Raw genomic sequence first — 72,089 nt, 5'->3', positions numbered from 1 at the left:
TTATAGAATTATTGATATTACTGAATGATTTTAGATTAGACACTAGTAGATGTCTTGAATGTCTACAGTATACTCTACACTAGTATACTATTCTATTACTATACTAACTATAGTATATATAACTGACAAATATATATATAATTTTATATGTATTCAATTATTAATAATATATTCTATTAAATTATTTATAAATTCTATTATTTAATTTATTTAAGCAGGACAGGCAGTAGGCACTAGTGCCAGCCCAGGGAAAGGGCACCCCAGTGCCAGTGAGGCACTGGGTTCACTGTCAACTCAACAGCACTACACAGTTGATGACAGACAAATTAAATTAAAAAATGATTAAATTAATAAAATTATTATTATTAAATATTAATTCAGTAGAACTCATTGAACACAGTACACTGTGAGAAATGGCAGGCTGAGGCTTACCAGTCTCACACAGAACAGAACAATCTCTCTGTAATGCTCGGATGCAGCACAGCTGTGTTGCCAAAGCAGTCACAGCGAAAAATTAATGGATCTCTCAGGCAAGCTCTGGTCTTATAAATGAGGTTTCAGAATTAAAAAAACAGCAGCACAGGCATTGGACGAGACCCTTAGTGTGACGTCACAAGAGTGAGCTGATTGGACAGACGAGGATCAGCTCACTCCTGTTTGAAATTTTGGCGGCTGCGCGGCAAAAACGAAGACGATCTTCGATTCTTCGTGGTTGTGAGTCTTCGTCTTCGCCTACGGTTTCCCGGCACTGTATTCTGTTCTACGTTCCTTCGGAACGAACAAAAAAACGGCCTCTTCGTGCTCGTTTTCATGTTCGCCCGAAGACGAATGCGCAAGTCTAGTTCCTACACCCATGCTGGTGGGTGTGTGTATTTAGTCATCTGTTTCCTGGCACTTTACTTTCTGTAAGAATAAATTGAACTATGTCTCGAACTTGTAGTCACTTCACTGGACAAAACATTCTAGTCCCTGAAATCAGTGAGAGGAAAAGTAAAGGTTTCATGTTATTTACTCTATTTCAATCTGCATCTTTCATTAAAAAAGGATTTAGTGGCACTAAATTGTGGCTTTAGGCATCCCATGTATGATGACTTATTTTTTAGTGTACTGAAGTATTCCCAATCCCATCAAATGACATCAATATGCGTTAGAAAATCAGGAAAAGATGGGTATGGATGGTGGGCCGATTTGGTGGTGCAACGGGCTACTTGACTAGACTTGCCCCCCAGGCATCCCCTGCTGGGGGCAGGCAGTAATAAGTAGCAACGATGGAAGAAGGTCCAGCAGACATTGGTTGAAGAAATGTGCTTCTATTTTTACTGAAACCGGTGCAAATTCAAATTCTGTAAGGTGTTTGGTCAGGGGTAATAAATAGGGGGATCGGTCAGTAATGGGAACAGCACCATGATCCTAATTATTGTGTTTTTCATATCGGTGACACATCCTACAAAATTGTTATTTAATTAATTTGCTATTTCCATTGACACACAAAGAACATCCTTATGTGTTTTTATTGCGGTGGGCCGTAAGCCTCATGCGGTTCATACATGTTATCTTTTCATCTTATAAGAGCCTTTGTCCCATTTTGCAGATAACATTTTTGAGTGTTCCTGTTTAGCTGTAATTTAGTTTTTTCTCATTTTGTGCATTAGATATAATTATTTTAATAATATAATTTACTATAAAAACATTTGAAAATATGGTGATTTTTTTGTTAAAAAAAATGACTTTTTCTCACTTTTATTTGAAAATTCTTTTACTCATCTGCAAAAACTAATGAAAAAAACCTGCTAAATAGATTCTACTATTTGTCCTAAGTTTAGAAATACCCAATGTTTTTATGTTTTTTTTTGCTTTTTTCTGCAAGTTATTGGGCAATAATTGGGCAAAGTAGCGTTTTGCTATTTCAAAACCATTTTTTCCCCGAAATCTGGTCACTCTGCCTCATGTGCTATTTCGGGTATCTTTGAATCCGGCCAATGCAATTTACCCCATCAAACCATATATTTTTGAAAACCAGACACCCCAGGGTATTTCAAATGCTGGTATTTTAACCCTTTCCACGGACTGATTCTATCAGCCTTTGCCAAACTTTACAGCTCCTGGTATATGTCACTGTCAAACAAGACCCCTATATGTGTTCAGTTACATCTCCTGAGTACAGCGATACCCCCCATGCATGGGTTTGTTGGGTTATTTGGGAGGTAAAAGGCCACCTTTGTGAGGTGTGCATTTTTTGGCATTTGGACATCTGGTCAGTCTGTGCCCATGTCCCATATTTGGGACATCTTTGAAGCCGGCCAATTCGATTTACCCCATCAAATCATAAATGTTTTTAAACTAGGCATCCCATGGGCTTTTAAAATGACAATACCGTATTTGCTCGATTATAAGACGAGGTTTTTTTCAGAGCAAATGCTCTGAAAAATACCCCTCGTCTTCTAATCGGGGTCGTCTTCTAATCAGACCTCAAATAGAGTCTGATTAGGAGACTAAGATCCAGATCCCCCGCACCGCTGCAGGGGACCTGGATCCTCCTGTCTCACCCCCCCCCCCATCATACACACACTTACCGGTGCTTCCTGCTGTATTGCCGGGGCAGCGGGTTGACGTCTACGCGATCCGCGTAGACAACGTCCGCTGCAGCCGGAAGGAGGTGTGGCTAGCAGCGGGGGTTGTCTGCGTCCGTCGCGCAAACCTTCCCCGACTGTCAGAGATCAGAGTTCCCCGCACCGGTGCGGGGAACTCTGATCTCTGACAGCCGGGGAAAGTATACGCGACGGACGGATACAAACCCCCGCTGCCAACTCCACCTCCTTCCGGCTGCAGCAGAAGGCGACGTCAACCCGCTGCCCCGGCTGGAAGCACCGGTAAGAGAGGGCTGAGAGGGGAGGGGAGGGGAGAGTGTGTGTGTGTGTGTGTGTTAGTTAAATGGGGGTATAGGGTGTGTGTGTGTGTGTGTGTGTGTGTGTGTTAAATGGGGGCATAGGGCATTTCTGGAGTGGCGTTAAGGGGGCATTTAATAGAGCACTCTGCCTCCTGAAATGCCTTATACACCTATATGCCACTCTGCCCCATAATATGCATTTTAACCCCCTAAATGCCAGAGTGGCATATAGGGGTATAAGGCATTTCTGGAGGCAGAGTGCTCTATACAATGCCTTTTAACTCCCTTAATGCCACTCTGCCTCCTGAAATGCCTTATACCTCCCTATATGCCACTCTGCCCCATAATATGCATTTTAACCCCCTAAATGCCAGAATGGGATATAGGGGTATAAGGCATTTCTGGAGGCAGAGTGGCATATAGGGGTATAAGGCATTTCTGGAGGCAGAGTGGCACATAGGGGGTCAAAAGGCATACCATGGGGCACAGTGGCATATAGAGGGTTAAAAGGCATATCATGGGCCACAGTGCCATATTGGAGTGGCAAGCCTGGGGGCAGATGTGCGTAACTGGGGGACAGGTTGGAAAATACAAGAAATAAAAACAAAAAAAATATTTTTCTCAATCATAGCTTTTATTAAAAAAAATAGTTTACATGAATTAACATTTACTGGTAAAACTTTTTTCCTTTAGGGTCGTCTTATATTCAGGCTTTTTCTTTTTTTCCTAAGTTAATATTCAGATTTTGGGGGGTCGTCTTATAATCAGGGTCGTCTTATAATCGAGCAAATACGGTATTTTAACTCTTTCCATGCGACAAGTTTTGTGAAGATATAGCGCTAAAAATGTTTATTTTATTTTTTTTATTATTTTTTTTTTATTTTATTTTACTAATCACATTGTGATTAGAAAGCTGGGCTCCATTGACCTGCATGGTTGAATGCAGCACTTGCATTCACCCTGCAGGGGGAGATCGAGAGTTTTCAAGAGGGTCTGGATAGACCCTCTGTGAACTTTGAATTGTGACAGTTGGCACCGCCATCTTGTGAATGGCAGCAATGCCATTCACTGATGGCCCTTGTGGTTGCTATTTGGAGCAATCACAAGATTGCTTAGGAAGTGATTGCCGATCGTGGATCCTGCAAAGCCGCAGATCGCGGCGAAAATGCGGCGATGCAGGTATTAAACAGGGCTTTGTCATACCACTGTATGAGTTAACTTGTGCTTGGCACAGAATGAGTTAAGAGATTTGACTGTATGGCTCAGTTATTAACATTTGTTCACATCTTTCCCTTTGGTGCCAAAGCCTAATATAAAACGTCATTACACATGCAGGAATATGTTACCTGTGGAAGGGTGAAGGGCCAGACATCATGGCTACATTTTCCTGGGGGGGTGGAAACATTGTATCAATGGACACAGGGTAAAATTATTGTCCACAATATGATGCGTACATAACTTTGAACCCCATCATATATGACATCACTATTTCTGCAATGTCCTGCCATGCCATGCAGGCATGACCATATAGTCAAAACAGGAGTGATGTTAAAGTTTCCTTTTGCCAACTGATAGAGGTGTATTTGGTATGAAAATGATCACCAGTACCAGATAATTATGATGATCCTAGTGTCATAATGATGTCAAGTTCGGCTTGCATCCTATTGAGTATTTTGCGGTCCCAATAGTGTCTGATATCCTGCTGTAGCAAACAATGCGTTTACTGCAAGTAATTCACGCTAGGAAAAGAGGAAGAGGCACCCATATAAAACTTTATGCTTGAGGACACATTCAAGTAGATTTATAAAACCAGTCATGTTGACTTTTCTTTCAAACCAATATATGGTATAATTAGATGCAAAATATGTTTACCAGTTCTCATAATGACATTGTATAGGAAATCTCTGTTTCATCATGAACATGCTGGAGGCAATCTGTGTTAATGATAAAATATACTCTATTCTATAGTCTGTATGTCTATAAATAATTCATCTATAATTAAAACTGCATATAAAAAGGAAACCATATGGACTAAACACTCCTGCCTCCAACCCACACTGCTCTACATAACACATGGTGCGAACAAGCATGAAATCGGACATGTCCGATTGATTACTTACTGCTGACACGTACAGGAAGGCATCAAGTGGAAAATCAAAGATTTCTATCTAAATATTGCCTGTCCCTGTAAAGTGGGATTCCTGTGTTTCATCAAATATACTTGGACAGAAGGGTATTGTTATATTAGCTGAGATTGTACCTAAAAGTTACATAAAAGTAACTATGGACAAGCACTGCAAGGGAACTGATGGTCTGGGTGAGAGACTCCGACCTCAGTGATTCCAACAAATGATAGCTGGAGGCTATTCACTGTGACTGCACAATCAATTAGGTTTATGTTTTGCTTCATCAATAGCAGTTTCCCAGAACTATGAATAATGGTCTGCTTTTATTCACCAAGACTTTCTGCTAACATTTCTACCAGCTTCAGCATTCATCAACAATGAGCCATTGACAAAGGGCTGAGCTTTTCTCTGCAAAGGTGAGTACACCTAAATTACTTAAATTTAAAGTACAATCTAGAAATGCAGCTATTCATTTTGAACATTTTATATTTTATGTATGCAGAGATTTTTAGCATTATATCACAAATTAGAACCCCTCTCTTTTGTTCAAATATATAATCTGTTGGTGCTACACGTGTCAATAATAATACAAAGAAGTGTTTCACAATATTACCCTGCTCTCACTGTAAAGATTATTCTTGTTAATGTGGGTACTGGTATCTATTTGATGTCATGTGTTGCAGAAATGATAGTTTGAAGATGGGGGACTGGAATTTGCTGGGCAGTATTCTAGAAGAAGTTCACATTCACTCCACCATTGTTGGTAAGATCTGGCTCACCATTCTCTTTATATTCCGGATGCTTGTTCTTGGAGTGGCAGCTGAAGATGTGTGGGATGATGAACAGGATGACTTTATATGCAACACAGAACAGCCAGGCTGCAGGAATGTGTGCTATGATCAAGCGTTCCCCATCTCACTTATACGGTACTGGGTGTTACAGATAATATTTGTGTCCTCTCCGTCTCTAGTCTACATGGGACATGCTCTTTACAGACTAAGAGCATTGGAAAAGGAGAGACAGAAGAAGCGAGCACAAATCAAGGCAGAGCTGGAGGAGCTAGACACTCTGATTGATGAACATAGGAGACTGGAAAGAGAACTCCGAAAGTTAGAGGAACAAAAAAAAGTAAACAAGGCACCTCTAAGGGGCTCACTGTTACGGACATATGTTCTGCATATCTTAACCAGATCTGTGGTGGAAGTTGGCTTTATGATAGGCCAATATCTATTGTATGGATTTCAACTGGATCCCCTGTATAAGTGTGCACGTTTGCCATGTCCGAACACGGTGGACTGTTTTGTGTCCAGGCCAACAGAGAAGACTATTTTTATGGTTTTTATGCACAGTATAGCAGCGGTATCTCTGTTCCTAAATATCTTAGAAATATTCCATTTGGGAATCAAAAAGTTAAGAAAGGGGTTATACAAGAAGCACATGTCTGATGGGACAGAGGATGAAATAAGCATTTGCAAGTCAAAGAAAAACTCAGTGCAACAGGTTTGCATCATGAGTAATTCTTCACCAAACAAGATGATCCCTATGTCTTCAAGTGGCTACAAGCTGCTACCTGACAAGCAAATGGACTCAGTTGGGCTGCCAGCTTATCTGCCACCTACACAGAGCTTTAAGGAAGTGCAGATGATCAATGACCAAACCCAGTATGGAAAAATCATGGTCCCCGACAAGCATAGGAGGAGTGGAGATCATATTAACATGGACCAGCACAGTGGACAGATTAATAAACAAGAGTCAAGGTATGTAGAATGCCACAGGATGAGTAACCACATTGATCAGTACCACGGACAGGTATTAAACAGGAGTCCCCCTGATCAGCACATGGGAGATCAACCACACCCCTCCAATGTACAAAAGAGGAACCTGTCCTCCAGCAGTGAGGATTCCCATAAGAAATCACAGTACAACAGGAACTGCCTGGGATCCAAGAGCTGCCTAAAGAGCCAGCAGTCTTTAGACCAGACTCGGCATGGTCCAGTCCACCCCCTGAGATCCTGCCTTCATTCCAGTCACATGGAGCTTCCTTCTGCCTTGCGCAAGTACAGTAGGGTTAGCAGTTGCAAGGACTTTGCTGAGGATCGCAGTGACTCTGCAGACAGTGGCCACAGGAAAGTCAGTTCCACTTCCAGGGGGCTGTCCGAGAGCAGGCTGGCCAGTGACCCAGAGAGTTCTGACTCAAGGAATGGTTCAGGCTCTGAGTCAAGAAGGCGAGAGGAAAGTCCAAGCATCACTCCTCCTCCACCATCTGGTCGCAGAATGTCAATGGCAAGTAAAGGCAGGCAGTCAAAGGCTAACCCTCTTTACAGGCTGCTGGTGTAGTTCCAGGCTAACACGTGGTAATGTCCTCCTGTGAATTCCCATGACTTGCTGTACATAAGAGGAAATAATAATGTTGCTAAAAGAAGGCAGGTTAGGAGTACTAGATTATAAATCACAGCAAAAAAGTCAAAATCTAAGTTATTCACAAAAAAGTTCAGGTTCCCTAACTTTGCTATTAAAATTAGTATGCATTCTTTGGTTTGACAGACCATGAATACATTATTTTCTTATTGTATCATGGTTTAGAGCCACTGAATAACACTGGCATTTTATGGAATACCATAAATTAAAACACATACTGGTTTCACATGTCATTTTATGTGTGATAATGCCACAACTTAGTATCGTGTGGCCTAAACTTTGACAACAGCTGTGGGGTGGAGAGCATTCAAAACATAATTTCTCTAAAATATGAGACATGTAACAAATGCTTGGAAAAAGATAAATGCTTTCATGTAAAATATCCCATATACAAAACTTAGTTATGTATTCTCATAAAATAGTTGTTCTTTAGATATTACATTAACACAACATATAGTCAGTGTTGTATGTTCCATTCATTCATTTTTATACACACTTACTGTCAGGCCCACTTTAATGACGCTATAACTAAATAGTGCCAGGCATTAAATATGCTCAGTAACAGCAACAACAAATGGAAGGGTAGGTAGGGTAACAAGAGAAGAATAGGATTTGTGGTAAGAAAAATGTGGTGTTTCTAAGAAATACATGTAAACTGATTTATAAGCATAGAGGTTTTAAAAAAAAGCTTTGATAACAGTAAGGGGCTTAGCCAAGATCCACCAATTTGTTTGTGAAGCATAATTTCCACAGCAGGATTGCCATACAGCTTTAAGACAATACTGACAATAATATAACTCAAACCAAATAGAAATTAACATGCTTAACTATGTGGCATCTATGAAGAGTAAATGACAGCATTGAGGGTTGTGACAATATCAGATTACTTTGTTACTAATGTAGGATACAGTGATGTCCCACTTAGACTATAAATAATGCTCTAGAATGCTAAGCAAATGAACCATAGACTATAGGCCATTTTACTCTTTCATGTGAAGGTTTAGGCACATACAAACAACCAGAGCCGGCCTTAGGTGTTCTGGCGCCCTGTGCGGACTACTCTTCTGGCCCCCCCATCCCCCCCCAAAAAAGTAAAAAAAACTCCCCTTTCTCACTATCTATCCCCTCTCCCCTTTATCACTATCTGCCACCTCTGCCCCTTCTCACTGCCTTCCCCCCTCTACCCCTTCTCACTGCCTTTCCTGCCTCTGCCCCTTCTCACTGCATTTCCCCCCTTTGCCTCTTCTCACTGCCTTCCTCTGCCCCTTCTCACTGCCCCCCCCTCTGCCCCTTCTCACCATCTACCCCCTCTCCCTACTTCTCATTATCTTTACTTACCTTGTTGAGTTCTGCAGTGGGAGCGGGAGGCGTCCGTCTTCCCCCTCTGCCTCGGTGCACGCTTCACAGCTGAGCGCCGGAATTTTACATCATATTTCGGTGCTCAGCATGAAATGCCGGCACAGCGACGGAGTCACGGAGAGTGAGGGGCGCCAAGCGGTTGCTGAAAACTTCACGAGCGACCGCTCGGCGTCCCCTGCCCGGGACTTAAATTAAAACATTGTTTTTTTGTTTTTGTTGTTTTAACTTTATATAACATCCTCGATGCCCGGCAGTGCCCAGCAGCTGATAAAAGTGCTTAGGAGGCAATCCCCAATCTCTTTGTAAGCCTAGCCGGTTTTGCTGAAGTGCCCCAACATCGAGGCATTCAGCAACGCAAAAAAAGTCAGGGGTTCCATTCGGTCATTCCTAGGAGCATTTAATAACGCCATGTGAAAGAGATGTGCAGTCTCTCACAAGACAGCCAACCATGCAGGTCAATGGATCCCAGCTCACTAATCACTATGTGATCAGTAAAATAAAATTAAATATATATATATATATATATATATATTTATATAAAACATCCAAAAATAGTTACTGGCACTCCAGGGACTTCTTTAAATAATCATTCAAGAAACTGCAGTTTTCTAATCAACGTTTCAGTCTGTTTATTAGACTTTCATCAGGACATTGTGTGTGAGAAAAAAAAACAGACATAAAATCAGTACCACAAACTCTGACAAAGGCTGGTAGTAGAATTAGTGCATGGAAAGAGTTAAAACACTAACATTTGAAATACCCCCGGGGTGTCTCATTTTCAAACATATATGGTTTAATGGGGTAAATTCAACTGTGCCTTCAAAGATGTCTCAAATAGGAAATGGGCACAGTATGACCAGATATGAAAAAATGGTTTGTAAGTAGCAATAGGCTACTTGTACTTGTCCTATAACCTGCAAAAAACATAAGAACATAAAAAATTATTTCTTTTTGTTCACTAGCTAATTTTCAGTCTACCGTTGGAGGTAATACAGTCCCTGTATGGTATTGGCCGATCTTATTGTTAAAGTCTGCAAGCTATCCATTTTTTAATTATTATTATTTCAAAACCAGGGGGATACCACGTAGTTGAAGGCAATAAACGTTTTGCTTTCCAAAATGTTCTTGTTATTCTTGCAAAATGATCTGTTCACGAACAGGCTGGTTTATGGCTAGATAATTCAGCTTTAGTGTAGCTGTCCATATCTCCAAAGTGTCCCTGTTTGTGACCAAAATGCCCTTTTCTTGCTTTTCACTACTGATGTCCCTCTTTCTTAGAAGCTCAAAATGATAGCTGGTTATAAGCAATGTATGCTACACACAATGATCCATATGTAAACAGCAGAAATTACGTTTGATGCAATTGTTGATAACACTTCACTAAATAACATATACATGCAATGTGCCCTATTGTGTCACTATGGAGACAGTCATTCACTTGAGTTGTGCTTTTTTGGTTTTTTCTTTTTTGCAGAGCATGCTTCTAGAACTTTCCTCAATCATGAAAAAATAACACCTCAAGTTGTGGGGAATATTTTGTGAAGTTCTTAATGACTGGGCATGTAGAAACTACTTGGATGAGCTAAACCGATGGGACAATAAGGTCTGCACTAAACCCGAAGTGTATTAACCGAGGAGTGGAGGATGATGAACTCAACTGCTCTGTGAAAACATGTTAACAGAACACAAAATATTGCCAGCTGTGACGACACAGAAAAATGGAGAGAACTATGTAATTATATCAGAGAACCTCAAAACACCAGCCATTACTCAAGAGAATGTAAAGGCAAATATGCACACACATTAGACAGAGTCCTCAAACAAGCACTGAGATTGAGTGAACAAAACACAGTAACATGGTTACAACCGTCCATGTACCTGTAATAAATCCAGTGACTTGTGCTAACCGACCTATAAAGCCTATGGTCTATTTCAAACAGTACTGCAGTTTTCTAAGAGAATAATAAATTAGGTTGGGATAACCCGTGTTCCTATGCATTTTTTGAACTTGGCCATGTCAAGTCTTGTCAGCTTGAGTTAAATCTTAACTGGACTGATCACTTGAATTCGTATTCCATATACCCAGATGACTTCGCTTTATAAATTGTCTGACAATAGTTAACTTCTCATGATATAATTAATAAGCCAACTCTGCATAGTTAATATAGTTTATGGGATATTTCTGTGATGGTAGCCATCTGAGACTTGTGGGCATACAAGGGTTAATGTGAATTTTGTATTTTCGAACTGATGTTCCTTCTTTGTATAATCCCTTTATGTTTATTGGTGCTGCTTCCTGTCTGTACTGCCATTATCTGGAGCTGATGTTATTAACCCTTTGTTGTGGTGTGGTGTGAACTATTGTATCCCAGGATGTATTTCATGTGTTTAAAAGTTCCTGCCTTGTATAATCCCGTTATGTTTATTGGTGCTGCTTCCTGTCTGCAATACCATTATCTTGAGGTGATGGTATTGATCTTTTGTGGTGGTGTGAACTATTGTATTGTATTAATTAAATGCCTGAGTTAATTTCTTTATGTTAACTTTCCTTTTGTATACAAAGTACTTGGTTGTTTGTAGTGTTTTACCCACCCCTTGTTTTCCTATATAACCTTGTATGCCTTGCAATAAACAGAGAAGTCTTCCCCAAGAGTTTGATGTGCGTCCATTTCTTGGGAGGGTTGCGGCAGAGTCTTCGGATCTGTCAGCATTGAGCTTAACACTTGGCAGCCTCCGTAAGGGCTGTACTTGGAGGCAGAGGGATCAATACATGCCTTCCTATCCAGTGGCTAAAGGACTTGATGCCTACCCCAGCTCAGGTCAAACCTGCTACCGTCTACTGACCCTTCAGCCTCGCTCCAAAAGTTTCCCCTACTGAGACCAGCATCCTGGGGGAGATATAGTCACAGACTTGACCCCGGTCTCAGCAACGCTCCTTTCTGGACGATACATCCTGGGGGAGAGGCTGCTCCAAGTATCTGTATCGTCACAATTTCTACTATCCAATCTCTTGTAGCGAAACCTTACTAATGTTCGCCCTTTGTAATGCATAGTGAAGTAGTGGATTCAAAATGTTCAACTTCAATTTGCAAACTCACAGGTCATTCAAGTCTTATAACTTTGTAGATTTTTGATTGGAGTATGAATTCTATTCTGAAGACCTTAACTTCTCTATTCATACAAGAGTTAGGGGAAGGATCCAGGTTGCAGGAGAACAGACGTGCAGCAGTCAACAGTAGAGCTGACTGGCAGTAAGTATGACATGCAGGGAGATATGTTCATAAGACCGCATCTCTAGCATGCAAAATAGCCAGGGAGCAGGGGAACTGGCTTAATTATTTAGTGTTTTTACAATTCCATGTCTCTGATATATTTTTACGTAGTTAATAAATTAATTTAGCTGGGCAGCATTTTTACAATGACATTATCTGTTTTTAACCTTTACAACAGATAACCCCCATGCACCCAAATGTCCCTTGGAAACTGTGATCTTTAGTTATCTTAATAAATCTTAAATTATAATGCAACCAATGACTTGAGATGTAATGATGACAAAAGAGAGACGGCAAAAAAGGAACCTACAGAAATTCATGTTTGCAATACATAATGATATGTCTTTATTTCAACAGAAATGGTGTCTAGACAAAATTTAGTTAACACTAGCCTTTCAAATGAATGAAAATTTGCACAATACTGTATTTACACATTTTAACTCATTAGTCCAAAGCATCATTTTTCTTTCCAAAAAGGTAAAAACTTTTAGTAACATATAATAAGCGTAAACAGCTCATCTTTTTTTAATTAGAAGAAAAACCACAAGAAAAAAAACCACAGTTACCTAGAAAAAAAATAATAGACAAGCTTAAGAACTAGTACAATAAAATGCTGCATTGAATTAAGTTACATCGCATAGAATCTGTGTAAAAAGTATGTAGAAAAAACACCTGATGCAACCTGTTACAGTCATTGACCAGTTATGAGAGGTACAGAGGATTTTTACAGGTAGATGTGTGTGAAGTACTGTCCATTCTGTTTGACCTGGGGAGGAGTTTTATCTTTTGCATACGCTGATAAAACCCTGTTTGTATATGGAGTCTAAAGTCTGCAAGGCAAAGATATGGGAGGTGCACTTGAATCCAATGGATTGGAAAACATTATGAGGATTCTGACATGAGCAACTGGACTGGGAGCATGCGTTGCTTTGGTCAGAGTGAGTAATATCCAGATTTAGAGGCCTCGATAGCGCAGGAGTGAAAAAGAAAATAAAAAATGATAAAAAAAGATGCCAGAACAATCAGTTCACCTATAATAAATCAAGCTACTGCCAGAGCCATGTGTTTCAAGAGACTTCCTGTAATTTGTAATTTCGCATCAAATGCTTGTTTCATTATCTTACAACAAGCCATGTCTAAAATGAACTGATCACCACAACGGTGATATATTTGCATATGTGATGGATCCAAAGTGACCATGTAGAGCAATCACCATCTATTTCCTAAAAATATAGCCATCGGTGGATAAAATGAGATCCAATAAAAAAAAGCAGAGCGGAGGGGTTGCCATACACAAAGATGGAATACTCATTTTTCTCTGCATGTATAACCCTATAGTTTTTAAAATATCCAAAAAAACAGAGGATCATTTCAGCCCCAGAGAGTTGATGTGTGTAATGAACAAACAAAATAGGCGTACTGTTGGCATTTTCTAAAAGTAATAACATTAAAAATTCTTTCAATCCACCTAATGTCAGAACTATTTTTTTTAACCCCTTAAGGACAATGGGCAGAATAGGTTTCATCCTGGACAATGCATGCATTAACCCTTTAGTGTACATCATAAAAGTGCTGCTTTTGCACCCAAAGTTTGGCAGTCAAAGGGTTAATGACAGGTGTCCGGTTTGGAGACAGGCTGTTTGTAAACAACAATTTCTATCATCCTCAGACAGCAAAGTGTGGCATTATGGGAGATGTTGTCGATCATCTGGAAATTTAAAAGGAAAACGTTGCAGTAAGTAAACAGTATAAATAAAAAGTGTCACCGTTTTTGGTTGGACAGTCCACACATACAGCAAAAGTAGGAGCAGATACATTAGATAAAAATAAAAGTAGCATTCAAGTATCCTGAAACAGATGGAAAATTAATACAGCTCTCTTGTCAATAGATTGCTAGGTATAAATATGTCAACACAAAAAAGTAACAGTTATTTTGCTCTTATCACAATGATGCACAACCAATGTTGCCCTTTAGCCAAGGTTCTGGGCACATAATCCTGCAATGGAAAAGGTCAAAACTGCATCATATCATGCACAGCTTATGAATTGTTGATTAAATATTTTTTATGGTTTATTTAACACTTTAATTTATAAGGAGAAAAATAATTTCACTGTCCCATAATGCTCCTCTATAAATCCTTTATGTATAATGTTTGTATATGTTTATGTACACAGACAGTAGGTCATTATATATGTTAATACAGCACCCAAGAGGATGCCAAAGTCATTAAATATCACTGGATTTCTTGTATTATTTTTTTTTCTTTTAAATTTTCATAAATACATAAACATACTTTACTGCACATATACATGTTTAGGGAAACAGTTACCTGGATATATACAATCTACGTGGATAAGAACAGAGGCCACAAAAGCTGCATATGTGATTGGTAGAGTCCAGTGAGGAAACACTGTAATGACATTAACCTGCTCTTTGTACCTAGATGCTGTGCAGGAAACATATAGTTTTATCTTCACAAGGTAGTAGTATTGTTTAATATGAGTTCATGGATTGACACATTTAATAATCTCGTGACCTCCCTGGGAATGCAGGATCTATTTAACGGTGGTTTTGAAACCTTCTAACAACTAGTTTGAGGTTCTATCAAGGACCCATTTGGTAATCTCATGGGGTGCAGGCAAGAACTAATATAATTAGCACATCTCACATGTTCACAATAAAAAGCCAACTGTTATGTTTTTCTTTGGTCAGGCATTACTGTTCTCTTTATGGCTACATAGAGAAAATATTATTTCACATTATTTCTCTCCCCAGTTCATGATTTTTGGTAGTATTTAGAAGCTATGAAATGTATCATTGACTGAATACTAAATTCTAATTGGCTCTATGTAAAATCTTCAAAATGATCTTGCCCTTACCACTGGTTTGCTTATTCAGTATAAAGACCTCCTTTAATCAAAGCAATACCTAGATGCAGCCTCTTTAAAAAAATGCTAATCTCTATAAGAAAAATCAATCACAATACGTTTGCACTCTCTAGTCCACCTTTTTTTATGGAAGTGCTTGGATACTGAGCATTTGCAACCCCAAAATATTTTGGGAGTAGGCTGTATTTTATAGCATTTAGCTCTGAACAATTATTCATTTATACACAGGTAAAATACCCAGAGGCTCAGAAAAAAAACCTATCCATTAAGGTCATAATACTATAAATATCAAGCCTAGAGGCCTTTTAATCATATTAATTTCCTTTTAACACACAAAATAATAACAGATGTGTACACCTAATCCAGCCACTGTAATTCACCTTAACTGACACTTGGCATCATACCTTCAAACACTCTAGATTTCCCTCAGAAGCTCTAGAAATCAGATGATTACTGAGCGTTCAAGTGTGTTTAATCTAAAGCATTAGAGTGGCATTTTTGCCATGCCCACTTATCATGCTTCCTTCCCAGCGCCTTCCAATTGTTTTCCAAATGCATGGACATATATCCTTCTATTAAGAGCAGGAGCTCTGGTGGGTCGCAGCTCTGTGAAGTTCCAGGGTATGCTTATTATAAGACCAGAGGTTGCAACCACTCTCTGTTTTCCATAGTATTCATGAAAACTAAAATGCATACGTAATGGTAGCTCGTAGCCCATGGCAATTTTGTTTATACATATGTGCAAGTCATATAATAATCATTTTTACATTGACATTTAGTACTTAGTATCAGCTGTGATTCTGTAAAAAAAAACCATAAGGTCAACAGGTCCATAAGATTAATTCTTCTGCTAAAGACAGAAGCCACTAAAAAAAGCCACTGTATAAACAAGGGATTATCAGTAATTACAAAAAAATATCCTTCTTTCACTTTGCTATGGTTTAAAACCAATTGTCTTGTCATGTAATACAGTCACCACACCCACAAAATACATAGCATAACAAAAGTATATACTACTATAATACATAACTCTTAAATCATAATATACATGTTAAAACTATTAAATAATGAATATATAAGCTAAGTTCCAATGGTTGGGAATTGAAGTCTAATGGCTTTGCCACAAATGTTAGTGCCCATAGAAAAGTTCCTCTCAATCTTCCACGATCCCAATTTATTGTTGTTACAACCGTCATAATAACCACAAGACAACTTGTAGATGTCAATCATTACAACACATATAATGCCCGTATGACACAAGGAAACTACAGAGAGGTGGAGAATTATTGGTGTGATTAATGTGTTAGTAAGAGATGTATTAGTTCAAAAGAATTAATTGTGTTAAATTACTTTAGAATTATAGTTTCAAACACAGTGCAACCAGATCATTTGTGAGGATATCTTGAGCCCTAAACTGTTGAGATGTGAAAAGTTGTAGAGCTGATTTAAAGAAACCATCTAATCTACAAAACCCCTCAATTAATCTTTCTCTCTATAAAAGCCATCTTGTTTACAGTTAATGTGTTAAAAATGAATACAAACATGACACTCGATATCTATGGTAACTGCCACATTAGCTACAGATCATGTAAATGCTTTTAAGAGTCTTTAATCTTCTTTACATATATTAACCCCCATTTAAATCTCAATGAAGAGACATACCGTAATAGCTATGCCCACGTCTATGACTACAAGAAGAAACAAAAAACAAAAAGTATGGCTCGACAGAAAAAGAAATATATAAAAAAGTAATATAAAGCATTGTTAATAATGTTAGTGGTTAGTTTTTTTAATGAATTGCTTTCAGGTATAACACAGAGTACCTAACAGTTTTTAATAGTTCTTCTCAATCAGTGCTTGTAATATCCATACCAGTGAGTTCTCCAGGTTTAGGCCTATTTCCATGGGTTAGCGTTTTCTTTCTCTGGGGAGGGGAATGGTGGTTGGTCAGCCCAACCCATGTGTGTGATTGGCCTTATCCCCTTATGGTAGCATTCATTAAGGAAGAACTCTGTGTAGCCTACCCTGGAAAACTACCCCAGTAAAGTAATGGTGTATGGAGTCTAGTTTTGGACATCTTGGATCTTGGCTAAAAGACACAATTTAAATCCACTTTTAGAAAGCTACAATGTAAAATCCAAACATTTGTTTACCTTAGGAACACGAGGTGTAAATCCAACCCACTAACTAGAAGAGAAGCACTTTTGGCCTGGCAATTATTTTTTTTTGTCTAAGTACAGGTTCCAAAAATGTTTTTACTGTATTGTCATTTTTAGGAATACTTGAAGCTGTTGACATGATAGAGAACATGTATTTCTGATGCATCATAGTGTCTCGAGTTCACATTAAAATAAATTAGTGAATTAAATGAATTTCATTTCAAAAGTTTGGTGTATTTCATATTCCGAAATATTCATTAATTTCAAACTCCAAGCCAGGTTAAGTAGACATGCTATAACAGATGGTGATACCTCCTCCATAATGGGGCCCATTAGTGGAAGGAGAGGAGATACCTATGTAAGTGATACAGTTACTATAAAATGTCATGACAAAAATATGATTTGTGATTTGTATATATGAAATGCATTTGTTTGTGTATGATTATATTAATGGCATGTGTTGAAAGTATGTTGAATCTTTTTACTTATAACCTTAACTTTTAAAACCAAGAGTGGGTCTAAGGTTTGTTCACAAGACAGCATATGACAATGTATTATGAAAGGCCAATTCTTATAAGTTTCACCTTCAAAAGGAGCTGGCCCTGCATAATGCATAGCTCAATCGGTAGTGATTAAAACATATTATGTATTAAACAGGACCAACCACTTAAACAGAGCTAAACCAAGCTTTTCTAAGTGTGTACGTCTTTGGTGATCTTGTAGACTAATACAGGAGGTTGCCTATATATGGCATGAAAGGAACCTGAATAAGTGTCTTCTTCAAAAGCACTGAGAAACAATGACAATGTTTGATGGTAAGCCTGACTGGATTTTTGTTAAATCAGTCATAATGAACAAATGGTTGTTACAGTGATACGATCACTTTTGACCAAAACATACCATCAATCAGTTATAGAAACAAACTGGCAAAGATAATGCAATCGGTACAATCACTCTATTAGCTATGGTGTTGATAACACCCTTCGAACCACTTCACAGAAGAATTGTTCTTGAAATATAAAACCCAGCAACTGAATGCAGAATCTTTAGAAGGTGGCAGAGGAGATATGGGAACAAGAGATATTTAGTGTATTCAAGAGCTACACTTCAATGTTCATAACTTACAGAATCTCATATAATATACAGTGATAGGACTTCTAGATTCACTTATATTTCCAGTAAGTTTTGTTATTCAGCCAAGATTTCAGCATACAAACTATTGTGAGGCCCTGCAAATACCCAACAAACCAAAAAAATAGTTTTAAAGGTACCAAGCTCAAAATTAACAAATGCTAAAAACACGTTATAAAGTATGGTTTTCTCTTCTAGAATATCTCAAATGAGCGTCAGCTTACTTGTCCAATACAGAAAAAGATACAAAATTGATACTATCCATAACTGTGTTTCAGATACAAACAGCAAAACAGCAAACCAGCCAAAGTGAAAGTAAAGAAAGTTTGGTTAAACAAGAGAAAAGTGACCATGCATTTCCTTAACAGTGCCAGCATATAGCCAAAGGGAGATTGGAGCAGTAGTACAGGTTAGAAAAACCAATGTAAGGGGGTTTATAGAAAAAAATAGAAAAATAAAAAAATAAAATAAAATCAAGAACAAGTGATAAATCAATGTCTATAAATGTTGATGGTACCAGTTATCTTTCCACCTACTCAACTTAACGTATGCCAAATTCTCACAAATTACAACACCATGCAGGCAATGAACTTTACAATATTATACCTAAACATTTTTTTCCTTTTTAAGTATATGGTACATGACTGTAACAACATTACAAATATGATCAATAATAATAGAAAATCCAAATAATTTATTTACACAAAAATAAATAAAAAGGAGTATTGAACAGCATCAGATATGATGCTGAAGTCAAAACGTTGCTGGAGAACACCAAGATCCAACCAGAATATTCCATATAAAGATAAGATACTATGCGCTAATACTACTTAATTCCATTTCTGTATCAGTGGCAGCCTGAATCTTGTAATTAACATAAGAAACATATATATATATATATAACACTATTTTTTAATGGTCTTTATAAACTGGCAACATAGCATTCATCTAAATAGGAAACTTGTTTTATTAGTATTAATACACAACAGTCATTTAAATCCAACAGTCTGTTTTCAACATCTACCCTCTAACCTTTGATAAATAACTAATGAGAAGTATAACATACCCTGCACACAGAGAAAATGCACTAATCAGTGTGCACAAGTGACACTTAAGACAAAAATGCTGTGAGCCAAAATAAGTAAATAAAAAAACCCTTAATCAAAAAGCATGGGAATAAAGATGTTTCCCTATGTATCATTTAGTGTAGTGTTAAGGATTATATATCCATTGTTTAAGTAGGCTGCAATCCTAGAGACTAAATAAAAGACACCATTGTTACTCAATGCAGATGTGGCAGTTTTAGATATGTAATATTATTGCAAAACAGAAATATGATTAAGTCTAATGTTATGTAAACGTGGGAAATCACCCCACGCTAGAATATAACAAAGCTAATACCTACCAAAGCCGTGTGGGTGAAACGCGGGTGGGGGGTTTTGGCTTCTATTCCCTATGCTCTTTTAAATTTATTTTGTTTAATCCAGAAATGTAGAGATGCTAGGTGTCTTTAGTTGTGGCAGCAAATTTTGTCTGCTAATTAGAGATGTTCTCAAAACTAATATTCCGCATTCAAAACCGCCACATCTGCACTGACCAACAATAGCATCTTTTATTTAGTCTCTAGAATTGCTGCTTACTTACACATTGGACATACAGTATAATCCTTAATAGTACACTATATGATACATAAGGAGTAGTGTCTGTTCCTGTGCTTTTTAATTAAATGGGTTTTTTTTAACTTATTGTGACTCATGGCATTTTCCCTTTAATTGTTACTTCTGTGCATTGTTTAGTGAATATGTCTTTCGTCTTTGTGGTGTTTATACTTATTGTTATTTGGTATTTATTAAAGGTTATGTTTTTGTTCTTTTACTGGTGTTTTTTGTTTTCTACTTTACAGCTTATTCCCAATTAATATAATCACTGTAGTATAATTAATATAATTACGGTATCTGCATTTGTGAGAATAAGATGTTAAAATGGAATCCTAATTTTGGTCAGTAAAATTGACTGCGTAATAACTAGGTTAGAAAAGAAGATTCTGCCAGATACTCCCTTTATACCCATTTCTAAAGTAAATAACAACTGGGATGTAATGGCTTCAGATATCCATGTCTTGGGTTTTTTTTTAATTGTTATTTTTACCAGGTTTGTAGATAAGTGTAAAATTCATCTTTATTCATTCCATTGTAAAGCACTTTGGAACATGATGGCACTATATAAACAAATAGACAATAATCTCTAAACTTTATGATGTGGTTTTTGTATGCAAATAAAAAAATAAAAAATAAATGGGACTAAAGGTAAAGTGAAACATATTTCAGTAATAGTTGCCCATTTTAATGAATTTGCATAGTAACTCTTCAGTAAAATTGTCAGTCGTGCATTCAGTACCATTGTGGTAGAAATCACTATGGATTTTGTCAAGTAGGGTACAAGTAACTTGACAAAAACAGGGGTCATCTTTTATGTAGAGTTAGTCAAAATGAAGGGTTAGACAAACATAAAGCTTAACATAGTGGATATCTTTTATACATCTCCTCAAGAACTGACACATCTACCGCTACCAGTGGTCCAGTTGATTGAGCACAAGCTTTATATATAACTTCCTATATCATTTGTAAAGCTTTTTTTACACTAGATCATCCAATTGTTAATTATTTTCATACATCTGTAATAATATACAGATATAACACTTGATAAACTGTAAGAGTAACACTTTGTAGCTCTGATACCAATAGAATACCTTACTAAATTCAATACTAAAATGTTTAACATCTATGTTCAGCAGGGGTGTTAGACCTTTGTGGAACAGAAGAAGCTCTGATAGCAAAGGTGAGGTGGGACAACACTCCAGAACTACATTATAATAGAAAAAAAGGGCCAAAAGAATCCCTGTTACGAGTTACACTTATAGTCCAAATATTTTAGTTACTTCAGTTACTATGAAAGTACTTTGTATTAGGGGAACAGTTAATTCAAGATTCAAGCTATACACACAACACATGGACCTTATACCACGCTAGTAACAGCACCCTCTCCAACAACTGCAAGATGTCTATATAGTGTTATATTTATAGATATTCACTATAGTCAATGAAATGCATCAGTTGAAAACAGCGGGTTTTACTGTCATTGCAGATGTGTCTTTTAAACAATGATGTGCACTGGAAAGGTTGCAAGTACTACCTTTTTTTTTTTTACTAAAAAAATACTTCTCAATGGGCTGAAAAGGGAATTGTAACAGTTTATACACAATGGTCACACAAAAAAAAGGAAATGCATTTGCAGCCAGTCTTTTGCACACATTTAACTGCACTTATCAACATTCTAACCTCATAACGTTTCATCTCAAAGGACAAATAATTTTGGAAAACTCAATTTATGGAACAGACCACAGGCATACGAATAGGGCTGGGGCATCTGCCATTAAGCTTAATTGACTGAGAAGTTGTTTACCTTCAAATAGGCTTCTGCAGCTCAAGAGCCCTTAAAATTTACTAAAGCGACACTAAAACAACAATCCATTCTCTTTTTTCATCTTAAACTAAAAACATCATAGCTTACTATTATATGACTCACTATTACATTTGGGTGGGAGTTGGGGCTGTTTGAACACAACAATATTGGGCACAAGGGATTTTTTTGTAAGATGGCCCAGAATTAAGCATTGTGGACTTCATCGGATGAGGTAAGTGATTTTCATGCTAGAGTTAAGGGCTCCAGGAGTCAAAAATACAGTGAATGTACTCATGTTCCAAATGAGAACCTTTCTTGGACACCCAGTATTAGCAGGAACATTTAACCACTCCCGCCCCCTCTTCCTTGAAACCAAACGGAAGTCAGGTGGATAACAACTTTTTGCTTTTGTTTCAGTTACAGTACAGAGTATAACAAACAATATCAAATACTGTCTTTTTTTTAATGAAAACAGCATTTTGTTAATGGGGAATGGCAAACAATAGTTATTTTTAAATATTATACTATCTGGCGAATGCAATATTTGGCAAGAAAATGTTCCTACATTGTATTCTCCTGAGTGTTTGCTTGTTTTCCCTTGTTTTACAAAGCAGATTATGCATATATAGCAATGTTACAAAATGACACACAATAGCCTAACTCAGTGCAAGTATGACATAGTTGAAAGAATCAGCAGAACTTGATACCTTCTGAAACCCAAAAATAAAAATGGTGGACTGACATGATGGTGCCAGACTGCAGATTAGAGGTCATTAATCCCAGAAAAAAAAGTGCCTGGTGTTGTCACTATAAACTGAATGATACTGTAGAGCTGTGAAGAACACTGAGTATTTTGTCCCATGTGACTTAAAAAAGGAATGTCGGATCTTTGCTTGGACAATAAAAAAGAGAGAGCTTTCCAGTTGGAGGGTGGAGTGGGGAGGGTGTGAGGGTTGTATGAGCTTTTTGCATATGGGTTTTGTCATCTATTTACAGTTTACATATAAAACCTTTTTTTGTTTATTAACGGTCTTCAATGAAGAAGAAAAAAATGAACATTCAGAAGAAATTCCTGAGATTGGTTTGTGACATGGGTCACTGAGAATATAAGCTGCTGTTGGATCTTGGAGGTGTTCCTTCCATCCCTGTTAAGATTTGAAGTTAGAATACATTAAGAAACAAAACAGAAGGATGACAGTATTGTTACTCTATAGTTCCCTGCCTGAGCAAGGTATAGCACCATCATGAAGAGAACTCCTGCTTTTCGAGAGGAGGGAAATCCTTACAGAACAGTATTGCCGCTAAGACTGCTGTAGTGTGCACCGACAAGGTTTCCTGGAGACAGTGACAGCCAATAGCTTTTTTTAGTAGACTTCTGCACAACCCTATAATTGCATAGCCTGATGACACTAGGTGAAATCTTTCCTTGGCTGTTCATCAGTTGTACACTTCTCTGTCATTTCCTGACAGAAGTCCACCGTCACTGTTTGGCTGTTCTGCTCCATACAAACCCCCCTCTCCGTGTAAGTACCATGATCAGCTCCCCCTGGCGCACCTCTTGCAATACAATTCTCTGGTGTGTTATTAGGAAGTGAGTGAGCTCCAAGTTGAATCGAGCCTTGCTCGTTGCAACACTGCATGTTTTCCCCGATGTCCTGAGCTGTGACAAGATTCTGTTCTCCTCTTGCCGGTAAAGGGTTGAAAGTGGCAGCCGTGGGTAGATCCATTGGTCTAAGGACAGGGCAATATCTATGCAGAGCTTGTATCTGCTCAGGGCTCTGGATATCCCTACAAACTTCCTGGGAAAGACAAGAGAAATTGTCCAGTAGCTCTCCCATACATGCCTTCAGCTGGTTTCTCTCAGTTAACAACTTTTCTTTCTCGCACACCTGAAAGAATTACAAAAATCAATTGCAAGGCCATAATAAATCTTCTAAAATTTTAGATTGAGGACTGCACAGTTTTTTTTAATAAGGTGACAGAGTGAATTGGTGGGCTACATGTGGTTCTTCTTTGGATGATCACCACAATGGCATCTTTATATGTGGGACATGTGATTCATGTTGTCTATTGTAGTATTGACACAATATGTTAATACAATTCTACCAGAGCAAAGATCGATCATGTATGTAATAACTAATGCTAATTATTAAACTAAGTTTAAAAACTCCACTTTAAAAGGAGGGGCAGAGTGAAAATTCAATGTCAGGCCTATAAGTGAGCCATTAGGGGATGTCATCACGCACGTTGCTATATTCTGGCAGACTGCAGATTCAATTTGGCTATATAGTAATACAAATAAGAATGGCTCTACCATTTGTCAAACAAAAGCACCTACCCTAAAGTTAAAAATAAAATAATGCATGCAATGTCTGCATAATGTAAAAAGTATTTTTTAGATAATAAAGGAGGCCATTTTACAATTTGTTGCCATCTGTTAGGTGTGGGTTAAAGTATTTTTGAGACTGAGTGCTTTACTGGGCTTTATGTTTTGCCAAAGTCTTATTTTTCATATTGAACCCCCTTTCTATCACATACTAAAACAAGTTATATAGTCCCCTGCAAGCGAGCGGTTTCACCCGGTACTCACAAGTTTATGTATTTCACATTCTAAATTTTGAATGCAGTCAAGTTTCCGCTTCCGACAGCGTTGGGCAGCAATCCTGTTTTTGCTTCGGCGGCGCACATCATGAATAAACTCAAGCTGCTCTGAGGTAAGCTTGTGCATCTTTATCATCATCTGAAAATCATTGCGTGGAAGATCTGTGATTTGATCAATAGGAAAGGGCAGTTTCACCTACATAAAAGAAAAGAAAGTCATAAACAATTATACACAGTGCCTCGTGTGACTAAACATTAACCGTTGGATTTGTGGGCAGACAACAACTATTTGGTCCAGCTGGTCTCCTAATTTAAACCTGTTGAAACTTCATTTGACCATTGGCCTTATCTGTTTTGGCAATCATCCTTTATTTATCCTGCCCTTCCTAGCTGCTCTGTTTTTTCAGTTTCAACTCAGTCGACTACATGGAATTGCCTGCTTGTCCTGCTTTTTGTTGTTAAACAGGGTTAATGTTAAGACTTGATAACAGTGAATTTCTGCAGTGCGGTGGCAAGCTAGACATCGCGTGCCCTGCCTTTGGCTAATAAATGAAACGTTTTTGAGTTAAGATAAATACTTATAGATTGTTAGCTTGTTTGAGCAGGGCCCTCCTTACCTCTTGTTTCTGTAAGTCAAATTGTAACGTAACAATAAAACAATACATAATAATAATACGTTGTAAACTTCAGCAAATAGTAAGTATCATGTGTAAGTGCTCATGCATAGATATACAAATACTACCAGTAGGTTAAACCCCTAGGAAATGTGAATATATGCTTCACTGAATAAACAGAGGATGTATTTTATTCTATTTTAAGCTTATGTAACACACCTTTTGTTTTGGTTAGATGAGATCAACCAATGACTTTGTATGAACGTTAGGACAGAGCGCTGGTGTGGATGGTTAGGGACACTGACTACACATCAGTTATGTTATAATAAGGTTCATATTTTTTCCTTATTAGCAGGTTACACAGAAGGATCCATGTCAGAATCAGACCCAGGGGATTTTTATAGGCTGGCCATATAATTTCTCCATCCATATTTTTTCCCCCCTATGCCCATAGGAAGGAAAGGAACTAAAGGAAAGGACACGAAAGGAAAAAAGAAAGAAAAGGAAACGAAAAGAAAAACATTTTTTTTCTCAAAATAATAAAAAATGAATGTTTTGTGAATTTGCTATTGTAAGAGACATGGAAAACATTTCCATAATACTAACAAATATAAAAACATTTAGAATGTCATCTATTTAAAAAGAAAATTGAAGCAGAATTTACTTTTTTGCCACACGATGGCAGTAAGAGTCCAAGTTATAACGTCTATATCGCACTCGGGCATTACCATTTGAGTTATTGAACTGAACACCAGAAAGTGTGACTTTCACTTCAGGAATCCTGCAGAATATTTTTAGTGGATGATTTTCAGAGGCTTTCATACCTCCTGCAAATGGTTTAATAATTCATGCCAAAACCAGCGTTTGGTCGCAGAGACTTTTTAGAAGTAAAATGAAAAACATGGTTCCATGCTTCCTAATTTTTAGTGGAAGGGTTTTCCGTCACCTTTACCCACCATAACTTATGTTATTGGTATGCTTCCTAATCGCTGAATACGCCTTGTATTACTTCTCGGCAGCCACTTATGTAACTGAGTAACAAGTTGGTTTCTAAACAAACTTCCAGTCAGGGCCGGCCGAAGACTCTTAACGCCGCCTGGGGCGAAGTTTAAAATGCCGCCCCCCGCCGACGCCGGGGGGGGCGGCATTATCTACCCCCCCACCGGTATTTACCCTTAAACAGTCCTGCGGCGAGTCTCCCTGTGCTGCCACGGTGCCGGCTTGTAATGCTGAGCGCCGGAAATTCACGTCACTTCCGGCGCTCTGCATTACAAGCCGGCACAGAGACCGAACAGGGAAACTCGCCGCAGAGGAGAGAGAGAGGGGCGCCGAGTGGGTAAGCGAAAACCACTCGGTGCCCCTCTCTCTCTCCTCCGCTTAAAAAAAAAACAAAAAAACCCCGCTCGGCCCCAGTCGGCTCCATTGTAGGGCCGGCCCTGCTTCCAGTTGCTTCTTTGCAGACTATTGTGGATTTTGTGACTGCATAACACTGTGATAAAATTCAGAGCTTTTAAAAATGAAGCAGGAAAGAGAGATGGTTTGAGACCCAAAAGAAACGCTTGCTCTCTTAGGTTAGTGTCATAACCAGGGGATAAGAATTGGCTAGTATAATGCATATATTTAATGTTACCCCCTATCAAGAGACATTTCGTCATATTTTAGGGCCAATTTGTCCTTCTCACATGAGACATTTGCCAAGGCTGGCTTTTTATGAATAAATTAAATGGCACACTTTATCTCACCATGAACTGTGGCTTAGTGAAATAATACACATGCCTCTGATGGCATACCTCCCACGTGTCCCCTTGTAAGCAGGTCTGTCTCAATTCTCATATTTTGTGCACTTTTGTTTGTAGTGGCTTGGGAGATCAAAAGATCTTCCCAGATGTGCTCACTGAGTTGTAAAATCGATCAAGATCTGTGCTTTTGCAGCAGACATCTCAATCACAACTTCTTCATGACCAACATGAAAATATTATTCTGCCTCTTTACAGGTCAATGGTAAGACCACACCTTGAATATGCAGTTCAATTCTGGGTGCCTTTTCTCAAAAAATACATTATGGAACTAGAGAAAGTTCAGAGGAGGGGCACAAACCTAATAAGGGGAATGGAAAGTTTTAGTTATCAAGAAAGGCTAGAAAAGTTAAATTTGTACACATTAGAGAAACGGCGGCTTAGAGTGGATATGATAATGATATATCAATATGGACTTGAAGAAAGTAGATTACGTCTACGACAGCGGAGGAGATTTATTACAGTAAGGACAATAAAAGTATGGAATTCACTGTCTGAAGAGGTGGTGCTAGCAAATACATTAGATGTATTTAAAATGCCTGGGTACTTTTTCAATGAAGCAGAAAATAGGGGGCTATGTATGATAGTATAGGAATTAATATTTATTTAGTGCTTGTTGATCCAAGGAGAAATCTGATTGCCATTTGGAGTTAAAAAGGATCTTAATATAAATCAGGTTAATAATTGCCCACAGTAACGTTAGATGTTAAGAGTTCACCTTGCATGTCTCTTCCTCTCACAAAGGCTGTGTGAAGCTTATGTACCTTGCGCCCGTTCACACAGCCACCCCGTGCTAGACTTTGTACCTCTCCAGCTGTGGGACTAGGTCAAGTCATATCATTTACCAGCCACCCAAACAAAAACGCTACTCTGCACTTTACACAGCACAGATAACCTTTGCATGGTGATGTGGACAGCTTGGCTTACAAAGATCATTCTGATTTTTTTGGGCATCAGAATTTTGCTTCCTTCCTCAACCTTTAGACATAGATATTTGTGTAATTCTGATTGAATGCAATTAATAACAGAAACAATTATTAAAACATTACAAAAATTTGAAGTTTGCAATGATACCTTCACTTAAAATGTAAATCATTCTACATTTTGAATTATGTTCAACATATAAATTTTTATTTTTTTTTAAAGAAAAAAGGTATTTTTGACTGGGCCCAAATGGAAAGTGTTCATTTATTGCCAATGGTTTGGACTACATATTATAAGAAATCTAAAAAAGACCAAATCATGTCTAACAACCCAAATAATTAGTATATGAACAGTTGTACGCCTCTGTGTGTTCACTTGAGTTTCAGTCTGGCAACGTTCCCTTCGGGGGTGGACGTGCTGTTATGCTATTGTCTGTCTATGGGAATCTGATTTGAATAGTATTTGTAAATAAGAAAATTAACTAGCTGTCTCTATGAACCAGAAATATAACATAGTGATTCGTAAAGTTTTCAGTTTTGGTATATACCGTCTACTAAATAATTTAATTGCTACATGGCTTAAAGAAGAAACACATATCAGATTATTACATACCTGAAGGACCTCTGTTTGGAACCCAAATCCTTTGTCCCTCGTTTATTCCCTGATGTCTATTTTCTCAAAGATCTCATACTTTTTGGTGATTATTAGTATATTACACTGCTCTGCAGCCCAGAAAGTCAATCTTAATGTAACTTAACGTGACAAAATAATGCTTTTGCAGTCTAAACTGTATAAAAAATGCATTGTCTTCATTCTCATTTTTTTAATCAGCTATTCATTCACAAAATTACATAAAAAGTATTGGTAAAAGCCTGAAGCCTAGCTACTCCTCTAACCACATGCACTAAAACAAAAGTCTGCTTCATTGACTACTTAAATGATAAAAAGATGATGCTCGTAACTATTGCACTAAATTGATTAAATAGCAAATTATCTGTATTTGTGTTTAGCATTCTAATAAAACAGGAGACTAAAACTAAAGCAACAATGTTACTGTTTTCCCTTGCAAATTAATAAATTTTTTAGATGCATTGGTGTACCTACAGTACATATACTAGCCTAGAAGCCCTCTACTCTACATGACAACTGAAAGTGTGTTTAGCTAGTACATATACGACCTGGTTGGGTCTCATTCATATTCATTTTATGTCCATTTTCATTTTGCTTTGGACACTTCTTTAATGCCAAATTTAACATGGAATTTGTATTAATTTTGTTATTTGCGTTCACATTTCTCTTAATTATATATTTTTTGCTTTCTACAGAGCTTTTGTCATACCTGGAAACTTCCAGGGTCCGACTACACAGAGTAGTCCCCCTTTTTGGGGGAGTGGCTTTGCAAGGGGCAGGGTTAAACATTACATGGGTGGGGCTAGACCTAAACACATTCCAATTGTATGGGTCTAGGAGGAGCATAGGGTGGGGATTGGGCCTGCCTAAACGCCACTACCAGGACCAAGAGATTTAGTGCTGTGAAAGAGTATTAAAAACTTTTACTGTTTTCTATCTTCGTTTTTTCTTTTCAGTTTCCTTCTGCTTACTGAATATTTTAGGCTTAGAACTTTCAGAAACCAGTCTTCTGTTTTCCAGAAAATTATCAGTCCCCCTGTTTCACCATATGAATCTAACTGCCTCGATACCTTCAAGCGCGAGGATTAAGGATGCTGTTCACTTACACAAAACATGAATTGCACGCTCTATAATCAGATTCTCTGAATCCTTTACTGCATAAAACAGAAGCTAGAAAATAAGCTTTTTCAGTTTTTTTGTGCAACAGCCTAAAACACATGACAATGAATGAGGCAACATTTTACCTGATTAATGAGTTATTTCTTGGAAGGGTACTGGGTACTGGGATAATCTATTTCTATTGCTGTATTAGCTGTAAAAGTGCTAAAATCAGAAAAGTATGTGGGATATGAACTTATGTAAAAGCAGGGACACCACTAAGAAGAAGAATGTTAGGGATTCACTTGTGATTTTAGCTACAGCATTATTACTATAAAAAATTCTAAACAAGAAAATGTTCGCCGTCGAAAAGCCCCTCTGTTGTAGCATTTTAAAACAAGTGACTTCAATTAGTGTGCCTTTTTATTGGCGTATTTCCATTTAATCGGCCAAACTAAACATAAAAAAAACGCTAGCCTATGTTTCTACAAATCATGTGGAAAGAGTGAATGACACAAACACTGTGTATATGGGTCATGAAAACTAGAAGCGCTGTTAAAAAAGTAGTGTGTATGTATAAATGTACATGCAGTATTCATGCAGATTACCTCAGGCCCCCTGTCCTGAACAGGGCATGACTCGCTGTCTGCTTCTGAGAATGACCCAGACTCATCACTAGAATTTGTTCCATATGACTGTTCACATTTAATCTGTGGCCTGCCTTGGTTGTAGATGGAGTCAACTATTGAACAGACCTCTTGATGGTCAGTTGTTGGGAACCTTGGGCCCTGTGAACAGGGAGATGATGAAAATTCACATAGTGGGAGGCTGCAAGGAGAGCCGCCACTGCCGTCTTCTGCATAAGAGTATGAGGAGCATGAGCTAGATGTTCTGGTCCTGGTTTCCAAAGGTGGAGAACGAGGACAAACCTTAATTGGCACAGGGCAACTAGTGTTAGTCCGAAGCCTGCCTGGTAATGGGTCTGTTATTAGTCCACTGTGAGAAAAGGTATGTGAGCTAGGTAGAGATTGGCTAGCTCCTGCCCAAAGACCCTTTGGCACATGCTCAGAAAACTCTTTGTCCAAGGAGCTTACACCAGAATAGGATTGCACCGGAGTGCTTATTTGGTCACAAGCACTTGATGAGAATATGACACTCTTTCTATCCAGTTCCATCTCCTGCTTAGAGGCGAGTTCTAATCCTTTGAAAGGAGACATTGTGAGGAAACTAGAAGAGTCCTTAGGAGGTTCACAAGGCAGTTCATAATTCCCAGTGAAAGGGTTATAATCAGTTTTATGGTCACCCTGAGCTGCTCCCTTTTCCACAGGGCATGAAGGACTTCTGACAAACCGCTGATGGGAAGAACCAGAAAGGTCAATAACCTCCCTTCCTTTTGTTCTGCTGAAAAAAGTTCTTAAACAGGAAGGGGATGACATCATTTTTGAGTTATCCATGCTAACTGGGCTGGGTTCTTTCCTTACCATCTCAACATCCCCTTCCTTATCCCTGATGTCAGTCTCATCTCCAGACAAGCAAAGTGTTATGCTCTCTTCATCATTCTCCTCATCCTGAGGCTCACTTTTGATATGGTTTAAGGGGAGCCCTACTTTCAGACCAATTTCTGAACTCTGGTCGTTGAATGTGCTTTTGAAACCTGAGGTACTGGGTGATGTATTATTGTAGACATTCTTGGTACAAGCCAGCTGGTACTTCTTATATTTTGGATAGCGGATCACAGGATCCTTGTCTAAGTTTTCCTTGTTGTACCTTTGCATATCAGAATTAGGCAAAATAACTTCATTTCGTTCTGCTACCAGCCTATCTGAGCCAAAGCAGAAAGGCTCCTGGTGCGTTCGTTCTTTAGGGCAGGATATTTTGGAAGTTTCAGATTCCATTGTTTCCTCTTCACAATCAAAAGTCTCATTGTGTATTTGCTGGCATGAGGTGTCTTTCTTGCACAAAAACAAGCCATCCTCATTGTTGAGAAGCTGCGTCTGAAGAAAACTGAAGCATGAGTCTTCCAGGTTCTGCATACGCAGGAATTCAGCACAGTGAATGACTTCTTGTATGTTTTCTTTGCTTAGTAACAGCTTTGCAGTATAGGCAAACTGCAACAATGGTCCAAACCCTCTAGCAGTGACCTGCAAAAAAATAAAAACAAAAAAGTCAGGGAGATTGCTAGAACTGGTATCAGCAGAGCAAATGTACTTCGATAACAGCTACAGTATCTATATATGAACAAAGTTAAGTATCCATCAGGTCACCAGCAACTTTACTTTCAATAATGAATGCTGCCTGTTTCCACACACCATGCCAGTGGTAGGATAGTCAGAAGACTAAGTTTGGATCACAAACCATGTACTCTAAAAACAATAAAACTGGTAATCCATAGTTTGAAAGTATACCTAGATATTTGATATATCTTATATACATAAGAATATTGTTGCTGTGTGTTATCTATCATGCTTACAATTGTATCTGTCTTGCATGAAATATTACACTTCATATATGTCTTATGTATGTTTTGTCAGATGAGTACCTTAGGAAGTTGAGAAAATTCGAAGATACCCCCAATTATTCTCAAGGCTAGTAAGTTAATTTAATGGTCAAATCTATCCAACTATTTTGATGAATATAATTTTTTAGATGATCTGGAAAAGTTCCACTAACACCTTTGATAGTTAACACTTTCATAAATGGGTAATACAAGGTTATGGCCTTTGACATAATTTCCACCATGTTATTAAGTTAATGGTTTCATAACTAATTACACCCAGGATCCTTATTGGAGAGTTTTAATCCATGGGAGTGAATTGTAGTGATAAGGTTTGTCTGTCCTCTCAAACTTTTTTGGAAATAGATAAAAAAGCAAGAGAAGAGTTGTTGATCCCCTAAAGTAAGGGATCCAGACAAAGGGGAGGACATAGCTATTATTCTTACTTTAATAGCCATCATAAACAGAAAGAAAAAAAATTCAAAAACATTGGCCAATTCTATGTAGAGATACAGAACTGAATATAATTCTTACATCTAATCTTAGACAGAAACAGGTTAAAAGCTATAAAAGGGAACAAAACTTTATCACTCAAACGATCGTACTACTAACAAGAGAGGATACATGTAACATATTGTAGTATCTCTGCTCATTTCACAGAAATCCACAGGTTCCTACAGGTTTCCACTTCGATATTGAAAGGGTAGTTGGAGAGGAAATTATTTGGTTCATAGTATATGTCAGAAAGAAATTGAATGGGCTTTTTATCTTAGCACATTAACACATCAAAGGTTTTAATGTAGAATTTGATTTATTAAATTTTTTGTGAATAGTATTATTGAGATTTTAGACATATTCTTCCTGTTTGTTCCAGTTAGCTATTAGTTATTTTATGTTTTTTATAATAGATCCATCTATATTCTCTTGTGTATTTGTGTTCAGTATATTTTTATATATATACAGTTGTGATGAAAAGTTTGCATACCCTTGGATAATTGGTAATATATGTAACAATTAAAAAAACATGAATGAGCAGGCAAAACACATTTCTTTTGTTTCAGACTACTCTTACTGCGAGGTATTTATATATTTTGGGTCACATATTTGTGGTGTATTAAATATTATTTTTATTATATACTTTTTGCTCACCCACTTTTTTATTATTTAGTTGCATAATTGAAGCTACAATTCTATACTTGTCAATTTCTTTTTAAATTGTAGCGATCAATAAAACTGCAACAGACTTGTATAGTAAGATATAGTGATTTTTGTTACCACTCTAATTATGCGTTCTGCATTTTGTTGTCAGTTTGTAATTCCTGAGATGGTTTATTGTTGCTGAGTGTATTGGAAAAAAAAGATAACTGGTTTGGTGTGATGGTGGAATTATTGGATACTAACACATGCTGTTTCTCTAAGGTGACATCATTTTGATGAATATGGAATGTTTATGCAATGCGCTGTGTTTCACTTGTTGCATCTTGTGTGTTCTATCCATCAGCCAGTAATTCATACTTGATAACTAATGAATAATACACTGTATTCTATATTGTAACATATTTTTAGATGTTTTCAAGTTTTATACTGTATGGCTTCTGTTTTATATTTTGTATTGCACAGATCATATAGATATTTTATATATTTATTTTTTTTTACCATAAATTATATCTTGCATAACAATAGTGGTGGTATAATGTCTTATTTTGAATTATACATTTTGGTGTGATGTGCAGTTATTTAGGATCAGAGATAAAATATAGAATATCTCTTTATATTAATATTCTATATTATTCTATGACAATTAATAGCACCTGAATTTTGCATAGTTTATATAATATTGCTTTTACATATTTTAGATCATAATTTGGTGATACATAACAATAGTGGTGGTATAATGTCTTATTTTGAATTATACATTTTGGTGTGGTGTGCAGTTATTTAGGATCAGAGATATAATTTAGAGTATCTCTTTATATTAATATTCCATATTATCCTATGCCAATTAATAGTGCCTTAATTTTGCATATTTTATAAAATATTGCTTTTGCATATTTTAGATTATAATAATCCCTACATCAACACCAGTAAAATAAAAAAATAAAAAAACAGTAACTCTATAAAGTGTACATTTATACAGGTCTAGCATTATCTACTTTTGCATTTGTAACTTAAATTTGTAAAGCAGGGTGTGCAAAACACTAAAAATGATTTTATTTTTTAAATACCAAGTTTGGATGAGCTACGATTTCCACATATAACAAAGTTTCACTTTCCATATACAGTACCCTCCACAAATATGGGCACCTTTGGAAAATATGAGCAAAATTATTTTTATTGTTTACCCTTTTGATCTTTTGATCAATACACAAAAATACCATATTTGCTCGAATATAAGACGACCCTGATTATAAGACGACCCCCCAAAATCTGAATATTAATTTAGGAAAAAAAGAAAAAGCCTGAATATAAGAGGACCCTATAGGAAAAAAGTTTTACCAGTAAATGTTAATTCATGTAAACTATGTGAACAATTGTTTGTTAATAAAAGCTATGATTGAGAAAAATATTTTGTTTTTATTTCCTTTTTTTACAACCTGCCCCCCCCAGTTATGCATATCTGGCTTGCCACTCTGCCCCAGAAATGCCTTATACCCCCTATATGCCACTCTGCCCCAGAAATGCCTTATACCCCCTATATGCCACTCTGCCCCATGATATGCCTTTTAACCCTCTATATGCCACTGTGCCCCATGATATGCCTTTTGACCCCCTATGTGCCACGCTGCCTCCAGAATTGCCTTTTTCCCCTATATGCCACTCTGGCATTTAGTGGGTTAAAAGGCATATTATGCGGCAGAGTGGCATATAGGGAGGTATAAGGCATTTCAGGTGGCAGAGTGGCGTATAGAGGGTTAGAAGGCATTTCTGAAGGCAGAGTGGCATTAAAGGGGTTAAAAGGCATTTCACAGAGCACTCTGCCTCCAGAAATGCCTTATGCCCCCGTTTAACACTCCCTCCCCCTCCCTCCTCCAAACTTACCGGAGCTTCTGAGTCCCCGGTGCTTAGTCCGGGCAGCGTGTAGAGCTCTACGCGATTCGCGTAGACAACTTCCGCTTGAGGTCCCCTGCATCTGAGTCCCCGGTGCTTAGTCCGGGCAGCGTGTAGAACTCTACCTGATCCCGTAGACAACTTCTGCTGCAGTGGAAGTTGTCTACGCGAATCGGGTAGAGCTCTACACGTTGCCCGGACTAAGCACCGGGGACTCAGATGCACCGGTAAGTTGGGGGGGGGGCATAACACAGGAGGATCCAGGTCCCCTGCATCGCTGCGGGGGATCTGGATCTTAGTCTCATAGTCAGACCTATTTGAGGTCTGATTATAAGACGAGGGGTGTTTTTCAGAGCATTTGCTCTGGAAAAAACCTTGTCTTATAATCGAGCAAATACGGTACTCTGCTCTCATGGATATTGCAAAGACAACACAGATTTAGCTGTTAAATATATGTGTGCCTCAATTATTGGCACCACTATGAATTCATATGAGAAAAATTTATTTTAAGTATATTCACAGTGATACTGTTTTTAGTACACCTTGGTGACTAGGAACAGGAAATTGTTCAACTTTCATAGATGTATAAATATTAGGTAACATGGTCTCAAAGTTCCCAAACTCCCTTTCTCATTCATCACAATGGACAAGACCAAGGAATATAGCTGTGGTTATAAGTGGCTATAAGAAAATAGCAAAAGCATTGAAAACCTAGAAGATGACATGTGTCTATATTGTCTTAATGCAATGTGAAGAGAATGGTTTGAGTGGTCAAAAATCTCCAAGGATCACAGGTGGAAAACCGCAGAAGTTACGTCTTGGGGTCAGAAAGTCTCCAAAACCACAATCTGAAGTCACCCACATCACCACAAGTAGTTTGGAAGGGTTTCAAGAAGAAAAGCCTCTACCCTCATCAGGAAACAAACTCAACTGTCTTCAGTTTGCCAGACAGTACTGAAATTTCAAAAGGGATGGGGTTCTATGGTCAGAAGAAACCAAAAAAGAGCATTTTTGGCAACTGACAGTACTGACCATAAAAACACCATAGAAAACCTGTGGGGTAATCTGAAGAGGGGAGCCCACCAGCGTCAACCTCGAAATTTTGAGGAACGGGAGAGATTCTGTATGGAGGAATGGTCTGAGATCCCTTGCCATGTATTCATCAACATCATCAGGCATTACAGGAGAACACTCAGAGTTGTTATCTTGGCAAAGGGAGGTAGCACAAAGTATTGACTAAAAGGGTGCCAATAATTGTGCCACACATCGTTTTAATAATTTTTATGTTCTTTAGATAAACCTGTGTTGTGTTTGTAATTATTTGCAAATAAAATGTTGTGATGATAGATTAATTTTAAAACACATTTTGTACTGTCCATTGAACTAATGCATCATGGATTTTTTTGTAAACATAACTTTCACCTATTTGTAACCATAAGATCAACTTAGTAAAGTAATCTTGAGTAAACAAGTCACTTGTTGAACTGGAACAGAAAGTATGTTCTGCCCTCTTCTAAATGTGATAGAATATCTTAAACATTGGGTTTAAGTAGGCCCCTGCAGCCTCTGCATCCTGAGGGGGCGAATGGCTCTCACAGTGCCGGCTTCTTTATTTAGCTGTAACCACATAAATAATTTGGCAGGCAATGTCTCCTGTGTTTATTCTTTATAAAACGGCACAAAATAGGTGCCTTGTTCATGTGTGTTACATCACATTACTATGGATGCTCAGGTGCCAAATTCTTATTTGGTGTGAAAGATGTGTGAATGCGGAATAAACACACGACATGTTAAATACCATGGTGCTCAAAACACAGAGTTTGCAGGTTCTCTCCAAACTGAATGATTTGTACCAGGAATATTCTAACCACTACTCAAACCAACAATTTTGTATCCAATCCGACTATTTAAGTATTGAAGTATGCTTCAAGGTTTACCTAAAACATAAAACTTTGCATGATTTCCCACAGTTACATGTACAGACACCAAAAAAACTTGGATGAGACTGACATACTTAATGCTTATTTTCAGCATTTAAGCAATTGCTTGTGTCAAGCAATTCTTTGCCACAATAATTTTATTACAGTTCAGTTAATGAAAACAATACATTCTCAAATAAGCCACTCCCTACTCACTTTTGCTTTTTTAATATTGTTATGGTAGCATAGATGAAGGAAGAAGTGCACAAACCTCACCTTCAGTGACAAGAGATATCAGTTTAATGCCAAGTGTCTCTTGGGGCCAGGGGGAACTCTTTGAGTCCTGATGGTGGTATATAAAGGCTGCTGAAGGGCCACAGGTGTGACAGGAATCTGACACACTTCACAGAAATATGGAAGAAACAGTAGTCTCAGCAACCACTGAGCCTCCTGGTGGTGAAACTGGTAGGTATTCCGTGATCATGCTATGATGACATAGGAAATCAGTACTTAGATGGAAAGTGGCACACAGATTGAAAGTGGTCTGTGCCTCCAAAATCAGATGGCTGCTTGTTAGGTATTTATAAACTGATTCCTTAACCCACAATAAAATTACAGACACGTGAGGAGGAGGAGGGGAGGCGAGCTAACAGGGAAATCAAAGGACAAACAACGAATACATAAGGAAACCAGCTAAAAAACACAGAAAGCTTGAGTTCAAGGCATAATAACAAATCCCTGCACCAGGGAGGATTGTGGTATTCTGAATTAGATGGTTAATTAACGAGATGGGATTTTCCTATCCTACCGCATATATACTATAAACAAACTCGTAACTGATTCATAACATTCCATAGTACAGCTATTTCATCAGACTTCATCATGTCTGAACTGAGAACCATTGAGAAGAACAAACCGAGCATTCATTGCATTTCAGACACTGGGTTCTATATACGGCAGAATAATTTTGGAATATTGCTTTCTACAATGGGAAATTCTCTCTCTACTGTCGGGGAAAACATATTACTGACATATATTCAAAAATATCCAATGCTACATAATGATTTGAATAAACACAACCCATGCCTGAAGAAACATGTCTCTTTTTATGTAATGCACATTGTAATAAGGTCCTCTGAAATTTGGTATTATATTATATAAAGCTTCTTAGAAGTAATTGCACTGTCATTTGCCAAAAGCACCTACAATCAATATAAAGTGTTGTGTAAAGACTTTACATTTTCATTTTACTTTGCTACGGTAAAGAGTTAAGTTACTCTTATGCAGTATAGTTAGTACTAGTAGTATGTAACTTTGTTTCAAGCTGCTCACATTCCAGTTTGCTAGATTTAAAAGCTAACCCAATTGCTGATTTGTTATGCACACGGGCTATTAAAAAGGCTACCGATGCCTGGGGAAATACTTTGAAACCTACTCTGCATGCAAGCTACTGATCATTAATATTCAAATAGTGAAATTCACTGCCATTGTTCTTTAACCCCATCTTCAAGACCCATAGGAATTTTACATTCAGGCTACAGAACTGCAGACAGCAATAATACACCTTCTATCGTGTGTTTCAGCAACCAGAAGTCCTTCACATAACTTTTTTTTCTGTTTTCATAATGTATACGGAACAGGTTTGGGTGACAATAGTAACAAGAGTATTCTGAGAATCCCTCTATGCATTTGTATGCCAAAAAATGGCAAATCTATGTAATACATTGTTTTTTCTGCATTAAAATGGAGATGAATGGGATTTACATTTAATAAAAACAAAATTGGTGTTTGCTTTTTCATAAATCCTCTAAATGTCAAAACATTACCTCTGATTAAGTTCAACCATTTTTTTAAATACACGGCTAAGATCTGGGGTTAATGATTTCCCCATATGTAAGTGAAATATGCTGCTTTAGTCTTAAAAGTCATCACAGAATTTTATTCCAGCATTTGCTTTCATAATAGGAGCAGACACTTTCCCACCCACACTTAAAGCTGTTGCAGAAAACCTTCATGGTATATAAGCTAAATACCATGGAAGGAAAAGTCTAGTCCGTCAAATTGTATTTTCTAATGCATGTTGGTGTCCTCATTGCATGGAATCCAGTTACTAGAGGCAGAAAGATCTCCATCTTATTCCTCGGCTCACACTGATTAGTATGGGACTTCGAATCAGCATGTACTGGGAGTGTACTGAGGTATGATCCCTGCTTTCAGTAGAAGTAGCAGGGGAGGAGCTAAATGAGGTATACGTCTTATTTTCTAACTTGTATAACTAAAGGCTGTCTGCACCAATTTACATGCAATACAATACACTAGGGTCTAGACAGAATTGACTCCAATATACGTGTACCAAGAAAATATGGTTCCTTCAAGGAAAAAAAGAATGAAAAGAAAAACATGTGCAACAGATAGTTTGCTCGATAACTGGTAACATATTCTTCTTAATACCAAGACTAGACCATTTCACCACTGATACACATCTAGGAAGATCTAGCTTACAACTTTTGGGGCCTAAAGACTAAACACTTCCCATTTTGTGACTGAACTGGTCCCTTTCCATTTAAGTATTGGAACCCACTACACACAGAATACGGAATGTTGAATCTGGCGAAGTGTTCACAATCGCAATTTCTGTGTCACACTATTTACTTTCAAAGTCTTACATATTGTAAACTGGTGTTCACATGCAATTCAATGTCAGCTTAAAATTGTAAATTATTTACAAATTATTTTTTTTCTGCAATAAATGTTTTTTTAAAAGCTCAGGAAAAAAATAATAAAGACTTTTTAAGGACAAAAGATTTTTTAAGGACACAGTTTTTAATGTCACATAATCAGTTAGCAAGTAAGAAAGTACAATATCAAAACAAATCAAAAAAAGTGTTTTTATTATATACAAATTTAATAGCTGCTTGCCCACATGCCCAATGTGACTGGGCAAATGACAAGCAGACAGCAAAGCAGGTTTGAGACGTTTACTCCACCAAAATTAGACTGTTAGGAATTTATAATAGTAATTTACTGACAGATCAATATACTGCATATAAAAATTGCTGTTTTTAACACTTCACTTCCCTATTGTCCTTGAATTGTTCTAATTTATTGTCGCCCTCAAGTATATACAGTAGATTTGACAGGTTAGAAGAGTTTACATCATTTATTTATGTGATCATTCTGCTATTTACAAGATATTTACAAGATATACTCTTAATATGGAAGGGACTACTACTACTATTATTACTGTTAAAGATTGTAGATTGGTCTGGAAGGTGTCACCCAAGCATTCTGGTTTACATTTATCAGTAATATGCACATAGTAAATAGCAAGATAAAGGTAAAAACAATGAAAGATCTACTCACTAAACGGGTAGTGCATAAAAGTTTGCAAAGTTGCACAATTTGAACTAAAGCTGCCGCTGGTTGCAAGGCATAGACGTATTAGGAATGGAAGGGGTCTATCACGAATAACCACCTTGTTATGCTAGTGTTGGGAGCAGAAGGCATGGAAGAAGGTGCAATCCAACAGCACAGACCTCCATGGATCTCTCCAATCAGCCCGTGTTCTTCACTAAATAGTAAAATCTTATAGTTGTTGGAACACATAGACAGTCAAACAGCTGCGGTGTAGACATGTAGAACATGTAGACAGTCAATTAGATGCAGTGGCCTTATCCCAAGTGAACGCTTCCTAAGTGGTCAAATAAGAGTTACACTGGTTTATCTATCTTCTTCCAACTACTCACCTAGCCATCTGTGTTAATCTCCACCATACCTCCCTCTTTAAGAGGTATGATATTATCATTGAAACTGATCTACCTCTGAACCCTTTCCTCCTACCACTCTCAGCCATCATCGTAATTAAGTCAACGACCGACAACCTCTACGGATCACCCAGACCCCAATAAACTCATCTCCATTTCCTATTGATTACTTTTCCCTCAACTAACGACTAGATAATAAGCTTGCAATAAGCTTGCAAGAGCAGGACCAGTTCTTTTTGTACCAGTTCGTTATTGTGTGTGATTTTAAATTATTCCACTGGTTGTAACAACACTACAAAATTTGCTGGTGCTATAGAAATAAATGTAATGCAATTATATTGATTGTTGTAAGAATGTAACATTAAGGAATTAGGCAGGAAGGTACTGGGTGAATAGCATGTTTCCACTATTCTTTAAAATTTATTAAATGTGGTTTCTTTTGAAGCAGACAAAATTAATGGCTCCTCCACCCAAAATAAAAATTACAAATCAGATTGTACTTTAAATCTATCAAGCTGCTTTCTCATATTTATCGGCATTGCTCCAGCATATGTTTCCAACCATGTCAGAAAACCAGCCATATAGAACACATTGATTTTCGCAATACATAGAACTTTCTTTTCTGCAAATTCCAACAGAAACATTTTAATTGCTCTTTAATAAAGGAAATCGAAATGTGCTTGGCTTCTCTAAGCAGTAAAGTAGTCTTAGCTAGTGTTTTAAAAAATGAAATCTTATATTTGTGCCTTGATGGTCTTAAAAATCTTTTTATGTTATAAAGTGGTCCTCACTACTCTGCTTTATAGAAAGTAGGTGATAGGACAACTGTAGTGAATTGATAAGCGACCCTAAAGATTCAATTGTACTAGGTTTTACTCAAAACACCAAATCCGTTATGAACAATGTAAATAACCAGTAAATAAACCTATTTTAAGAGATTATTTAAGGCATATTTTAAAACAAATTTAGTATGCCATAGTATATACCTGATGTCACACAAATGTAATTTTATAGTTCTCCACCCAAACATAATATGCTCGCCAAATAATATAGCAGATGTATATGTAATCTGAGAGAAAAAAATCACATATTTAAGTACAGTATTGCGAGCAGAGGCCATCAAGACACATAATAACTTGTATACAGAGTCTTGCAGCCGAATACACCTACTGCCTGATAACAAACAGACTATACTCACTACCAGCTCATACAGACTTTTAAAATCCTGGTGCCGAAACTCGGCCTAAGGAGACCCTGGTCTCCCTGCTCCAGGAGTAAAGGTCCATACGAGCGACCAATAGAGTTGCTCGTACGCACCTTTAACTCCGGACGTCAAAACTCCGCCTGGGACCATTGGTCTCCCAGCTCCAAGAGTTAAAGGTCCACACGAGCGACCAATAGAGTCTCCTCAGGCCATGCTCCACCATCAGGAGTTAAAGGTCCATAAGAGTCATTGGTGGCCAGAGGAGACCCCTCCAGGCGACCAAGAGAGTCGCTCGCACAGGCCTTTAAATCCTCGAGCGAACCTACAGATTTGAAGCAGGACAAGGGGCAAAGAAGGCACAGACCGGTTGTGTGGGGGCAATGATGGCACAGACCAGCCTTGAAGTTGGGGGGCCCAGGGCAATTTTTCACATCAGGGCACCGTGGTTTCTGGTTACGCCCCTGCACGCACAGACGTTTTTATGTTTTATTTTTTGCCTTTATGACTGTTTGTGTATTTTCCCCACCTCCTCCACTTCCTGCTGCGTGTGGTATGATATTCTGGTGTCAAGTTTGTTTCCACATTCATTTTCTGCCTTTTGTATTCATTTTTTACCTCAGCATAATCCTATTACATTGCATGATCTGCTTTAATATGCATGGTATGCAGTTGATTGACAAGCAGCTTCTGCTACATTATACATAACATATCTTTCTGTCCTTAAAGAACAAAGCAAATATTATTTATGAAGAAATAAACAGGAGTACACATTTAAAGTTGATCTCTAGGACAGGTTTCACAAATATCTTTAAATGAAAAATACTGTTCTAGAGCGATAAGTAGGAAGATTGGAAAGCTCACATCTACGGTTGCCACCTTTTCCCACAAAAAATACCTGCCACAGTTGTGGGTCGGTGATGGTGGAGATATCAGGTGCCTAGAGCTCAGTTCTTGTAAAGCACTGTGGATATCCTGAGGCCATATCCCTCTATTTTCCACTCCATAAAAAGCTTTAACAGTATAACATGCTTACAGTAATAGTTTATTGAAGAGCAGTTTACTTGCTGGGTACTTTATATACCTAATTTATATGTGTAAAATATATGTTCTTATCTCACTCTATCTAACATAGCTAACGAGGCTTCATCTTAGAGATAATTTTCTTCTGCATATTTTTTTTTTTTTTACTCTCACTCTTACACTCTCTCAAACTCTCACTCACTCTCTCACACTTACTCATTCTCTCTCACACACTCTCTTACTCTCTCAACGTCTCCCTACTTTCTAAACTGATCGCCTGCACGTTCCTGTCTCCTTTTCCCCACCTCCAGCTTCTTCTCTTGTCTCTTCATCTTCTTATTTCTTCGAGAGCTTCTCCCAGTATTATCTCCATTGACTATGCCTTCTGGAGTACTTCTGCACAAGGGCAGTGCCTACGCCGACACTGGGAGACTCAGCCAGCACAGACGTCACCCCTGTGCTGGATTCCGCATCAGATACGCTCCTGCTGCATCGTCCTAGGCGCGGCTCTGCATCCGCACATACACTTGCATAATTTGCCTGCACCTCACTCCCCCTGCTGCAACAAAACTAAAGCTTTGCATTGCGGATATATTTACTTATCCCGGCAAAGGGTTGGATACTGGATATGCCCACATAATACTGGTTGGGTGGGAACCCTACTCACATGTTTGCCATCAAATACCAACAGAAAAGTAAATATTTTCAATATTTTATATTTAAAAATCTAATAAAAAAACATTAGCAGACAAAAAGGCTGTAACATGCATCTTGAAGGAAAACAGAAATTTTCTTCTGCTCTGGTGATCGCTACAATGATGTAAAATCCTCATCTTGGTATCTTGTTCTCTGGGTGAGCCAAGGACTAAAGGAGAATTTGCATTGTAGCATTTGGCTTCTACGTGCTGCTTTCCCTAAGTTGACAGAAACTGTGTTTTGCCCAGAAATAAAAAAAAATAAACCTTTAAATTTAGAGGTTCTTATGTTTGGGGTTACTATCTCATAGAGTAGCTCTTGCATTGGAAGGGGCAAACAATTCATGTTCCAACAAAACATAAAAACAAAACAATGGAGTATTGTGACAATTGGCCCAAAAAACCTGTTAAATGGTATTTAATAGGGTCCTTACATTTACCATTCAACCATGTAAACTTACCTTGGAACTTCTAATTCTTCGTTAGCTTTCTGCAAGGTACTCATAAGAAGTGACTGAACTATGCACTGCTTGTACAATATTCTGTGCCTCGTCATACCTATAAACAACAGTGCTGTAATTCTAGGGTCATATTCCTCACCCAGAGTGTGCGTTACCTCTTCACAATCTATTTCGAGCTGTCTCATTGCTTGGCATACTGAACAGTCATGGAGGAATGAAGCATAGCATGCCAAAAGTTTGGAATTAATTTAGCTTCTGTCAACAGCTTATGCTCGTGCAAAACACAGGCTTCCACTACACTGCCAGAGGAGGACATATATGGTAAGACAGACATAGCCCTGCGACTTTAATTACAAGCTTGAACAGGCCCACCAGTCACCTGCTTTATGCTTCTCGAAATGCTGGTTCAAGATGAGGTGGCCAAGTCTAAAGTGTACATAGCTGGCATATTCATTTCTAACCCAGGAGGAGATAAACCGAGTCCGGTTATGCTGCAATGTAAAGCCTGGAAGCATGAAAATAAATAGCCTTCCTGTGTGGGTTAACATTAAAAAACTTATACGGCAGTGTCATACATCAGATTATTGCTCATCTATAAATGGCCTTTCCAGGGAAATGTCAGTGTAGGGAGTTAACAAATGTCTAAAATACGGAGCAAGTACTAAAAGAAGGGCCAGATTTCTGTACAATAAATAATCTCCCTGGTGTGAGAGTATGACACAAGGCCAAAGCAAGAGCAATATGTAAAATATATAAGACACTGGTGCCCACTATCCTTGTAAAGGAAGGTTATAGACATAAAAATCTAATCTACAAGTAGAATCCAAATTTGCAGCATGTATTAGCTCTGCAATAAAATAAAAGGCACTGTCACACAGTCTCTGCTATGACCTCTAAATGTTTGTTTCAAAATTTATGGCATATTTAAAGGGCTTTGTTAGTGGCAGATGTGTAAGACATAATACTAAAGTGGTTGCAAAGAAGCCAAGTTTTAAAGAGTGATTAATTATATGGTAAATGCCAATTCCAGTCAAGATGTGGAAAGGCTCTGGTATCTTTTATTTTTCCACTCAAATGATGTTTCAAATGTTAGAACATGGCTGACATCTGAACCCCTTTAGATGCTACACTATAGCTCATGACACTGTCAAATAGATAATGGCTGACTGTAACCCAAAAAGAGTTAAGGGGCAAAACAGTAACCACTTTTTGCTATCCAAAACATTCGCAAGGGAACATACATGGCTTGGATAGAATGCTGGATTTTGAAAAATATGGAAAGAAAATAAATACTAGTGAGTTTACTTGTATTATTTTGGTCCATTCCCTGCTTTAAGTTTTTACTGACAAATGGACAAGGGAATATATTCATTCAAAGAAGATATAAGAAATATCAGAACTATAACAAACTGTGGTGTCTGTTATTGTTTTGTATTTAGTTTTATCAAACCTTGTTCTACAGGTCACCAAGTGACCCTCTAAACTACAATTTAGAAACATAGATGTTCTGGCTACAAGAATATAGATAGTGATTTAAAAAAGATTAAATAGCTTTGTTCTAACTTAAGTTTATTTTATTTTTAACATAACACAAATAAGGTTAGGAATGATAAATAAAGAAAGGTTGGCTTTTTGTAATACACCAATCCATATTTTTGTAAGTATTGCTAAAAACCTTGCATTTAAACATCAACTTGACTGCTGGTATTGTGCCCAAAATAGCGTTAGACACGGATGACAAAAGTTAATATGTCCTACCTCATTACTGACTAGAGGTCAGAAACTACCCTTGAAGAGCTGGCATAAAATGTATGAAATGCCTGCCAGCATATCAGAACTTTGAACAGTTGGCTGCTCAGAGAATTGTAACGGGAAACTATTGAAACTAGTGAAACAAAGTGATGTTAGCTGAATAGCTATTACACAATTGCGCTACAACAGCAGTATACATTGGTCCCCTATACAGCAGTGGAAGTCCATTTTCAATTCATATTCATTGTATACAGGGCCGGCCTTAGGGGTGTGCGACCTGTGCGACCGCACAGGGCGCCATGGTTGCAGGGGCGCCTGACCGGGACTTAGATTAAAGCATCGTTTTTTTTTTTTTAAACTTTATTTAACATCATTCATGTTAAATAAAGTTAAAAAAAAAAACCGATGCTTAAATCTATGTCCCGGTCAGGGGCGCCGAGCGGTTGCTCGTGAAGTTCTCGGCAACCGCTCGGCGCCCCTTACTCTCCGTCGCTGTGCCGGCATCTCATGTTGAGCGCCGGACTATTCCGGCTCTCAACATGAAATGCCGGCAGAGCGAGAAGACGGATGCCTCCCGCTCTCACCGCAGGACTCCGGCAACAAGGTAAGTGTGGGGGGGTGTAGTTTGAAGGGGCAGAGGGGGGGTGTAGTTTGGAGGGGGGGTGTAGTTTGGAGGGGCAGAGGGGGGGGTGTAGTTTGAAGGGGCAGAGGGGAGGTGTAGTTTGAAGGGGCAGAGGGGGGGTGTAGTTTGAAGGGGCAGAGGGGGGTGTAGTTTGAAGGGGCAGAGGGAGGGGGGTGTAGTTTGAAGGGGCAGAGGGAGGGGGGTGTAGTTTGAAGGGATGGGGGGGTGTAGTTTGAATGGGCAGGGGGGGTAGTTTGAGGGGGCAGAGGGGAGGGGTAGTTTGAAGGGGTGGTTTGAGGGGCGGTAGTTTGAAGGGGCATGGGGGGGTAGTTTGAAGGGGCAGAGAGGGCGGGTAGTTTGAAGGGGCAGAGAGGGGGGGTAGTGAGGGGGGGCAGAGGGAGGGGGGTGTAGTTTGAAGGGACGGGGGGGTGTAGTTTGAATGGGCAGGGGGGGTAGTTTGAGGGGGCAGAGGGGAGGGGTAGTTTGAAGGGGTGGTTTGAGGGGCGGTAGTTTGAAGGGGCATGGGGGGGTAGTTTGAAGGGGCAGAGAGGGCGGGTAGTTTGAAGGGGCAGAGAGGGGGGGTAGTGAGGGGGGCGCCAGAGGAGTAGTCCGCACAGGGCGCCAGAACGCCTAAGGCCGGCTCTGATTGTATATGCTGCTGCCTAAGATTACTAACCATAAATAGATTTCAATAATTTCACAGTTAACTATGCATTATGTGCAGAATACTCAGCCCTTCTCTGAGGGCATCTAACCAATCTTATGCTTTCAATATAAAAATTAAGTTAGTGAGATATATGGTTTCATCTCACCATGACGTACCAGTAGCTTATAGTTTATTGAACAAACCTTTTTGAAAAATTTACATAAAACATCTGTTTTTGTCATGGGTATTCTCTCCAAGCAAGTTACCATTTGGGAGGGCAAAAAACAGAAACAAAAAATCTGAATATTTTATTATTAAAAAAATATATATAAGGAGATTCATTGTTGCAAAGCGACAATATAAACACAATGCAACATCTGTATGTCTTTCGAGTACATGTTTTTTTTTGTGCTCTATGTGGATAATTTCATCAAATCTTCACAAATGTGAAATCATTTGAAATAATTATAATACACATAATCCATTAATATAATGCATTATTTGGATGGATTTTAAAAAGGATGATTATACCAGTTGTTTTAATACAGTATCTGTGTTTCATAAAAGAACAATTTATGAAAAGGATAATTTGAGCATTACATGTGCAGTCTTTTATAAAAAAAAAAAAAAAAAAAAAAAGAGAGAGAGAGAGACATTTTCAAATTTCATAACCTAGAGCAGCTCACCTTGATTGCGCTATATGAAGACATTGTCTTTCCAGCATCTAAATGTCATTTGCGTTATTTATTATTGGTTAAACATATTTTGCATTTAATTATGTTTATTGGCATCCATTTTAAATGTCACACTGAACAAATCTCCCCCTTGGAAACATTAAAAAAGGCTCGACACTTTGGCCAATAATTAAAAGTATGTATTTTTACTGTATTTAAATATAACAAGAGAATAAACGTCCTTATTAAGGCATTCTGAATAGATTATTCACTATAGCATTTGTGAGGATAAAAAAAAACTATTTTAATAATCTGGGCATGTTTACTTGCACAGAGAAATAAGTATATAGAGGTCTATAAAATAAATAAAAAAATAATCACTGTAACACTTTAAGGTAGGTAGGACAAATTGCATTATATTTTTCTATATTGCTTTATTTTTGGATAGTAAAAGTGGTTAGCGGATACCACTATAATATATGCCCTCCTTGAATATATGCCCTCCTTGATCTTTGGGCATATTATTAATTTTTATTTTCATTTTGTGCGTTGTCCAGAATATTTTATCCTTTCTTGTTAATTCAGGGGGCTCCAAAACATTATGTTGTCAGCAGCTGATTTGAAGGTCTTGAATGACTGATGTATTACCTTGAAACGTGTTGTGTGGCACTGCTGAGCTGATCTACTGTTAAGGACTCCTTTTTATTAGCTGTGGTCTTATTACCTGGATCTTACACTATGGATGCTGGATGCTGCATATTTTAAATATAAAGTACTACATTCTTTGTTTACTACATTTATTATGATTTATATCATTTTTATATTTCTTAATATAATGGGGGAACAGAGAAGACCACCACTATTGCCAATGAGGACCGTATATATTTACATCTATTTGTGAGTGCATTATATAAAGGCACCCATTTCTGACAGACTTACAGTATTACACTATGTATTTTTTACGTTTTTTTTGTTTCATGTGTATCCAAATGTTTAAATTTTGACCCACACAGGGCTGCTAGGGGTAGCGTGTGTCTGTATGGTATGGTATGGTATGGTATAGTATATATTGTTTTTTTGTGAATAGCCTTTTGGTGAATGAATGGCGTTTTAAAGCAATTTCGTTGTTTCAACATTTTTGTTGTTTTCTCCCTTTTGGTCTTCATTGATTTGATTTAAAGCACCTGAAGTAAGCAGCATTACAGAGATGTATGTTGATCAACCAAGTAATTGTATAAAAATGCTTCAAGGTAATAAAAGATACCAAGATCATCACCAAATTTGTAGGCATGTATATACCAATATTCAATTTATACTGAACCACTACGCTGCCAGTTTTAAAATGATGCTACATAGAAGGACCTACAACTTTAGGTCAACATAGGCAGAAACAAATTAAGAAGCTTTAGAGTGAGTGAAAAGCATCAGAGGAACATGCAGTGACTCCCATTCTAGAATCTCCATTGTATTATACAGAAAAGCTGTAATGTGGTCGTATCTCCTCGGTTCAGCAGCAGGCAATATGGAGCAATTTCACATGGAATTACTAGAATTAATAGGATAAGTCAAAAGAACCAGCTCTGACAATGAAGATATATGCACACAGAACAATAGGCCCTGCCTTAATCATTTTTGAGATTGGATTTCTCCTCAGGAGATACAGAGTCATACGGGTGACACTCTAACGACAAGTTGCTGAGCTACTTGTCTTTCCCCTTGTTGTCACTGTCACCTTCAAGGTTGTTTATTACCAGCCATGATGATCTGCAGGTTGAAAGAGTGAAGATAGCTCTCTGTCTTGGTAGTAAAGGAGTGGGTATTTATTTTAATAGTATTTGTCTTTTTTGTATCCAGCATAAAGTTAATCTCACAGAATCATATATTCCCACTGCTATTATTTCTTATTATTAGTAAATAGCTAACATTTCCTAACTTCTGGCATCTGAGGGGTAATTCTCTCCTTTACACACTGGAACTATGAAGTATTCCAATAATTATGTGGAGCACACTTCTGGATAAGTGCTAAACTCAGGAAAACTCAATATTTGAGCCGCTATTATATTTATTTATATATTATATATTTTGAATCTTCCCATGCCCTTCCTACATGTAGCCAATGGAGTATAGCAAGGATTTCAGGCAGCATTAATATCAGCTGAATTCTTTCTATGCTCCTTTTCTAGGTCTTCCCTTTAGTGTTTTCATATGTGTTTAATTGAAACAGAGAACTGAAGTATTATTGGGGTTTTTGGGTGGGTTTCCTTGGGCTAGGGGCAGATATTATTCTATCTGAAGAAGAGATCTCAGAAGTCCTGAAAACTCATACAACTCCACATTTTTTTCTGTTGGCCCAATAAAGACTATTTATTCTCTTGGACCAGTGCGACTATTTTCATTGAGTTATTCCTCGAAAAAAAATAAAACATTTCAACACCTTGTACATGCACATTCACACTGCTTATACCTATACAGTATCACTAAGTGGAAAACAAAAGGTACCATTAATGGCGACACAGTGTGGAGCACAATGTATAAAATAAAAACTATTCATTTTAAATCAATCTACCGTACCAAAATGCTCCATTACAAATAGGATTATTTAATTTAAACCTCAGCTCTGTCAAGCTCCATTAGTTTAAATGGAGCCTGCCATCTCCAGAGTTTGTTATAAATCAGGCTTATTTTACAATTTATGTTCAGTGAAGTCATTGCCTGGATACGAGAATTTATAAGCGAGAAAGAAAAAAAATTACACAGCAGTTAGTAATTGAGCAAAGTCACTATGCTGCTCTCTGATTCAAAGAGTCATCTTGCTAAATGAGGACTCAAGCTGTCCTATACCTTGCATGCTACTAACAAATAAAAGACCTCTGGGAAAATGCTGAGCGTAGGCTGCATCTATTTTCAGCATGTATCAGCAGCTGCTGCCTCTGTGATCATGCATACCCTATACCATATGTAATCACTCCAGAGCTGCAACCAGTGAGATAATGAAAGTGTGCGGCATAAATCTATACTCGACAGGAATGCTAAATGAGAAAAGCAATACAGGGAGAGAGAAAAAGGGGGGAAATAAAGCACATTTTCAAGTCATTAGGAAGAGGGACTTTGACATATGAAGCGTTGCAAGCATTAATAGCACTTATCATACAGAGTGGAGACAAAGGGGGCAAATGAATCAAACTGACAGAACTGGGCCTTATTATGCTAATGCATATTCCTAGGCTGGAGATCTTACTCCTTGGTGTGCAGTGAAACGATACTACCACAAGAAAGACGTTGCATGGACAACAAGAACACATGATCGTTTCTTATTGTAGACACAGAGTTAAAGGATTATTCTAGATTGGTAGCACCGAGGCAGATAAATAGAGGAGTGGGCTATATCTGCCCCATGCTTGGGATCAAAAATACTTAACGGAATGGCAAACAAAAAACTAAATCCTGATTACAACGGCAGAGAGCCTAAATGCTTACAATTGCTTATTTTATTTCAAAGCAGGTTACCTAGCAACCGTCTCCACAAGCTTCGCTTCTTAAGGAGAAGGAATGTCTTCAACCAGCCAGGTATATTTAATAAAAGGAAATTATACTAATGCAGATTCTGCAGACAGGTATAGGACATATGTTTGGATTGGGTTATATCATCTAAACAATAACGGAACCAAAGATGGTTGAATTTCAGCCTAGAGGAGTAATATGAAACAGAAATAGGGTTTGAAGCGAGTTCATTTAGAATATATAGTCAAGGGCAATTGGGATTAATGAAGAAGGGTCTCGTAATGGTGTTTTAAGACACCTGGCCACACAACAACCAATAGAAATAAAGTACAAAAAATACTCCAGTCTGTACACAGGCACACACAAATACTGGAATGACTTTCTAGGCTTTGCCGTTCGACCCTGAGACTCAACACACTGCCAGGTTCAATATTGCCTTAAAACTCCATGGTGCAATTTGGTATTGTTAATCATTATGTGAAAATGCAAATGTATGTCTAACATTAATTAGAAACCGCTCCCATAAAAAAGTGGACCCCCACCAAAAAAATCGAGGTTTTCATTCTGTAATTCCTTTCACTTTAGTGATCTGCTGAATATTTAATGCGTGTTCTCTTTTCTAACAACACCCAGGAGACAGCTAAAATGTTCTTCTTGAAGAAATGTTCTCAGAGTAAAAATGACTTCCATCAGACAGTGCATCTGTTGGGAAAGGCAAATGATGCGTTGGATCAGGAAATATATTAACACTCAATGTGCCACAGAAACGCATAGCATACCTGGACCAGATAACTACTTATCCCCTGTTACCATTGGCTGAGAACTTTGGCAAAAAAGGCTATGCCAATATTATCAAGACCCTTATATGTTAATTTAGGATTACTTGTAGATTAGGCATTAGGCATTTAAATGTACAAAGGAATAATATTTACAGTATATTGGAATTTACAGCGGGATAGAATTACTAAACAAAAAATTATTTAATGGACGAGAAACTGTCAATTTCTAAAACTGCATTTGATAAAAACATTAATATTATAAATACTTGGAGGGTTATGTGTTATAACCATATATCATTTTAGAGATGATTTATTCACTGTATTGACTCTTTTCCCACATTTTTATATTATGCTTTGATTTATCTACACACTAAGCATGCACTTGCACTTGTTATCTGGACCTGATGACCAGATGAGGTCTTGATCAGTCAACTACCTGTTTCACCCTATTCCATAGGCTGAAATCACAAAAATAAGGCTATATAAAATGATATCCACCTTGGTTTTAAATTGCAATACACGATAAATGAAAATAAACTGAAAACAAAATGCAGTCTTTTCACTAAAAGAAAAGCTCACATGAGAGTTTGCAATAGACACCTGATTTTGTTAATATTTATCAAGAGTTTAAGGTGACCTCATTTTAGTAGCAAAGCGTCTAAAACATGAAGCTGATTTCCCTATAAATAAATGATCCTAACCTAATAACACAGAGGTGCTTCAATTAAAGGGATGTCACGTATTGTACAGCATAGCTTTTCAATTTAGATCTTGACCTTGTTTCCAGCCACTGAACATTTCTGATGCAGTGTCATCACATGTGTATGCATATTTAATAGGTGTAGCAGAGATTTATGATGTGTATGTGACTGAATCAGCTACAAACGAAAGTCATTACTAGAAAGGTGATTTATTGGGAAAGAGCATCTCCAGTGTTTCCAATCACCCTTTTAGATCTGAAATTCTGCATTTCCTGCTAATTTCCTATTATAACACATTTAACCGCAATACTTTTTAGTGCAATAACATTTACTTCTCTATACATTCAGTAATTATGTGTTATTCATGTGTTCGCAATGTATATTATTACAAAATAATGGTGATATTAAACATATTAAAACAAGTAATGTTAAATGCCTCCCCCAAACAAGCTTGTTATTTGTGTGAGTGTCCCAATTAGAAGTCTGAGCCCTGTTGTTACTTTAGAAAAATAACCTAGACTAGCTGTAAAAATGCATCTTTTGTCTTTGCACACATTACATGTGTACCATGCTTTAAGGACATTCACTCGTAAGAACTTTTGTGTCTTTTCAGCGTTTTTCTGAGTGTTTTCATGTTTTGTGGAGGAAATGACCAGACAATAGCAGTGCTGAACATGCATTGAGAAGTTGAAAAAAAGGTTGTGCTTCATTTTAAGTACATTTTCATTTTATATACGTGCTCTGGACACCATTGTGTACGTTAATGTGGGGCAAGCATTGAAATGCCAGGTAAGTGCTTGTGTACTACAAACTGGCACACAATTGTGTATGTTTTCTGTGTATGGAACAACCAATGCATCCCGCATGATCTACATGGACCTTTCAATAAATAAACACAGATTTCCAACCCAAGACAGTATTGGAGGTTAGGACAGTAAGACTTAATAAATTACATTACTCCAATCCTCTCCTGGGCTACGACAAGGCTGAGCATATTCGCTGAATCAGCCACACTCAGCAAACTGCAGACTTGAATCAGAACCTCAGGAGAGCCCCTTGCGAGCCAATAATCATGTTGTGCTGTAGAATGAAATGTTTTACCATTTCTAAGTATGTAGCATGGAGTAAAAAAGCCTAACACAAAGCCTCTTTTTTCACACCTTTTCAAACCTAAATATACAGAAATATAAAAAGTAGTAATAGTTAGCTATAATTTAATAAACATGAAGAATAATGGCCCATGTGATATGACATCATCACACATCAGTAAATATTTTCTATACAGACATTATTTATGTACAGTATATTATACAAACTAAAATAAATATAAAACCATTCTTACTTTTGATCTACCCTTCAGTCACACTATTTGACTTCTGGGTTCATAAATACAGAAGCACAGGTTGTTTGATACACTTTCATTAAGAAATCAAACAGAAAATCAATAGATCGCCTGTCTGAAGCAAAAGTCTGAGCCGTTTTCTTTTAATTCATGCAAGACTGAAGAACTGATTCAGAGAATAAGCTCTTTTTAGAGCAAGGTTCCACTTTCACCATAAATTACCTAATTGCTATAAGTAGCAATGATGAAGTAATGTTAATTGGGTAATGGCCTCCTGCCTGGCATTGGCATGACCTACATGAAGCTTGACAGACAGTTATATATTTATATCTTTCTGCCACTTTTTATAATAGGAAACCATATGGAATTTCATGAGTCAGTTGCATTAAATGACTAAATATATAGTTATGAATATGTACTCCTAATGTAATTGAGTCTGACAATTCATTTAGTAGTATTTTAAGCAAAGCAAATGAAGAGCTAAAAAGTGAAGAATATATATATTTCAGTCTTTGTGAAAAACAGCTTTCGTTTAAACCACTGGTAACAGATGCACAGTGAAATGTTGGCATTTCATCACTGAACAAATAGTAATAATAAAATATGTTGCTAAACTAATGTTAAATCACATCAAGTGGTTATTCTGCACCTCACACATGTTTTAAAATACATAAGCAAATACAAAGCAAATTAAAACCTCCTTTTATGAACTACAATTAAATATATAGCAGGGGCGCACCAATTAAGTCATTGAGGGAAACAAACAAGTCAAGAATTCTATGTATAATTGCCTGAACCCAAATCATTTTGGTAATATTAATTGAGATGCCTATACTCAATTTGGGATATTCAAAAATTGTAAAGCCATCAGGGACTAGTGTTATATGCCTCTGGATTTAGTTATCTTTTTATTTCAATAAAAAAGAAGTCCCCAGTTTTCATGTGCCCTAAACTATATTGCTATGAGAAACACTGAACTCCAGATAGGACAGAGAAGCAGAGCCGGCCTTAGGCGTTGTGGCGCCCTGTGCGGACTACTCCTCTGGCGCGCCCCCCTCACTACCCACCCTCTCTGCCCTTTCAAACTACCCCTCCCCTCTGCCCCTTCAAACTACCCCTCCCCTCTGCCCCTTCAAACTATCCCTCCCCTCTGCCCCTTCAAACTACCCCTTCAAACTACCCCTCCCCTCTGCCCCTTCAAACTACCCCCCCTCTGCCCCTTCAAACTACCCCCCCTGCCCCTTCAAACTACCCCCCCCCCCCTGCCCCTTCAAACTACCCCCCCTGCCCCTTCAAACTACCCCCCCTCTGCCCCTTTAAACTACCCCCCTCTGCCCCTTCAAACTACACCCCCCCTCTGCCCCTTCAAACTACACCCCCCCTCTGCCCCTTCAAACTACACCCCCCCCTGCCCCTTCAAACTACACCCCCCCTCTGCCCCTTCAAACTACACCCCCCTCTGCCCCTTCAAACTACACCCGTCCTCTGCCCCTTCAAACTACACCCCCCCCTCTGCCCCTTCAAACTACACCCCCCCTGCCCCTTCAAACTTCAAACTGAGAGCGGGAGGCATCCGACTTCTCGCTCTGCCGCGGTGCCGGCATTTCAAGTTGAGTCACGGAGAGTAAGGGGTGCCGAGCGGTTGTTGAGAACTTCACGAGCAACCGCTCGGCGCCCCTGCCCGGGACTTAGATTAAAGCATCAGCATGAATGATGTTAAATAAAGTTTAAAAAAAAAACAAAACCAAAAAAAAACCGATGTTTTAAGTTAAGTCCCGGGCAGGCGCCCCTGCTACCATGGCGCCCTGTGCGGTCGCACAGGTCGCACACCCCTAAGGCCGGACCTGCAGAGAAGACTATGTTTTTTTTTACTTCATTTTTGGAGTGACCACCTTTCCATGGGATGAAGATGATGCCTTCTCACTTCACATGTTGGAGTGCCATTTGGTACCGTAAGGATAGATTTAGAGGGTGATGGAGTAGGTAGGCACTTAACCCCCTTTCTGTGTTTCTACAAACAGTTAATATGACTTTAAACCCTCATCCCAATGAGAAGGGATTTGGTCGGTGTGTGGGATACATGGGCTCCACTGTGAGGACTTAATTCAATCTTAACCCCCCTATACCACTGGGCATGGGACTAAGGTGTGGGGGAGGCACAAAATTACCTTTGTGCCTCATATAGGTTTTGTTTCTTGCATTTTAACCACCTCATCCCACTAAGTATGGTACATGGGGTTAGAGGGATAAACATAGGCTCTATTTGCTATATCTCCTCAGCCTAATATTCAATTACCGTATTGGCCCGAATATAGGCCGCACTCCCCCCCCCCCACTTTAAGTCTTTAAAGTGGGGGTGCGGCCTATATTCGGGGTCTATCGCCCGACGCCCAGGACATGCAGTTCCGGGCGCCGGGCAGGCAGCAGGGTTAGGATAGAGATCCCCCACAGCGGTGCATCCTACTTTCTGATACGCTCAGACAGCCTCCCGTGCCAGCACTCCCCCCCTGAGCGCATCGCTCAGACGTTCACCGGCTGCAGCGATGCTCGCGTAAACAACCTCTGCTGCCAGCACGTCTGCACGATGTGCTTTTACAATCTCCCTTGCCGGGAATTCCCACGAGGGGGAGTCCCGGCAAGGGAGATTGTTAAAGCACATCGTGCAGACGTGCCGGCAGCGGAGGTTTTTTACGCACATCGCCGCAGCCGGTGAACGTCTGCACGATGCGTTTTACCTCTGCCCCCAAGAATTACCAGTGCAGACTCCCGGGTGTCTTGCGGGGCCGGCGGGGGACATCTACGCAATACGCGTATACAACGGAAGTATACGCGTATTGCGTAGATGTCCCCCTCCGGCACCGCAAGACACCCGGGAGTCTGCTCTGGTAAATTGGGGGGCAGAGTGGCAGCATATCTCAGGGGGGGATAGTGGCAGCATATCACAAAACTTTTTCTTTAAAAAAGCACCAAACTTTTAGGGTGCGGCCTATATTCGGGTGTGGCCTATACTCGAGCCAATACGGTAATTCCAATTGTACACAGTAAAGAGGGATGATTGAAAGACTGTTATTATTATTTTTTTAATCATTACTTTGTTTTAATAGCTTTTTGTGTGTTTCAAAGAGGATATGTATATTGTCATTCAAATTGCATGCCCTTTCCTGCAATTCGCAAAATTCAAAGCCAGATATTGGCAAGCAACTAGTACATTAGTGAATATACAGACTGCATTTTGAGTGTTACTGTGCAAAGACCTTAACTTGACTGACTACCTGACTTTTTAGTGAACAGACCCAAGTGTGTGTTTTCAAGTACTTTTTAATTTGATTTATAACTCCCACACAAAACAAGCAGCATTGACAGAGTTGGTTGTAGGGGGGGCTCAATGCATAATTACAATATGTTGTATATATTTTTTTTGACAAATTATTTGCAAAATGCTTTAGCTTTTTAATATACAATCATGATTTTATGCTCCAACTGAGTGAAGTAAGCTTTGGGTTCTTTAATCTAAAACAGCACTTTATTAACGTAACCTGTTGCAAACGTACCTCTTCTGGTAAGCTGACAACCAAGTCATGTTGTGTCTGTGTAACCAGTACTTGCAAGAAGTACTCACTGCACGCAGCCAGCACTGCCCGATGTGCACGGAACTCCTTCCCTTCCACTATTAAAGTGACATCACAGAGAATATCCCGCTTCCACTGGTCATTGAGGCACTGAAGAATGTTTGTACAATGGACTGTTGACTCATAAACGTACATGGGGGATTCCGTCTTCTCATCTACAGACATTCCGTTTAGACCCTACAACATAGACCAACGATAAAATACAATTAGTGGAGAACCATATTTTTAAAAACGCAAATAACGATTACTTATTATTGGTAGCATTTTTAACATACTTCAATATGTCGGCAAAAGAAAGCTGAATGTAGGATATTGTAAAACCTAGTTGTACTACTCAGTGTAGTAAAATATCAAAGTTAACTTTTATAAATTGGAAATGTAAGCACATCTAATCAATGTTTCAATGCCAATGCTTGCCCTTTTTTATCTATCGAACATTGCTTCGAGTGCCAACATTCCATCACTGTAATAACAACAATGAGATACTTCCATGAATCAAGTACCTGTTAACAGGTACCATAAATTTATTGTTTTGCACATCAATGAGGGAGGACTCATGTAAACTGAGTAGTTTTAGACTGTACACATTCCACAACTTCAAGATAACACATGACACACATGGATAACGACGGCAGAAAAGAACCAACTGGCTCATCTGCTCTGCTTTCATTTAGTGGCTCTTTGACAAAAAACTGTTTTTATTTAAGAGGGCCGGTCTCTTTTTGGAACCCAAATCCCTCTATTTCCTCCTCGATATCCCACTTTCGCTGGATGAGTTTATCACAGTGTTCCACAAGCCTAAATGTCACAATAACATGTATAGAAACAGCAATAAATTGTGTGGATGTCTTACTCAATCTTTGTGTGGATGTTTTACTTAATCAATAAGTCCTGCCACCCAACCTTATCTCTAACCATCCCACTCCCCTAAAATGTCCTCTTCCGGCCATTTGAAATGGCTGGTATGCATTTTCCACTGTAGCTTACCTGGAGCTCTCCCTTCTGGAGAGAAGGTTGGGTGGGGAACTGGCAGGGAGCAGGGGTAAATTGGGTGGGGGAAACAGAAGGTCAGCAGGACGTTTTCATACATTCTCATAAATTTAGTTATACTAAAACATGTAAGTGCAACAATTCCCTTTTTAACATTATGCAGCATGTGGAAATATGCATATGGAAATGGAAAATTTTAAATTACACATTTTTAAAAGTCTATACAGTGACCATCATAATATCAAAATTTATCCTGTGTCATTTTTGTTATCCTACAGGGAACAATAGAATTGTTTAGTTGTAGGTAAGAATTATGTAGATAACATCTGACACTTTTTATCGTTCTGTCGGATTTTTATATGGCATTTGTGGACAACAGTTGGATAATGATTAGGACACATCGCAAATGAAAACAGCTGGCTGCCAGCTGCCAATGCTGTCCCAAATGACACACATAACACCATACCTGGGAACTCTCCCCACACACAGCTAGCACCATTCTTTCACATAGATTTGTTATTTAAAGCGCTATGCATGAGAGTTGAGCAGACTTCACTTTGCATTATGAAGGGCAAAAACTGGGTGGGCTAGCTCTGCATGATGCATAGTTAATGCAAGGAAATGTATTTAAAAGTCATCAAATGGATTTAAATATACATTATACAAGGCCAGCTCAGCTTTTCTTAAAGGGTAGGTCCCACAGAAAAAAATAAAGTGCTATATATACAGTAATGTTGGTTGGCAATGAAAAACCCTGTTTTATTTAATCCAATACATTTCCTTGCTTCTGTATACCTAGAGGAAGGCATTGTTGTCAGTCATGTGCTATTTGGGTGACTTTTTTGTAGTCAGCTACCTGAAAACATTATAGTGAAGTGTGAAGGCAAGGTAACTTAACAGTGCTCTTCTCTGCATAGCTTGACACGAACACAGGGTTGACATATTGGCCAGGACATGAACATTTTACGTGTGCTGTCAAGTGTTGTCATGCTATATGTGGGATGTATGAACCCACAGAAGAAAATCGGTTACCCAGTTACTAGTCCCACATGTTACAGGACAGAACTTTTCATGTTTCTCTGGAAACAATGGTTGATATGGCAATCCTACCTACAAACCTCTGGTGCTCTCTTATCTGGAATTCTGGAATACGATTATGACCTGTCTAACCAATATTTTCTTTTTTTTCTACAAAGAGTACATTTAAGTACTCAGTTATTTTCAAAATGTGATTTCTTTTCAAGACTTAAATACGGTGTAACTGGGTAGCGATCCCTTGACATTAACAAGTAAAATTAGTTATTTACACTGTTCTCATTGGCAAATATGCAGAAATCTGCCAGTTCCACCCACCTGAAACTCCTACACACTTTAACCAATTAATTATCAATTACAGAACAGTAAAACACCAGCACGGATGCAATTTAATTATATGTTATTTTTTTTTCTTTGTTCCTGAAAATTCTATACAACACTGATTTGGATTAATAATTCATTCACCAATAATGTTTCGGGAAAAGATAATTATGCAGTACTGCAATTCCTGTACAGAATTCAGTAATTACAGAGAACAGCTGTGTTAGCATTTTTAGAAAAAAGGTTAGAGAGCTGCTTGCGAAACTGCCATGTCACGCTTATTCAAATAAGACTAAAAATTCATAATAAAGGATTTTTTCCAGAAAAAATATATATTGAGAAATGTATATTTTAGCCTGTATTAAATCTTGGGAACTCTATGGATTTGGCCCATAGGCATGCTTATGGGGCTGCTATGGCAATCCTTCGATCTTTGGCCACAGTCACTTCACAATCACCCACACCCCTTTCAATTACCCATTCAGAACTAACCATACCAAGCCCCAACTCTACATGGTGACATATTTATGGATACCACGGCCCTAGGTCTGTATCATTCAATTTGTAGATATGATCACAAGAAAGATGGAATTGAAAGGAGAAGATACTGTTGTGTAGCTAATCGTTCCTGCTACTTCATGGTAATATTTTTCAATTTGTACAATTCTGAAAAGGCTAACATCATAGTGCCCCAAGTGTCAGATCATGTCATAGGGGAGGTGCCCATGGTATCAGTAGCAATCTCTGGCTTTTACCCAGGGGTAAAAATGTTGCACTATACCAGGGGAATTCTGCAACCACAATTCAAGTACGTCAGAAGAAATATAATTAAACCTGTGTGCTGATTTCACTTGTATGTAGATTGTATGGTTTATTCAATTAAAAGAAAGTAATCACATTTCTTTAACAGCTTGCAAAACTTAATTAAAAGACAGTATCAAATAAGATGTGCACCTGAGGAATGGATATATCTCACAGTTTATGGTACCTGCAATCACATGAAAAAGGGCATATGTTCCACAAACATGAGCTAAAATCTTGCTTCTATACAATGAAGGTAATATATAAAATATACAATAGGACCATTTTAATGGTTGCTATGGTGATAACACCACTTTTCAAACTTTGCATCAGAATCCCTGATAAGCAGATAACACGCGATTGACAGAAATGTTTTCTGTATTTATCAAAAACCATCATGTTTACTTAGCACTTAACAGTATATATGAGTACATCAGATACACATCATTTGAGGGCAGATAAGAACCATTTAGCCTATCTTTTCTGCCCCAGTTTTCCCTGTATTAAAAGACCTTAATCAGTCTCATCTTAGATTAGTTCAGACATAATGAGGTGCACTCATTATATTTACAGCAGGATGTATCTGCCTCTTATATCTTGCCCATTGCTTGGCATGAAAAAAGGTAAAACATACAACATATAAAATATAAAAACAAAAGTTAAATATGCCATTTTTTTCAGTGAAACAAATAAAAGCTCTGGGCAAACGGCATAAACTAAAGTGTAAACACAATTACCAACACTAAAATGTTACATAAAACTTAATTAACGATCAGTAAGCGATGTTATGGTATGTGATGGCAAAATGCCACTGAAACTAAAACATTTTTTTTCCCAATTGGAAAAGAACCCTAGCTTTGCACTATATTTTTTTTTCATTTGTAAAATTATCAGTTATATTATTTTTTCCTTTCCCTTTAATAAAACATGCAGCGTAAATAAATCTTGCTGGTGATGTCATGGAGACAGCTTTCCCACTGAATTTATTTACATTCTTTATGAAATGGCTGGTGTATTATTAATTAGATGGGAATCAACGCAAAGGAGTTGAATATTTGTCTGGGGTCTCTTTCATCTACAAAGGAAGATATTCCTCCAATTTACATCAGTGTGACTAATCTGTTATTTATATTGAATGTGCTGGTGAAAGCAGTCATCTTGGAACATTTTTTTTAAATTGAATGCACAATACATTACTTTTAAAGCCCCGATATTGTGAAACATAAAAATCTATGCAGGAATTAGCTATACACTATTAGTTTGCTGCTATGTAGTCGTTATCTTGATGAGACAAGCCGCTCCCCCTCGCAGGCCCAAATTTTTTCTTGCAAGGCCAACTTGGCCTTGCAAGACCAACCCACTTGGGGAGGTAGGAACACTGTAGGGTCACGTAAGGAGAAGTGTGAGGGCAGCTATGAAGTAAGAGTAAGGTGTGCTAGTATGAGTTCTTCAATGTGTGTGTTAGTGTGTTAGTGCTAGTGCATGTGTTAGTTACCTGGGTGGGGTCAAGGGACCAGGCACTTAACTTTACCTGCCCTCTGTTTCATAAAGCGCCAGCCCTCCCTTGCCTATTATGTTCTAAGAAGGCTCTTCATAGAATGTAATCATAAAAGTCCCTGTTGGTGTTATGGTCAGGTGTCCCAATACTTTTGTCCATATACTGTAAATCAAAGGCAATTACACCGGAAAACAAAATTGAAAGATATATCCAGTTTTCATAAACATAGTTATACTAAAATATGTAAGGGCAATTCCCACAGTGCACTGCAACTCATACCATGTGGAAATATACATATAGAAACAGAAGACTAGATTTATCCATGTCATTTTTGTATCCTACAAGGACCCATATAATTGTTTAGTTGTAGGTGAAAGTCATGTAGATAACATCTGACACTTTTCATTGTTCTGTCTTGATAAGGATTTTTACTAGAGCATAACATTTCCGGACAACAGTTAGATGATGACTAGGACACATCGCAAACAAAAACAAAATGTACAATAGCAAGGAAAAATGTAACACAGGAAATCAAAGTCAGCACCTGTATGCTTGTGGTTTAATATGCAGGAACACAGCCTTATAAATGACAGAAGGAGGTTATCCAGGGCCACAGTTAATAACTGCCTAAAATGAAGGATTTATCATGATTGGCAAGATTTCTAATTTTCCCACAATGTATATTTGACTTTCAATTATAGATGCAGTGTGTTGAACTAGCACCGGTTTCAAGATCTCGACCCCTTTGTCTCATGCACAGTGCACAATGGAGCACTGTGCATACAACAGCTGCTGACAATGCCGCTAAACATCACAAAGGGGATTTCTGAATTCTCTCTTTCATTCTCTTCATTAATATTATATATATATATATATATATATATATATATATATAATGTAAAGATGTTTATGTTTGCAGGGGGATCGTGAGAATACATATAAAATGCATTTAGATATGCCCCTGCTTTATGTATTGGTGTGGTATCCGTGGAAGAGAAGACTTATGATTTAGTATTACTTGTAGATTCCAAGAAAAGAATATTTACCAAACTATGGTTCTCATCTCTAAACTATCATGAGCTTTGAATTCAGACTCATGAATAATGGTTATTAAAAGTTTCTAGAAATTCACAGAAATGACTCTCTACATTGTAAAATTGAACCCAGTTATAACATTTCAGCATCAAACAGGGTATTTCAGCATCTATGGGATATTTGTTGGTATTTGACTTGTTTTTACACCTTCTCAGCATGAGACAGTAATCTTTAGTAGGCTACCAGGCAAATCTTTTTTTTCAGTGATGACATCCTTAAGTTGCTAAATTACTAGAAAACCCAGTTGTAATGTTGGTGGTTATGACTGTGCCACCATACAACCAGGACCACAGTAAAAGCAATAAGGTATGATTTGGACATGACAGCTGCATGATTTGAAACTTGATATGTTTCGGTACTTAAGAACATTTTCTTTCTGTTAATCTATGCCAAGCTTGTATGCCTTTTTCACTCTTATGACTCAGTGCTGGCTTCACGTTACATAGAAAAGCCTACTGGGTATTAGTATCTGCAAAAAAAATTAAAACATAAGCTTGTGCTACCTTACATGATAGCCAATGCGTGGAAAACGAGTAAATTCGAGAACGTGAACAATTAATGCTAAACTGTTTTTACGCTTCTAGTTGGCTCCCCTGTTTCTATACATAAGGACTTCACAAATGACTTTGTATGTATTAAGTAAACTATCTTTAAAGCGGGAATTTTAAATGAATATATATCGGCATCATCTTTGGAAGAGAGTTAAACATTTCAACCTCCTGATACTGCCGTACTATACGAAATAAAGGGACAAAACTAGGGAGCTTCCCCAGCAAGATGGGCTTAGCAGACCCTGCACAACGCATAATTAATCTTTAAAGCCATCTCATCAATTAAGCTTTAAAATATACATTAGGTAGGGCATTTACAGGGCTGCTCGTAGTAGCATCCACTGAATGGAGGTAACAGCTATAAAAAACAATCATCATGTTTCATGCTGGGTGAACAGAGGACAGCAAATGCTAATATTGGAAGCAGACTTCCTTTAAATTTCACCTACATTTTGGGAACTAACATAACAGGATATAGACCAAGAGCTATTTTCACTTTTTAAAAAGTACGCTTCCCTAAGGAATCACTATTTCTCTTTATGAGATGGCATTGAATAATACCCTGCATACATAATCAGTGAAGGCTACCCAACAGCCTTCAAAATGAATCAGAAACATTTAGAAACCAATGCCATGGAGCTAATTTAGTAGATGCCAATCCCTGATTTATGACAAAAAAGTTTTGAGAAAATATTCTGATCTGAGAAATCACATTTGCTAGGAATTAGGTAGATCATAAAGACCTTTTCATGGTCCAGATGAAATTTATTTGTATTGTCTTTTAGCTGTTTCAGATGAGTTGAACATTACAACTCGCTGATCTCATTGGATTATGAGAAGCTAGTGAAGTTGTGAGTTTAAATTTACAGTTTAATGAATTCATGCCTCCCAAGAAATAATTGAATTCAGAATTGTTGGTACTCAAGCATATAAATTAGAGGGTAGAGTAGAAGAAACAGTCCTGCAAGTCTGCCTGCCAAAGGTGGATGTTTTCTCAACAAAACTCTAAAAATTAAAAGGAGCATTGTGCACAAACAAACCAGTAAAGGGTCATTATCTGATGGATTGGGGTTTTAAGGTATACAAAATAAAATCAGATATCAGTAAGGCATGATATTAAGAAGATTAACACTGAATTGTTGAATGGTGTTCTGTAGAAATACTCCTGATGGTGTTTGATTACAGGGAAATGACTAACATTCAACTGACATAATGTACAGAAGCAGGCGATTAGAAGTGTTGAACACTGCACAGAGACTTGTGGCAGACTGGCAGTGTTGGAAAAATAGCTATATTAGGGTCAAGACATGAAGTTGGCTGCCTTGTTGTGTCTACCCACATGATCATACCTAGGAACTGGAGCCAGTGTCAGAAGGGGGATGACGTGCAGCATGGCTGGATATGACACACCACACACACTGGAGACTCGATCCAGGCCAAACACAAAACAGTTCCCAGGTATACAGAGAATGCTCAGCCACCCTAAAGCCTTTTTCCTACTAAATGAGTTTAATTATGGAGCAATTCATTTTAATAGGCCACCAACCAGACCACTGTGCTAGGGGAGTTAATGGGTTGAAAGGAACTGGATGAAGTAGGCAGCAAAAAGAAATGAAGAAAACACAAAGAATCACAAAAAATCAAATGTGTCTTTAGTGCCACAGTTAAGAATAAATACACTGGAACTGCTAAGTGTGTCTGACAGAAGCAAATTTATTAGAAAGCTACCTCAGCTATTATTCAAAGAACCAAAGAGGTCAAGTCAGGTCATAAACATTGTTTCAACTTATTTTAAGAATGCATTATTGTAACGGACCACATGCAGTTATAAGGTCAACAGGAATCATACATAAAGACTCCTCTATTCGAAACACATAGATGTGTCATCCTTGGATTGAACTAACTGTAGATGGTACCATATGAGTCTCTACCACATTTTCTCCATTTTATTTTACTTTATCATCTTCTCAACAGACAGACAAGATGGGTCAATGGGTTCTTATTTGCCATCAAATTCCATGTTTCTCCTGCTTCTAACTGTGGACGCTTTATATAAATGTATGATTCACACTTGGAGTGCAGCTCACTGAAAAAGCAAAACGGTACTAAAGTAATGTCTGTAATCATTTGAGTTTTCATTCTTCATTGTAATAGATCCAGCTCAGCAAACTTAACACTACTTTATATGGAAGTTTACAAGGAGAAACAAAAGCGTCTACTCCTTGGGGTGAAGGCAGAACTATGAATGGATTAAAAATGCATATATCTTTAAAAAAAATGGATATTTTATATATTTGACCTCAAGGGATTTTTATAATTTCATAGGATTTCATTAATTCCTATTACTTATGTAAAATATATTTTAACTCTTAATGCCAGTATTAAAAAAGACATTGTAAGCTAGTTTGAGCAGGGTCATCTTCACCTTTTGTTTTATACAGCGCCATCAGATTCCGCAGCGCTGTACACAGGGTAGACGGGACATAACCATTAGTATATAACATAACAAGATGACATACAGAAACAACTGGTGATGAGGGCCCTGATCAAATGAGTTATGTTCAAGTTACCCACTGTATAATGCTGTGAAATAGGATAAAACTATATAAATCAACAAATAATAATATTAATAATAAAACTCCAAACTGAAGACTTGCTTTATCAAGTGTGCAAACTGAATTAACATATTGGTAAGGGTCAATGTATGTCATGTGACATACTACAGTAAATTGGGACAACAGAGAAAATTAATTAAGATGTGATTCCAGCATTTAGTTTAGGTGAATGTGATAACAGGTTTATTAAATAGGATTTCTTGGGAGCAATGTGAGCCTTAAACCATGCAGCCATTCATAAAGCAAAGACTTGTTGCCTTTGAAAGTCATTATACCTTTAAAATACTTTCTTTTATAAAATATACCAGCACATTGTGACCTATTTAAAGCAATTTCCCAAAATAAAAATATTTTACACCCCAAAGCCAGTTGTTCAGTAATATCTTCAGTTTTACGCTGACAAGCTTGTCCTTCCTGCATTCATTTACAAAAGAATGCCTTTGGGTCAATCTTCATAATATAATTTAGTGAAGAGTAATTCCCGCGTTACCTTCTTAGCTCTCGGCGCAATTTTCATCTATAGACAACGGTGCCGATAGATCTTCTTTCATCCTACATTCACTATTAAATGTAAAACTGCACCTTCCAAAGTGCCCTTTTCTGTGAAACAATCACAAGGAACCTGCCAGATGTTCTTTAGTATACTACACACTATAACAATAGTATAAATGACAACTCTCCTCTTTGAGACCCACTAAAACGGTTGATTAATGGTCACTTTTCCCAGCATTTATGAGAATGTTTCATTGGGTTTATTCACTAATCCCAGAGTTTATCTTGGATGTGCATTATAAAGATCTACCCAAGTGAATTTGTCTTGGAAGAAGGGCCAAGCACCCATGCATAATGCATTATTAAATTGGGGAGAGTTCTTGAGAGTTAACTCCTCAGTAGGACTATGCATGACAGGATCTGCTCAGCCCTTCTTGCAGGAGAAGCTTGCCAGGGTTGGGACTTCCTAGTCATACATGGTAAATCCAGTTTTAGTCCAGAGGCTGATTACCAGGCTTCAATGGCAGTGTGTTTAATGTACAAACATGTAGTGACATTTTGCCCCATTCATTTTCCATCCCTTCAAATCTTCAGAGGGACTGGCACTGCCCCTAAGCATGGATAACTTGGACACATCGTCTTTATGTCTCTGATAAGGAGGCAGATAATTATAGGGTATGTAGGTCTACAAAGTTCCTATGTATGGTAATAATTCATTGTTAAACCAGTGTGTTGAAACTAGAATTTATCCCATTTCGGTAAATAAACCCCTACCTCTCCAAGCACCTTTGAAACTATGTATAAAAAGCGATTCTGGTACAAAATCTGAAAAAATGGTTTTATAACCATACCATCAAATAGAATGGAGCCGTCCACTGGTTGCTATGGTTATATGAATACTTTGTAGCACAACCCTTTTCATTCGCAGCCTCTAATATCTCAGTTATTCTTAATGCTACAAGGGCCAGGAAACAACACAAATTCTCCCATATTAGAACCAAGATGATTCTGCTTTCTCAGCATCTTGCGTCTAAGAAAATGATTAATAATTATGACATCACTATAGGCCTGCTGGTAAGCAATAACATTATGATGAGCTAGTGGAAAGTGCTCCAATCTCCTGGAACACCAAAATGATATCAATATTGGCTATAGCTATTTTTGCTGATCTGGAAGGAAAAAAATATATAATATAGCCCAACATAATAAAAAAAGACATCAGTTAAACATATTAGCTCTAGTTTGCTCTTTAGTCTCACTCTCATATTTTCTAAAGGTGTTCACTGTTGCATTAAAGGTTGTACAGGAGCATTTCAAGGTATAATTGTACAATTCTAGGTAGATTACTAAAAATCATACCAATTTGCTTCATGCCTTCATGCAAACCTCGTATTCAAAATTCACAATCCACAGATAACTTTTAGCTGATAGTGATAATTAATAATAATAAATACATAATAAAAAGGCATGTGATGAATACAATATACTTTTGCTGCACTAACCAGAAGAACATGGATTGGGTTTCTATATGGTTTGATCTGTACATGAAGAAGAGCAAGTATGTGTACTTATGTTGATTTATAAAGTATGTGCCTGTTACCCATATTCATTAGTAAGCGCAGCCTGGCACTGTACTATGCTCTCTACTATGCTCTGTCTACAACACACTGGAAGGCAAATTTGTCATTGTTTAGCCTTGGTCAGCTACCTCCAGCATTGTAAAACAGCACCTAGATAAATGAAGGAAATGCCTTATTTTACAGAAAATGCACCAGCTATTCAATTAATGGAACAAGGGCAATACCACAGATAAGAAGAAGGTTATGAATTTTCTATAAAAAAAATCAGACTCGTTAGTATGGCTTCTGGCCATATACTGACATGCTATCAATTAAACCAGAGTCACAGAAGATTGGTCAGCCCAATAAAAAGGCAAATTTACAATAGATGTAACAGACCCTTGAGCAGATGTAAGTATGTGAAAAAAACTGCTGACACAGAGATGAACAGCACTTTCAGCAGTGCAGCCACTAATGTGTACTGCATACTAATGAGCAACCTTCAGCCATTGAGCCTTACTGCAGAATATCTAGCATTATTTATCTATAAATTCACATATGAAAAGGCAGATGCACATGTATTTATTTCATTTAAAGAACATACCTCTGAGGTCTGAAAAGTTTATATGGATTTGATTTTCGATTCCAGGAATGCTGGTTTGGTAAAAACATGTATTACAAGCATCTTTCATGTAGGTCAAAACAATAGGTCCTTCTTTAATGAAGGTGGACATCTGGCGTAACGCGGAGACAAAGTGTTAGTTTTTCAAACTATGTTGGTGGTATACTGTAGGATTTTTTTGAGCAATTACCCGAATTTGGAATGTGCATACATTAAACATATACATTAAGAATCAGAGTTGCATTGGTTACAATATCTGTTATGGTTCACTGTGTGGCCACATATGACTACGTTCAATTTACATTACATTTATTTATATAGCGTCAGTAGATTCTGTAGCGCTGTTACAATCAGTGGGATAATTTAAAGTCACACACAATGACAAACTGGTTCAAAAGGAGAAGAGGGCCCTGCTCTTGTGAGCTTACAATCTAGATGATCTGTTGAGGTTGTTGATAGAGAGCTTTCAAAAGTTGCGTACGAGCGAGAAAATCTGACAGAACGGGGAAGGGAATTGCACAGAAGGGGTGCAACATGGGTGATATCCGACAACAGACAGTGAACATGCAGCTCATCCTGCTATTTCCTTAAACTAACATACAGCAAAGGTTTGTTTACTTTCTTAATAGGTTAGGGAAACTTAAAAGTGCAAAATAAAAAAAATATTCCGAAATACCTGGCCCTAAACACTAAAAATACCACTTCACAATATATAAAACATCATCAATGTCAACGTCTAGCTCAGTATATAGCGAGTGAAGTTATTCTGTACCGAAGGCTATGTCTGGATCACTTTAGAATGATAGGAGCCATGCTATACCACCATCTGTGTATGGCTTTTCTTCTCAATGGAAAATGAGTTTATGATGAAGTGGCCAATGCAGAAAAAATTTGGACACCCTTGTAATTTACAATATAACTAAATATATAGAAAGAACCAACACTACACATCCTTAATAAACCTTGCATCAGGGTGTGGTGGCAATGCTAAGTATTAAAATGTAACAAAGGAAGCATTGATTTTCCTTAGATTCGTTACAGAATATAGGGAACCAAGTGACATTTTCCCCTAAAAAATCGCACTTGTAAAACAAGTTATTACCGAAAGCAGCATCTTTTTGTCCCCTACCTGAGTAACGTCAGAGAGTTGTAGCTACATTCTACATGATCAAGAGCAGATTGAACACAAAGAGAAAAAAGCACCATGATGGAAAAGTATTCAAGGAGCTAAAAGAGAAATAGAGCAGTCACTGAGTGACTTAATCATATAGTGATAGTTTACAAAGTTGAAAGTAAAACTAAAAGCTCTGTGAGTGGAAGTAAAAAAAAAAACCTCCACAGTGTGACACAAGCATAACTGCCTTTAACAATGTGTTCACTCTCCTAAAATAAACAGCTGAAAAGTCAATAAAACTGGAAATATTCTCAATGATGAGTTATGTCGGCAGCACACCTCAGATAAGAGATATCGGCTTTGCATAGTTATAGCACATGTGTATGTTCTTATATATTACGTCTAAATAATAGTCTTATTTAGCATTTATTTCCTGTTTGGTTTTCTATGAAACCAAAAAAAAGGAAGTGCCGACAGATAAAATCCATTTACACAGGTCAAGGAGGATTAAAAGAAACAAGCTGATATAGATCACCTATTTAATTCATATTAATATTAAATAAACAAACATACCTCCCAAATGTCCATTGGTGTGTGTAAGGGGGTCTCTCTTTAAGACCTAATTCTTTGTGTCTGTAAGTAACACACACGTTGCAATTCTGATTTCAAACCCCTTTCGTCAGTGCTTGTAAATGTAAACATTTTCACGTCATGTAAAATGAAAATCCGGGGAGATTTATGACTCTTGTTTAGACTTTCAATACTTTGATTACTCATCTCTAGATGTAATGTAAAGGTGCAATGCGTACTATCGAAACACTTCGATGCTTGTTGAAGCACATTAAAGAAAATCTATAGTGAAAAATTTGCTCTGCAGTTGTGCACCTTTGAATGTATGGTAGTGTAATGTAATTTACTGTCATGGCAATCGTATCTGCTAGGTTTATTTGTTTTAACGGTTTTATTGATCTGAATTTACAGCGTGTAGTGACTCATTCTGTCTCTATAATAACTACCGTTCCATACTCCTGCATTCTCTGACATTCCTTGTTTTGAGAGTATAGATTTATTTCTAATACAGTCGAATCAATGAAAAATCTGAGTTATTCCAGTTTCAATATTACCATTGTAAAAAAACACAGTAAGAGTCAATTTGGCAGTAGATTACTATTAAGGGGTACTTAAGATTATAAGTAATAGTATATAAATTCCAAGAACACATTTATGAAAGCAACAGAACTTTCAATTAAACAAATGCTTGTAAATTGCTATATTACACACATCTTCAACAGTTAAAATACATGAATGACTGCATAATTTATGTGATGAATGCACTGGTAGATAAAATACATACAAAGAATTCTTTACTTTCTCATACCTACTGACATCTAACCTAAAATTGTGGTGTTTCCATGGTAACAAAGCTTCACCAGCACAGTTCCCTGTGTCCCATGCATCACATGATGTACAGAAGCAGAATGAAAAGGGCTTGGACAGGACATGACCCTAATATGTGCATCACGGGCTAAATCCATGGTTCATTAAAGTTTGATTAAGATCTACACTGGAACACGTAATCCAGCAACAATATTCTTCTTAAACTTGTTTTTATGTATGTACATAAACACTTTTATTGTTTATTATTATTTATTGTTTTATATTGTGCCATCATATTCCATAGCGCTGTGCAATGGGTAAACAGACATAATGAGTAATATATAACATAACAATTTGACTTATAGAAACAACAATGTTCTCACCAGCATGTTAAGCAATAAA

The 72,089-nt window shown here is 37.8% G+C and overlaps 2 protein-coding genes across 2 annotated transcripts; one reads left to right on the top strand and one right to left on the bottom strand.

Annotated features, from left to right (window-relative positions):
- Positions 1 to 5,712: 5,712 nt before the first annotated feature.
- On the top strand, positions 5,713 to 7,350 carry LOC149278763 (gap junction alpha-10 protein-like). The gene has a single exon (XM_089501759.1). The coding sequence runs from the start codon at positions 5,713 to 5,715 to the stop codon at positions 7,348 to 7,350; it is 1,638 nt and encodes a 545-aa protein (XP_089357885.1).
- A 15,762-nt stretch (positions 7,351 to 23,112) lies between these two features.
- Positions 23,113 to 57,782, bottom strand: LOC149278762 (transcription regulator protein BACH2-like). The gene is made up of 4 exons (XM_089501757.1): positions 57,540 to 57,782; positions 29,975 to 31,507; positions 24,294 to 24,500; positions 23,113 to 23,592 (listed from the first exon to the last, which is right to left on the bottom strand). Exons 1-4 carry the CDS (start codon positions 57,780 to 57,782, stop codon positions 23,113 to 23,115), a joined length of 2,463 nt encoding a protein of 820 aa, XP_089357883.1.
- Positions 57,783 to 72,089: the final 14,307 nt, after the last annotated feature.

The sequence above is a fragment of the Sceloporus occidentalis genome, unplaced genomic scaffold, assembly GCF_023333645.1.
Source record: "Sceloporus occidentalis isolate IW3139 unplaced genomic scaffold, rSceOcc1.0.p SCAF_181, whole genome shotgun sequence".
Classification (NCBI taxonomy): Eukaryota; Metazoa; Chordata; class Lepidosauria; order Squamata; family Phrynosomatidae; genus Sceloporus; species Sceloporus occidentalis.
Note: the sequence above shows the minus strand (reverse complement) of the source record. Positions and strands in the feature narration are given on the sequence as shown.

What these genes read in the sequence shown, in the direction of transcription:
- LOC149278762 (XM_089501757.1), bottom strand. Translation starts at nt 57,782, where the DNA reads ATGTCTGTAGATGAGAAGACGGAATCCCCCATGTACGTTTATGAGTCA. An exon ending in TTGTCAGCTTACCAGAAGAG is followed by an intron (nt 31,508 to 57,539) that starts GTACGTTTGCAA and finishes ATTTTTTTGCAG; the next exon opens with GTCACTGCTAGAGGGTTTGG. An exon ending in AATGTGAAATACATAAACTT is followed by an intron (nt 23,593 to 24,293) that starts GTGAGTACCGGG and finishes TAATTCTTTCAG; the next exon opens with GTGTGCGAGAAAGAAAAGTT.
- LOC149278763 (XM_089501759.1), top strand. Translation starts at nt 5,713, where the DNA reads ATGGGGGACTGGAATTTGCTGGGCAGTATTCTAGAAGAAGTTCACATT.